This window comes from Rhyacophila brunnea, unplaced genomic scaffold, assembly GCF_057557595.1.
Source record: "Rhyacophila brunnea isolate RB1 unplaced genomic scaffold, BYU_Rbru_1.0 scaffold_2, whole genome shotgun sequence".
In the NCBI taxonomy this organism is placed as follows: domain Eukaryota; kingdom Metazoa; phylum Arthropoda; class Insecta; order Trichoptera; family Rhyacophilidae; genus Rhyacophila; species Rhyacophila brunnea.
Window position 1 is genome coordinate 14,384,679 of NW_028232859.1, and position 72,089 is coordinate 14,456,767.

General features: G+C 32.9%; 1 protein-coding gene and 1 long non-coding RNA gene across 2 annotated transcripts; both read right to left on the minus strand.

The window, feature by feature from the left end:
- Positions 1–16,998: 16,998 nt before the first annotated feature.
- Positions 16,999–20,074, minus strand: LOC147071899 (uncharacterized). Its single transcript, XR_015070584.1, has 2 exons — positions 19,250–20,074; positions 16,999–17,604 (listed from the first exon to the last, which is right to left on the minus strand). It is a non-coding gene; the product is annotated as an uncharacterized LOC147071899 (long non-coding RNA).
- A 16,981-nt stretch (positions 20,075–37,055) lies between these two features.
- Positions 37,056–48,487, minus strand: LOC147071900 (estradiol 17-beta-dehydrogenase 8). The gene is made up of 7 exons (XM_085947186.1): positions 48,230–48,487; positions 46,570–46,707; positions 45,318–45,502; positions 39,392–39,500; positions 38,695–38,779; positions 38,470–38,585; positions 37,056–37,326 (listed from the first exon to the last, which is right to left on the minus strand). Exons 1-7 carry the CDS (start codon positions 48,276–48,278, stop codon positions 37,241–37,243), a joined length of 768 nt encoding a protein of 255 aa, XP_085803312.1. The 5' UTR covers positions 48,279–48,487; the 3' UTR covers positions 37,056–37,240.
- Positions 48,488–72,089: the final 23,602 nt, after the last annotated feature.

Here is a 72,089-nt window from a genome sequence, read left to right on the forward strand (position 1 = left end):
TCTTCATTGACAAATACTGTCTTGCATGCTTATCACTCATATATTAGTATGACTGCAATACCAATTGATTATGATTGACAGAAAAGGCAATCCCAAAAGTTTCGGGATTATATTTACTAATCCTGGGATTCATATGTATGGAAAATTGTCCGGGATCCCTAGTAGTGATTTCGAGAAAAAAAGTCGACATATTGATGACATGTCAATACATAACGCGTTCCAGTTTAAGATATAGCTATTTGATAACAGCTTTTAATCGAAGTATTATTTTCTAAAGCGAATTTTGTCTGCGGATATTCGAATGTCAAACTTTCTTAACCACTCTCTCTGTTTGACGCTCGGTAAAGATTCATTTTCAACATGTGGTGCGCGATAAACCTACAAACCGCCAATAATATAAATTGTCTTTCAAAACATAAAATTGTCAAAATAGAGAATTCGTTTACGAAAATAATGAAGAATTCCAGTATACAATGACAATTTTTTTGCTGAGAAGGTTTTTGAAATTGGAAGAATATTTCTCTGCCGTATAAAACAATATCACATTTTTTATTATATTAAATTATTTAGTCTTCCAATTCGACAGCGGCAATTTAAAAACTTTTCAATATAATATCAACTTAATTTCAAATCAAATCAAATTTATTTATTTTACATATAATGAACATAACACATTATAAATTCAAAGCGTTCACGACATGACATAAAATAAGTGTTAATAATTGTAAAAAATAAAAATACAGAGAAGTGTGAGTTAATAATACAATACGTAATAAAATAAGAAATAAGAAAAGAAATAAAACAAAATAACAAAAATAACAAAATAATAAAATAAAAATAGATGGAAGCACACAGAGTGAGTTTTGATAGACCCTATCTTAAAAACTTATAAAACAACGTCCACCTAAATTCACCCTCACGTAAGTGGAATATATCAATATCCGAAGCGATTTCATTGAATATGGTTATTGCCCTCCCAATTGGCATTACTAATGGCAGGTTAGTTCTGCACCGTGGGAGAACAAACAATGGATGCCCTCGATTCCTAAGGTAATTATCAGAGACACACAAGCCAACACCACCAAGAATGGCAGAGTTCACATTTACGCCGCGTATAAGTCTGAAAAAATATGTAGCTAAATAAAGATCCCATCTAAATTTTAAGCCACAGTATGTAAGCATCCCTAAGAGAAAATCAATCGGATAGAGCCACGGATAATATCCATATAGCCGAAAGTAAAGGAGTCTCAAAAATTTCTTTTAGACTCTCTCCACCATAAGGCTATACTTCAACTAATGCGGGGCCCAAACGATAGACCCATTCTCAAGTCTGCTTCTAACTAAGGAGTTATAGAGAATTTTTAGTACCGTAACATCCGAAAAGACCCGGGAAGTACGCAAGACAAAGTCCAACATCTTTAGCGGCGTTTTACAAATGGTATCTATATGACCACTAAACGTCAGTTTACTGTCAAACGTAATTCCAAGATCTCTTACAGATGATATTCGCGAAAGAACTCTACCATGCATCGAATACTGGAAAAAAAATACTCGTGAGGCTTTAGTAAACGATAAAACATTGCATTTATCAATATTGAAGTCCAGTTTGTTACGCCTGCCCCAATCTAATATATTATCTATATCAAGTTGGAGTTGACGACAATCGTCCAAGGTGACAAATTCCATGGAGAGTTTCAAGTCATCAGCAAACAACAAAAGCATAGCATTTTTAATTACCAATGCTATGTCAATTTGTAACATTTTGAATGCCCCCTCAATTGTTAAAGAACAAATTGGTTGAATATAATCGATTTCAGTTTAATGTTTTCAATGGCCGAATTCCGGAAATATTAATAGTAGTATTAAGTCCCTATATCAAAATACATTATATTAAATTCTATTATTAGTGAAATGTTTTAAAAACTTAATATTATGCCTAACCAAAAAGCGCAAAATACCCATTACTATTATTCCTATTTAGTAGAATAGAATCCCTAACGTAATAGATCGAATCAAATAGGTATTCAAAGTTTGTGCAAATATTTTATTCATTCAAGGAAACGGACCAACGATTTTTTATAGTAAAAAAATCGCCTGATACTTGCTGTTACGTGCCTGGCTAATTTCATCAACTGCGCCCCCCCCCCCCCCGCCATTGACTCAGAATGATAGTTTTTAATAATATAACATTCTGAACTATAACTTTGTATTTAAGTATTTATATAAAAAAATATATAATATGAGGTAATTGTGTACGTGTCCGGAAACTTGTACGTATGCAGTTTGCCGTATTACACTTCACCGTGAAATGTTGTATCGAAAATATTAGTATATGGCCGTATATTAAAGACAGCCCAACCTCTTTGGGTCGTATAGTATTGACATAAGCTCCATGTCTAAATAAAACATGGTTCTTGTCAGTTTACACTTTACAGGAAACAAGCAGCAAACCAACTTTTAAAATAGCCGGTATATTAGAATATTTGTTAGGTTAGGTTTTCATTCTTGAATTCATGTATTTTGCCAAAATCAATGAAATTGATTGCCATTGATGCCATTGATGCCAAAAAGAATGAAAATTGAATTAACGTTCATATTGAATTTAATAAAATAGAATAAAAGACTGAATGGTATACGGTCATCTCTTTCCAAATGAAAGCTCAAGGCAAACTGGGCCACGGTGAAATGTTTTACTTACATGCAACAAATTTTGTAAACGTTTCTGAGTCAATTTACAATGATTTCAGCCTCACATAGCTTTTAAACTTTTACCGCTATAAATACATATTATTGGTGAATTTACAAAAAGGTCACATTAATTAAAAAACCAATGAAATGATATACCTATCCAACTTGATCGTGCGTAATCCAATATTAATGTGCGTCCACTGGTATACGAATACGTCCGTTTTGACGAAAGTAAAAGTGATGTCCACGCCTTTGCCGGTCAAACACACACGGGAAGCGGTCATTAGCAGATAATGCATAACAGTGTAACACTCAATAACTCGAATTATCGCTTTTGCCCATAACCATAATAATATTATGTACACTGTACCTACACTCTTTACATTATACGACGATTCATACGTATAAATAGGGGGACATAATAACATCTTAAATAATTACAAGACAAAAAGAACTTTTTATATATCACGTTTTTTAAATTCTGTTGAATCATATAAACTTGACAATTCTATGTGTTACTAATTTAGGACAAATAAGGCAATTGTCAACAAATCATTTTTTTGCTATTTTGCAACAAACAAACAAAATATAGAATACTGAAATTTCATTTTGATTTCCATAATAACGCACGTATATATTAATAATTTAGTTGCTAGGACCACCCCCTTAGCAACCAATAATATTGGATTGGATTACGGATTTCTTCCAAAATAACTTTTCATACAAAACAGAATTAACTGAAAATGAATTCAATTCTACTTAAAGATGGCTAAAACTATTAAAAAAATGCATTGGCATCGTGTTCTGTCTGATATGTTTAAAATGTCTAGCTAGTCGGGAAGTTAATTAAAAATCGATTACAAAATCTGTACCAGACAAACAAGAATACGAGCTAATAAAAACGTTATAAAATATCAACTCGGGTAAGTATACGTTTTATAACGTTACACTTGTTTGCACTCTTTACTACACTGATACGCCTCTTTGCCTGGTTACCTTGCATAAAACTGGATCAAATGATAGATAAATAAATAGTCAGATAATATAATATGTAAAAAAATATTTTTAGAATATGTTATATATCATTTTCATCCTAGAGCCGGAATGCAAAGTTATGAATCTCTATGTACCTATCGTATAATTATTGTTGACATTGCCCGGTCTACGTGCCCATATGGTGTGAGATGCCCAGATGATGCAATCGATTTTACGAGAATATTTAAAAGGGGGCCTCGAACCAGTAATATTATAAGTATTAAATTAGGTATACTAAAACCTTTAAAATATCCGTATTTCTCACAAATTAAATAATATACCTATATGTAGGTACTATTATACAAATCGAAATTCCTGCAACTATCATTAAAGGGGAAACATTGTCCACAAAAAAATAACCACAAACATTATTATATATCAATAATAACTATTTTTGTTACAATATGTGATTCTAGGAAAGAGATACACTTTATTTTTATAGATACCTACGTTGGTAATTGGAATCTGTAGTTTTTATTTTATTTTTATGGTGTTCAAAACCAGTCAATGCCTCAGACATCTACGTATCTAAGGGTCGTATGCATGAGATTCCCAAAAACCTTATAGGCTATAAATACTGCACGTTTGTATGCATGATTACAAACGTAATTAGCTGTTATGTGACGTCACGAACGTGACATCTCATGTGTCATGGTGTTGGTATTATAAAATTTCATTCCCCGATAAATAATTCAAAATTTTGAAATTGTAAATGTGTCTGAAAGTGTTCGAACGGTACCATATAAATTTAATAATTATACATGAATAATTATTATGAACTTTAAATAATTTATCAGCTATTTTATCACATTTGTTTTATAATTATTCTACCGTACGAAAGGATAAAGAATTGCCAGTAAACTTTTCCATTTGGTGGCAATACTGAATATTATTATGACTAACTTTACTTCAATAATTATGAGATGTCAAAACAGAATAAATGACAGAAAATGCAAATGATTGAGATGTGTCTCTGTATAATATTATCATTTATACCAATCACAGTATGACATTATTGATGTTTCCAGTGTATTTGAGAGTTGTGCCTTGTTTATTACAGTTATCTTACAATAATTAACTAGGTAGGTGGGTACCATAATATTTTGAAGAATGCTTCCAATTGCATATTTTAATGCCAGATACAGCAGTAGGTACATATTTTTGCGGTCGTTTAGCGGATATATTTTATCGTAATCTTACGTAAGTCCATCTTATCTCTCCATGAGAAATATTGCAAGCGAAATAGGTACGAGGCATTTTATCAGTTACCTACCTACTATCTAGATTATAGACAAGGGATCAAAATTATACGTATTTTGTAAACAGCACGACTAGGAACTGTTTTTAAAGTTCGCAAATGTTTTACAGAGTCTACAAAATGAACAAGGGCCTCAAGCAAACGTCTGTTGCAATGAATGCAAAATTAAAATGACATTTGAAAGTGACAGCTGAGGCAGCCATTTTGAATGTCGCGTGACGTCAGTTTGCTTACGTCACAAACAGTGTTATACGTTATTCGCTTATATAGCTTATAAAGAATTGGGGAATCTCATACATACGGCCCTAACCCCACAACTGTGCAAGGGATATCCTATTAAAATGTTCTAAAATGGGTACGGAATGGGAAGAGTTGCACAAGTTACCCCAACCAGTCGTTTTTGTCAGCTAGCTTTGTATTATAATTTATTATTTTATTGTCTGTTTCTCCATGTTCCTCTTTTTCCTCGCACTCTTAGCTTAGCAAAATAATGCATGGCAAACATTTTTCTACTTCGTTACTAAACTGGGCCCGTGCGTGAGCGTCTCTTTCTCACGTAACCACCATGCACAATCTACACATCGCCACAATGCATTTGGACCTTCAAGTTACATAAACCATAACTAAAAGACATATTATACTAATATATAATAATATATTATCTACTATATGGAAAAGAATGCGAAAATACAATTATATTTAAATTATCTGGATCCGAAAATCTTTTCGTTTAAAATTGTTTATAGTATAGAACAGGGGGGGGGGCAAACTGTGGCCCGCTATCATTAATAATTGTACTTCTGGTTACGAATAACTATTTTATAATTTTTTAAAAATATTGACAATAGATTAAAATTTGAAGAATTTGTTGTTTCGTGAATGTATTATCTCAGTACGTCTTTCTTGCGTCTCGTCTCATACTATGTAACCACTATTTTCTACGTTGAACATCGATTTTAATAGATATTGATAGTGTACCGACAGAGACTGATTTAAGAGAATTGCATCGTCGTGAAGAAATCTCCAAATTTTACAATGCCCTTAATTCAGACAAATTCGATCAACTTAAAGATTATGCAAGAAAAACGTTATTGTTGGATCAACCTATATAATATGTGAACAAACATTTTCGACCATGACCTCAAACACAAGCACAAACACAACCTACAAAATTAACACCTGAATTTAAAAAAATGTTCAAAAATGTACAACAGTTTCATTCTTCTCATTATTTTTTTGTAATGTTTATTTTTAATAATTAATGTATATCTAAAAATGGTATTTTACTTGCGGCCCGCCGCTCATTTTGAATTCTTGAATTTGGCCCTCCAGCGCTCGAAATGGAAAAATTTACGAACCGGAGCGCTCGACAGTTTTCTGAAGATTTTTACATAGTAAAGTTATCAAAGTTTATGTGTTTTTTTTCCATAAAAATAAGTGTGTTAGATTTTCTATTATATGGTTTATCCAGATCAGATGGTCAAATTATTTATTCCACGAGACGGTGCGATAATTTTACCGATTTCATGAACAGGAACGGCGCTCCGGTGCGTTCCGATCCATTTCGAGCCCTGTCAGGCCCTCCATCCAAAAAGTTTGCCTCCTCCCCTGGTATATAAGTTGAAGGGAGATACTTGAATATAATAATATGTACTTGACTTTCGGCTAAATTAAATTTAAGGTCTGTAATGAACGATTGTCAACGATTTTCATATTTAATCAAATAATTATCGACTGCCCAAGGTTTAATAGAAAGAGTCAACGAACTTTTTAGAACGGTGAAAGAATATTTGAACGGTTACATTCTTAAGCGATTCATTTTTATGAGTCGCTTTGCCAAGCGAATAAATTTATAAATTGTAGGTACACACACTCCACAAACACGTTACCTGACGTGCATACAAATTAACTAACTTAATACACTGATCATGGGTTGGAAACCTTTCCCTACCAAACACACTGATTGTATCGTTGTACAATACAAACATTGCCATTCGCGAAAAATAGTACGGGCATTTCAAAGATTTTATCAAAAACAATCCACTGAAAAGGGTTGAATTATAATAAACATTTTTCCTATTAACCTTCGACGTTTCTTTTCAAGGTTTTTTCGTTTGACCCGCACAGTCAAACGAATTCAGTAATAAAGAGATTTAAAATACGCGATACAGATTTTTTTTCGTCAAACGCGGTGCTTTGAGATTATTCACATAAAACTTATTAAAATTACAGTTTTAGCGATGTTGCCAGAAACCATCCTCGCTGATAGGGCGAAAGAACTTTTCCACAATTGCAGTTTATATCGATGTCTCAGAGTCGCAACATTATAATATTGGTCTCATCCTTGTCTCAACAAAGTTGTAATTTTTTTCTATCTCGGCGCTCATGGGTCTAGGACGATTTGGCGCCGGGACAACTGGACGCCACGCAGTTCGAAGTTTAATAGACGTCAGGTACTTATATGTACTTTTAAAACATATATTTAATAATATTATTTATATTTAAATTATTATATTATGATTTAATAGTTGGTGAGAATTTAAATATGCACACGTAAATAATGATTTAATCGTGCATATGTGTAAGTTCCAACGAAAAAAGAGTTTTTATTTTATATAAAGCCTTAGGCATGGTAATTCTCAATCCGCAATAAAAAAAACCATTATGTTGACAGTAAAATGAATTAAAACTACTAAGTAGTAGATAGAAACTGATTAAAATTCCTCGTCTACGTTCTGTATACGTGTCTACGAGAGTGCGGCGTCCAATAATTGTCCTGGCGTCCAGTTGTTCCATTCCCTCGCTCATATATTACTGTCTTGTTGCGTATGGTGTGTATTATTTAAAACGTATGGTCTGCCTTCTTTAAAAATTAAAAAAATAAGACGTTAATAATATGATATTACATAAAAAGTAACAGTATTTACAATATGATAAATTTTAAAAATAAAAATTCTAAGAACTAATAAATCAATTAAATTTGCCAAGATTTTAGTATGTACTCAAAATCCAACCAATCATCACGAATTAGAATATTATTAGTTATTAACAACACAAAAAAAACAGGAATTAGGTGTAGGTATTTTCTTGTATTTTTTTTGTTTACTCCTTTAATTACGTAATTTGACAAGAATTAGGCATTTTATTATTAAAAAAATCGGCAAGATTAACACATTTGAAGATGATTCTAAAGATACTTATTATAAGTTATGTCTTTGACCATTCAAGTGTGATAAACATCTTATGAATAATGATTGCTTTATAATGATTATTGACCTAAGAATAAGATAGTGTTTTTTTGAAATACGCCATTTTTTTTTGTCATTCCCCAGTGGTTAAGCTACAACATACGGCCGTAGCCATAAATTGACAAACTATAATTGAAGTAGGGAGTAAAATGATATTGACGCGCGCCCGAAATCCAGAAAATAGCCAATGGAACATCGGCAAAGTTCAGTTTTAGCGTCCCGTCGTTTCTCAATTCAACCAATTTCTCTCGAATTTATAGGGAAAGCGCTTCTATCGAATTTTCGGCATTGTTTGCAAAAGGGTTTTTAGTAATGTAATAAGTACCAGCCATGTACGCACATTTTGGCTATTAAGTAGGTAAGTATTGCATAATATACTATAATGCACCGCGGCACACCTAGCATCGTCTCACGGCATACCAGTGTGCCGCGGCACACCGGTTGCGGAGCACTGATCTAAACAAACTGTTATTATTTTCAAAATCGACGTTATTAACGGGTAAATAATTTTCTACTGCATTTCCTTCTTATCAAATATTATTGTTAATCTCGTACGATAAAAATAATTATTGAAGGTGGCATCACCGGAAGAGACGGTTTTTTTTAAGATCATAAAGGTAATGTTAAAAACTATTTAAATGATACTGATATTAAATCAATTAGAATTTTGATATTTGCAATCATGTAAGTATCATAAATAAATACAAGAAGATTATAAAAAGGTGGTTTTAATTTAAATCGTGTATAATAAATAATATAAAAGAAAATTATTTTTCAAATTCGTTAGTTTTTTATTATTTTAAGCCGAATAGCGTCGGTATACTTTATATTAAACTTAATAGAAATATACTATGAAAAATTATCCATACAAACAGTTATTTTAATAAGTATTATTTCAAATGGTTATCATTTAGCCTTTTGTTTGTGATCGCTGATGCTAACCGTTTACCATACCAAATAGAGATACATGTTCACAGAAACTCAAAACAAATATCCACTTACTTCTACAATATAATCGTCTAAATTATAATTACTACTGAATTAACAGCGACCGGCAAAATAATATTATTTGTAGTAGGTTCGCCAGGTAAACCTATTAATAGTAATTAGTTGACTAGATGAGAGAAAATGTGGTATTATTTTATTCCACATCATCATCATCACCCGGCAGGACCCACACACAAGAAGAGGACTGTTTGGGTCCGAATTTGATTTAAATGACAAGGATTTCAAGTTATACACATATATATTTTTTTTAAATGAATATTAAAAAAAACACCTCAAAAATACACCTACGAAAAAAATGATCAAATTGTAAAGCGCTTCAGTATGACTATTAGTAGTTAATTTCTTCGTAATTAGATAGGATATAGGTAGCCCAATTCTTCTTCTTATTTCACCCTGTCACGCCGGCATTGAAACATAGGGTAAGCACAAGTTCGTGCCACTTCCCTCGGTCCATCGCCAACTCTCGCGCCTCCCGCCATGCCTGACCTACAGCGCGTAGATCACTTTTGTAGCACCGCTGCAGGGTGAGGGAGGGTCGGTCACGCCGACTGAACCCTTGAGGCTGTGCCAAAAGGGTACGTAGTGGCACATTCTCTGGCGGCATCCGGAACACGTCATGTCCCAGCCACGTACAGCGTCAGTTCGTGATTACCTCAATCACCGAAGGCTGCTGTATCCGCTCACGAGGTCGAGTGTTTGTAACGCGGTCCAATTCGTAATGCATAATATTATCCTGAATGCAATTAATTGATTATTTTACCTATTTTTTCTAGATTCTCTTTAGTATGTGTGTTGCTGAGGTTTTTTTTTTAATTACGTATATGTAGTTACATATCAGTATACTCACCTCATACCACGCACAGGGCCTGGATTTATTTTGGGAAATCCTGAAATTTGTGGCATGCTATATAATTCAATAGTCTCGATAATTGATTCGACCTTTGGTACGAGAGCAGCTTAAAATACCCAACCGCTTGATATCTAAACTTGGAGACGGGAAAATCAATATTATATTAATTATATGTATTTCTATAGAGAACGATGTACATTATATAATTTGTTTCTTTGTAGTATCGTTTTACTTTCGGTAATTAATGTCTTCTGTACTGTATAAATGTATAGCTGCAGAATAATAAGCGATCGAATATCTATTGTTTATAAAAATATCAAATTACTTTGCAGTAATATATTCCCAGCGAATCCATTTCCAGTAAATAATTCAGCTAGACCAGCAAGTCGATTGGCGAAATTAGAGTCGGCGTATTATTACATCATATCACAGCACATTATACCATTACGGTGTATTAGCTGAATAATCATTTTTCATAGTAGTTTCTTACAACTGTAATAACAAATAATATTTCATTTCGCCATTAAATTTAAAACGCTGACTCTATATTTAGTTTAATATGATTATGTAACAGAATTTAATGTTAATGTACTACCTTTTATTGTATAAATAACGAAGAACAATTTATCTCAATGTCACTCAAATCTGAGTACTTAGCTAGTAACTATCATGTATAATATACTATTGTACCGATACGCTGCTAATAAATCTCACCCTGCTACATCGTAGACTTCGTCGTTATCATCATCCTCTACCTACACATCGAGCACCATAGCAGTGACCCCAACAAATGTAATATCCTTATGTCGCTTTTTCGTCAAAATATATTGCTGGGAAGCTGTTAAAATGTAGGGATTGCAATACCGAATGAAAATATCAATACCGGTATTTCAGCATTTGAATATCGGTATTTTTTAAAACATAGATGAAATAGAACTATCTATCAAAAATACAGCTATAAAAACGTCTTTAAAACATTAATATTAGATATACAGGAAAATTATCTAAGTACCTTAATAATATTCTATAAACGTTTGCAAATATGTACAGAAGATAAATTATAGAACTGTTGATTTTTACAAATGCATTGTCCAACATTTTTCAAAAATTAAATGTGTCTGTATTCTTAATAACTAATATACCGGATTTTTTTTATATTTAAAACCGGTATTTCGGTATTGCGATCCTAAAATATAAGGCACGTCTTTTCCACGAGTTTTTTTTAACATTATTTGTGTTGTTACTTTGTCCTTCTAAACCAGTGTCTCCAAACTTTTTGATCCTGGGGACACATTGACAATTTTGAGCGGGCCATGACTAGACTTTCAGTGTGTGTAAAAAAAATCACTATAGGGCTTTTATAGAAATCTTCTGAGTGACGGAGTTTGATCACTTTAATTAATTTATTTATTTTAACACCATAAAAATAACAAACATTTATAACAGACAAAATATTTTCAAAAATTAAATAGGTATGGTAAATCTGTCGATAGATCTAATTTGACTCGATATCGAAAAGTTGAACCACAACTGCAAACTATTGTCATTGGAAAGGAACCGTCTCACAAATCCTCATTATTAGTAAACCCGATTTTTTTGAATAGGAACAAATATATTTGCTTTCAATTAATTTATATCTTATACTGTCTGAATTTCACTATATTATAACGATTTTCTTAGGTCGTATTCTTATTTGTCCGGTGCAAATCTTTTAAAGGATTTTTAACTAACTTCCCGACTAACTAGACATTTGAAACTTTTTGAATATATCAGAACACGATGCCAATGCATTCTTTTAATACTTTTAGCCATCTTTAAGTAGAACTGAATTCATTTTCAGTTACTTCTGTTTTGTATGAAAAGTTATTTCGATACCATTATTGGTTGCTAGGGGGTCCTAGCAACTAAATTATTAAATAATATATACGTGCGTTACTATGGAAATCAATATGAAATGACATTTCATTATTCAGTATTTCTATCAGTACAATTTTTTTTGATAAGTCAAGTTTATATGATTCATCAGAAAATTTAAAAACGTATATAAAAAGTTCTTTTATCTTGTAATTATTTAAATAATATATTCCGACACATGAAAATAATATGTTCATGAAAACTAAATAATTTATTGAAATTCTAGATTAAATATTAGAAATATTTTTCCAATATGTATGGTGAAAAGGGGGAAGGTGTTCCATGTCAGCTATTTTATGGTATTTTCGGAGGTTAAGCCTGAATCTTACGAAAGATTTATAGAAAAACTATTTATATAATTATGAAGCTTATTCATCGGCAAATATTTATGTTAAACATTTGATAACTGCATAAAGTATTTTTATGACGTAAAATAATATTCTTTGGAACCTTGAAATGTAATAATGGAGAACGAAGCCATATTTTTGTGACATTAATGGACTGTGTTGATAACCGTTTTTTCCACTAAATATTATGTCAAACCATGTATTATAGATAGTTTTAATGTTATCAAACATAATGCAGTAAAATATATTCAGTGTAATTATAATATTTGCAGTTTCTGTTGGCTCTAAATCTAACGGAATCGACTGGATATTTTGTTATTAAAATATGCGATAATTATATACATTCCAAATAATCTAAAGCTACGTATCAGAAGGGTTATCATTAATCATTGAAGAAATGATGAAATATCTTGTAAATTATAAATTTATAATACTAAATAAATACCTTTTAAAAACAACCATTTCACGAAATATTTGACCAACTTGAAGGTATGTTAGATCCGCCAGCAATTTGGCGAAAGATGTATGGAATTTGTAGCTGGTATTATTTTCAGTTTATATGACCAAAAAAATACGCCAACCTACGAGTATTGTACAAAAATATGTTTATAAAAGTGAATGCTACAAATTGAGCACAAAAATAGGTAAAACAAACATAAATTCGAACAAATTAATCAAAAGGAAAACATATTTTGACATTTGAGGACAAAACAAAAAAACATCTGAAGAAATTTGTACTTTCGTAAATTCTACGTAATGTCATACTAAATCATACATCGTAATTTTTAACACTGTTGCAACCATTTGTGCCTAATATTGCAACATAGCAATTAGTTTTCTGTCCCTTTCTATAACTATCTCCCTCTATATTCAAAATAATTATTATGATGAAGTATGTATTTTTTAAAATGTGATAGATTTTATTTCAGTGAAATATAGCGGATCGTCCAGTATTGCCATATCTACTAAAATATTATTGGATTGATATTTTAGTAAATAAGAGAATGAAGTTTTTCACCAGTACTATTAGTTTTACTATTTTTTATTTAATAAATAATACACATGAGGTTTTACGAATTTCACATTTGTTATTAAACATACTTACATAATTTAGAACACCCCAAACACATCGCGAAGTAAAAATATCTATATTTTTTACTTAGCCAAAATTATGAATCAACCTGGGTTAGGTACCTACTGATATTTATATTACAGAAAATTTAACTTTTACTAAATTATGAATTTGCGAGATTATAATAATACAAATGATTTTAAAGAATACTTTCATCAAATAACATAATAATGGATGCCTGTACTTACATAATATTTTCCAATGTAATTTTTTTTTTTAAAAATAACTTTAATTTCGAAACTTTAGCCTGGCAATACTATGAACGTCATTTATTTCAGCGGGAATGCGAAATTTTCATCCTCGGTTTTTGACATAGGTACCTAACAGTATTATCACAATTATTTATATCGATTGTACTTACAAAAAATGCCACGAACTCACTATCCGATGGCTGGAAGTTCCAAAAAAAGACGTAGGAGAAAAGATGGAAATACTAATACATTAAAAACACAAAGGTTTGAAATTATTATTTTATAATTTGACATAATCATACATAGTTGAAAAAACCACATTTCACAGAAAATTTTGGTTCACAATATTTTTTTATCTTGCAAAAGGAAGTTTTGCGTATTACTTATTAATACACACAATTAAGTAAAATGATCATTTGTACTTATATTTTTTTTATATTATGTTTGTGCCATGTCTTATTCGACATTAGTGTCTGTGACAAAAATTATAATCTGGTACAATAATTAATACCAGCTATACATTTTGTTTTCTGTTAACTATCTAACTATCTACTAAACTAATATTTTTGAATGTATTATAGTATTGATATATTGCCGAAGACTATGCCTGAGCATGGAAATCCTCAAAGCATACCACCTGAACCAGAATTTCATCCCACATTTGAACACGAACACGAAGAATTTATTATAGAAAATAAAATTGAAGATTCAAGCCCTAAATTCCGTGTAGAAGGCCGTAGAATTATAGACTTTTCATATTTTTTCCAACAACTTCAATTAATTAGCCACCATGATTCTCCATTTAATTGTAATTTATCACATTTAGAAATTTTTGGGGAAAATCGGGAAAACTTTAGTAGTACATTTTTTATCCAATGTAAACTTTGTGGTAAAAAATTAAAATTATATACCACTGAAATGAACGAAAACAAAATGAATCTCTGTGACGCATTTGTATCCAGTATAATCAGTATCGGCAGTGGATTTTCAAATCTGGAAGAAATGTGTTCTGCAATTGATGTACCATCGATTACAGCAAGAACATACAGAAAGAGTCAACAGAAGGTGTACGAGTGGTTTGAAGAAACCAAAAATAAGAGTATGGAAAACGCTGCGAAAGAAGAGCGACAACTTGCAATCGAAAATGGTGACGTCGATTCTTCGGGTATTCCCATGATATCAGTTGTTGCAGACGGCTGTTGGTCAAAACGTTCATACAGATGCAATTATTCCGCAGCATCTGGTGCTGCCACGATCATTGGTCAAAGAACCGGGAAGATTTTGTACATGTCAGTGAAAAATAAATATTGCGATTTGTGCGCTAAAGCTAAAAATATCCCTGCTCAACAACATAAATGCTTCTTAAATTACACCGGTCCGTCAGCTGGAATGGAATCTACAGCAATATTAGAAGGCTTTAAAGAATCTATTAATACACATGGATTGATTTATTCAAAATTGATTGCTGATGGAGATTCCAGCACATACAAAAAAATTCTTGATTGTCATCCTTATCCGAATGTAACTGTCGAGAAAGTTGAATGTAAAAACCATTTAATTAGAAATTATTGTGGCAAAATAGATTTTGGATTGAAAAAAAGATATATCACTTTTATATGAATTGTCTACTGCCAGAAATAGTAGATCCCAGAACCAGTAGATCTATGAATATTAGAGAACCAGAAAGGCTAAATTTCTAAATTTTATTATACTTAATATATTTTCAACAAGTCTTTATTACATCACTATTTTATAGTTCATCAAGATATATCTAATTTACTAATATAGTTTACTGTTGCGAGACACCCAGAACAAGTGTAATTTTATGAAATTCAAAATAATATGTATACTTACATCTAAATAATGATACCTACAGATCTTGCTGGCGATTCCACTGTGCCATATTTTGTATAAGCATTCGTCTCTGCAGCCGTGGAGTTTGGTCCCGTGTAAAAAGTACATTTTGTTCTCAAGGTCAAAAACCAAATTGGTTGTGCCAATGGCTTATAACCATTCCTCATAAATGATTATAACTGATATCACCTCATAACTGATCAGTGCCACGCACGAGTTAACTCGCGGGATCTTTTAAACGTCATAACTTCTGAATGAACTGTTTGTGTATATTTTCTTAACAATATTTATCATTTTAGTGTGAAAATATTCACGTTAAACATGTTGATTTGGTAAATTTTCACAAATATATATCATTCTATTCTTATTTCATGTTTTTTAAGGGATTCATTTTATTCCAAAAATAGCTGACCTACAAGTACCCACCTAGTAAAAATTGGATTTGGATTGGATAGAATTTCCTAGTAGAAATTCCAACTGAACAACATGACGCTTTCTATATTATTTACTGTTAGTTTTTAAATTGTATTGTATTGTATTTGAAATAAATAATGTATCAATTATACACATAGAAATCAATAGATATATAAAATAGATATCACAGTTTAAAAATCAGAAAGATCAATGCATATTACCATTGTTTATGTTACAATATAAAACAACATTTATCATTGAACGTAGGTACCAAGAAAAATAGACTTCATTAAAATGTGTCAATATAGTATATACCCGATATAATTATATAAATTATTATATTGTTAATTACTCTGTGGGGTCCATATATACTTCTTCAATTGTAATTTAATTTTACAGTATAATTATTTATGTTAAGTACTTGATTTACTTATTATATGTACAAATGTAATATACTTACCTACTTATTAGGATATATCTTGGTGAATTTTAAAATAAGAGGAAATTAAATGGAGCTTATCGTGTCTAAGTAGATGTCAGCCGTTGTTAAGTCTTATATAAATATTTATACATTATTAAATTGTTTTTCTGTTTTTTATTGATGTAAAGACATGGCATGTATTCAAAGTAATAACAAATTAGCTGTGTACTATTTATTTAAGGCCATGCATTAGTTGAGGCACGGTCTAAAAAGATCGTCGCTAGGCGATGCGCGGATTGCGGGTGGCGGGTGAAAATGACGCCTGTCAAACGAAATATTAATTGTCATATAAATCCAACATACGTCCATTTTATGTTCTGTTTATTGTTCTATTAGTAACAATAATAATATATTCATTGACATGTTTTCTTTTTAAAGTAAATGTGTAACGTTTTTAGTCATCTTTACACGATTTTAGAATTAATTGACCCGTCGCCATCACGCAGCAAAGTGACGTGTTCCTGGATCAATATTCTCTCAGTGAATGGCAGCGAGTCCAAAATTTCGTCGCCCGTACAGTTGAAAATTATTTGGCGTTTCACTGATGCGTCACCTTAACTTATATTAAAACCCCAAGATTGATTTCGTCTTGCGACATATTTTATTCTTCTAAGTTTTACTATGACATTGTAATATGAACCATGGATATAGTATAGTACTTAAAAAAATCAAAACTGGTAATATATTATTTCAATATTTAATTGTCAATTTTCATTTGAAGTCAGCATTTAATTACTGGTATAACACATAATTATTAACTGTTATCTACAACTTCAGATGGACAAATTAATTGATATATCATATTATCAGTTTTCATTTCCTTTCAACAATGTATTCATTCTAGCAGTTATTTTGAATATCTTACTAGTTTTTATGTCATGGCACCTTACAAAGGCTCCGAGCAACCGTATACTGAGCTTCGAGAACAGATGTTTACGACGGATACTGGGTGTGCGGTAATTTTAGAAGTAACGGGAGATAAAAGAACGCACCAAATAGCCTCCCATCACGCTGAGAGTGAATACGCAACTTTGTACCTGGCCCGGCCACGTGCTGCGGGTGCCTGAAGAGAATCCCAATCTGGTTTGCCTGTTCTTCAAGCCAACCGGATTCCGGCGTTCTGGATGGCCGCTAAACACTATCTATATAGCATATCTGGCAGAGTTACGGGCTGCTAGTATGACCTGGAACGATGCAAAAAAACTAAAGTGACAGAGATTCTTGGAGGCGCCGCATTGTATCCATATGCTGCAACTAAGATGCGGATATAGCCGAAGAGAAGAAGTAATATACAGCATCTAGAAAACTTAAAGCCTTTGAAATGTGTGTGTATAGATACATGCACCTTTCATTGGTGTTGGAAAGACAATTTTTCTAATATCAAAGTGATATTGAGGCTGAAAAAGACAAGACTTGGAGAGTAAGCTCTACCAAATGACATACCTAATATGATACAAGTAACTGATATGCATAATTGAGGCGCCGAGTGCCAAAGGAGCTTAAGCGCCAACTTTACGATTTTTGACATTTGAATGTAGGTTTTTTCTATAAATCGATATGTATCATGCCACAAAGTCTTATCGCTCAAATAATTATAGATATTTTACAATAGAGATTTATTTTATGTGGCATAATTGTTTTGGTCGTTATGTCGACACGCCACAGAAGCTTATCCGCCAATATTCTATGGAGAGCGCGAGACCAAAACAGCTGTCAGATTTGTTTTATTGAATATAGTTCTCAACAGTGAAAAAAACTAAAAATGAGCTCAAGAAGGATTAGAAAAATAGTTTCGATGTGTGTTAAACCTGTAAACGAGGAAAATCATGGTAAGTTTAACATGTTTTATCTGTTTTTCTTTCACATACGCTGTTGTTTAAAATATTTTAGATTACTTTTGAAATATGGTTATTAACTTCATTTTAGTAATTATGTCCACTAAACCTTAACTTCCATAAAGGAAAATAACTCTTATTTCTAATTTCTTCTTATTTTATATGTAATTACGAAAGATATACACTAAAAAAAGTATTTAAAAAATCACCCGAATCCTCGAGAAAAAATGATGGTGTTAAATTTGAATAATGATTTTGTTATTTTGGCCAGTTTGGAGTAACGATTTGATTTAGTATTATTAATAATATTGGGTATATAGACGGTTATTACAAAAAAACCATCCAAAAGCTTTGAAATCATTGCTGTAATGGCAAAAATGTATTTAATATTATAAGGCAAATTTTATGCCAAACAAACTCATGTAACAATCATAACAAATTTGACCATTTTTTCAGTGTTTATTTGGCATAATAAAATTTGTTTATATCAAAATGTTTCTTTATTGCTATTCAAACCCTTACATTAAAACATTTTTTTTAAATGATTTATTTTTTTAAATTAATGCCATTATTTGAGTTTGAAAATGTTAATGCCACAGAAGCTTATGCAACAAAAAAAAGTATCAAGTGCCACCTTTTTTCATTTTTCTATATGCCAAAGGGGCTCAAACACCATTTTTTTTGGAATCCAATAGATATTTTTCATTAAATGTTATTGCAAATAATACTTTGATTTTTTTAAATTTGCTTTGCTTAGAAAATAATTGTCCATTTCAACATTCGAGTTTAAAATTAAAAAAATAAATTCACTGAAAACTTGTCGGCCATTTTGTAGCACTTTTGTTAAATGGCGCTTGAGCTCCTTTGGCGCTCGGCGCCTCAATTATATTATATTTTATATTACGAATCAAAATAGCAACTTTTATATCATTATCGATAATAAATTTAGTGCAAAAATGTTTTATTTTTTAAACATTAGTCACTTTATATTTACCTTGTGTAATTGTACTATTAAATCTATAAAATGGGTGTATATGCTTGATGGTCGACGTCATAAATCACGCCATGTTCGAATCGTACGCCGAAAGTTGGATTTATTTCATTATTAATTAAAAGATTTATTTCATTCCATCTTATTCATATGAAACCGTCGACAAGCAAAGATCACGGTAGACATTTTCTCCATCTGCAAAAAACATAACATAGGAACTGTTAATAGTGTGATTTTTAATCTTTTATAGTTGGCGACTGTTTGAAGAGTGGTAATTAAAACGGATTAGTGATAATACAAAGCATCAAAAAAGATTGATTAACTAAAATAAAGTAATCAGGTAGGTAACATGTTTAATAACAACTAGAACGCCTTAGATTATATCAAACAAATATATATGAAATCACAGGTTTTATATAATTCTGGAATGAATGTAACTAACCTCAAAAAAAGGATTGTATTACGTCGGAATTATGAAACATTGAAAGTATGTATAGACTAAGAAAACAATAAATAAACACTTGAATAATATATGCAAAACACACAGAATACTACGATAGTAATAAATAACATAATATTGTACTTACAGATAGTGTTTCTTATTCCTGATATAAAACACAATTGTTTTAGGTACCTTGCAATTTGCAAACATAATATTTGACAGCAGAGATTTTTATATTAGTCTATGGCCAAAAATACGGATTTATTTGGCCGGCTAAAAAAAAGATTTTAATATAGCAAGAACATTTTAAATATGCGACAAATAAATAAAAGTATATATAATATAGTTGTTAAAAAAATCTGTGTACATTATAAAATATATTTAATATTATAAATACATATATTTTTTAAATTTATATTATAATTTGTAAACGACGAAGCACGTCAGCTAATACGCATAGTAAATGTTTAAACTTCGGTAATCAAATTCGAATGTGACAGAAAGAGAAAGAATAACTTTTTAATCATATTAGCATGCGTAAAAGAGATGTAACATAATATCACTTTCACTTTAAAAATCATACCTAGTATTCAATGTCATAGTTCAACTTTAAATGAAAAAACAGAAACTCTAGGTAAGCATGTGTGCCCTTATGCAACTGCTCCTGAGCATTATTGAATTATGTAAATTAAATATTGCATACCTACTGTTTTATTTTTATTAATACAAGATTATTCCAATGATCAATCAAAGAAAATGGTATCATTACCATTTCAATCTAAATTTAATTTGACTGCCTAATTAAAACAAAACTAAACAATCAGTTTTATCAACTAACACTAAGTAGTTTTGTTTGTATTTTATTTAGTATCTGTATTAAATTTAATAAAATATTTTTACAAACACAATATCTGATCGTATAAATACATACTTTTATGACATATCTTTTGAATAAAATATTTAACAAAGTACCTAGGTAACTCTTTCTTGAAAACATAAAATTGCTACCATACATTTTGAAAAAAACATTATTCTATCAAATAGAAACTAAATTATGAAAATGATCATGAAAAATGACCAGTTAGTATAATAATCAAATTAAGTGTAAGTTATTTTGCATTGCAGATTCATTCATTACAAAATTAACGCATTCCTTCACTGATTTGTAAATGTTTCATTTATTGCTAAGCTGAGATTAACACGTGTAAACGTAACAAATAAAAAAGTAGTTTTATCATATTTATAGGTATATTATATAAATCACTATAACAATCATATATAACAATCACAAAAATATCAAATGAAAATACATTTACGAAATGTAAAAAACATGTTTTATTGTTTATTTACCATAACCAACGAAAATTTTTCAATTACTTAGTAGCGTAATCTCTTACTGTACTGATTGGTAAAATATTAAATCAAATTAGCTAAAATCGTATTATTAATACTATGATTTGATGATAATATGACAACATTATATTTCTAAGTACCTATCACCGATACAGTCGAACGTTAATTGGTCGGGTATCGAAATACGTCACAGGAAGTTGTTGACGTCGCAGGGCTACGGTTTCCGGCGGAAGTGCGGCGGGTTCGAGGCTTTCACGGCGAGGGTCGTGACCCAGATACTTCCACTCTTCCGTCCCATTTGACGTGTCGTGGGAACAAGGAGATATCGGCAAACACCCGTCCGAGGAAATAAATAATAATAATGTCTTCCCAGAAGATAGCGAAGACTGCGACATTGCGCGCATTGGGAAGAGAACAAATCCTAACAGATAGGCACTTTATTGAGGCGACTTTTCTTATAGGATCCTTTTTTTGTATATTGAGTTATTTTCACGAAGGTTACCATCGTTCAACGACGATTTTAAATAACCCTATTTAGTAGGGTACAATCTCGGGATCCCGCTTAATTTCTTAACCCCTAAACTCCAGGATTTCAAATATTACAATACCGAAATTCCGGCATTAGGTTTTATGTGATTTTTGCATAAATAAATATTTTAATCTAAGTTTTTTACTATTTCATTTAAATCATTATTAGCATCGATATAATTATATAAGGTATATCAATGATTATTAGCGATTTATCTTCTCTTCGTGGTCGTACACTCATGGCTGAGGATCGTGACCGCATTTGAATTTCGCCATCCTTTGAGCGACCAAGACTTTCCATCCATCTCGATCTTCAACTTCTCTCAGGGCAGAATGGATGGTGCCCCCCAGTCAGCTATTTAACTTGGTCGCTCCAGCGCGCAGACGCTCTTCCTCTGCTTCGCCTTCCCTGGAGGCCACCCAAAACTACCAGTCTCTTCAGGTTGTTCGGTCCGCCCCTGACAATATGTCCAAAAAACTGCAGAATTCTTCTCAGACATATCATCGAGAGCCATTTTTTTTATCTTCAGTCTCTGGATGATTGACTGGTTCATCCTATGCTCTGTCCAAGAAATACGAAGCATTCTTATGAAGCGACTTATATTAGACATACTATATATATATTATTTTTACCACTACAACAGGTCATGAGGCCGAATGACGAATGACAGTAGTCTAATTAATAATAGAAATTAAAAAAAACTAACCCAGACTTTCAGAAAATCACATAAATATAAAGTAACCTCATCGGGATCGAACCCGGAGCCCCCGGATGAAATACCAGAGCATTACGCACTGGACTACGAGGGCCGCCTAAGCAGCACTATGCAGTAAGACATTCAAGACGCCAAAAACTATTAAAATTGAAGTAGTAGAAAACTAAGATTTTTTACAATTTAAATTTAAACCACTATCGAAAAAATACGAAGCTTTCAGTGTGAGATTTTTTTGAATATATACGTTTTAAAATTATTTAATTAATAAATCATTATCTATCACTATCAAAAAAACATTAAAACTAAAAATATTTTTATTTAATAAAGAACGTTACAAAAATGTGAATTCAGTAAAGGATCCCATTTTATTATTACATAATAATATTTTGTGGTGATGTTTAAATATTATTAAAATTTAGTTAATTAAGATTTACCTAACGCACACAAAATATTTTTATTAAATTCATAGTTAGAAGGTTCTTATATTTATTTTAAAAAAACATCGATTTTTACTCAAAATTAAAATGTCTGTAAATTGATATCCTTTTTATTTGAACACATTGGCCGAAATTCGATAGATACGAGTCTCGCTAGGCGCGTATAGTTTTTTTTCTTATTAGTAATGTTTTAATGTGTTTCAGAATTATTCATATTATGTTTTAAGTTTTAACCTATCAGAGTTTGGGGGAAAATTTACTTGTGTTAAGTCCGCGATTAGAATGTCTACTACTTGTCCACTCAATATGTCGAAAAATAATGTTTCTAGTTATCATAATAATTTATTTTTGTAATTATTATGTCACTATTGCAAATTTAAATTTATTCCATTGCTAGATTATGACCTGTAAAATCTGATTCCACTCCTCTCGACCACGTTTGTAGTGATGTCACATACAACCGCAGAACTTTGCTGTTTCATCAAGCCAGCTGCCTCTAAGTTTACCTTTCGGACGTTTCACTAACTACTAATAACTAACACTTCAATCTATCAATGCACTGTCTCTCCTTCAATCTATGTAACCAACCCATTTCCGTTTAATTGTTAAGTACCAAAGTAACAAAATAGTGTGTGCTAACTTTTAAAACTGTTTACGGATAACTCAACAAACACAATGGTAAGCAATGAAATTGTCTATACTCAAAAATGTAATATTACCTACACACATTGTTGTGCCAATAGGTAATTATCACGTTGCTATATTAAAAAAACTCGACATTTAGCGAGCAACTCGCATTCACTTTCGTGCCAACATCTTGTAAAACAAACACTTTTAACATTTGCACGTGAACGCGTAAAAAAGAAAATACAATAAATTACATCTGGGTCGTTGAGTTTGAAAACTACTTTACGACTACAGTCATTTCTCTATAAAAAGAGAAAATAAATATTACAAGATAAAAAGAACTTTTTATATATCTACCACGTTTTTAAATTTTCTGTTGAATCATATAAACTTGACAATTATATTATGTATTAATAAAAACTTTTTATTGCACTTTATAGAAATACTGAATAAATATTATAAAATACAGAAATGTCATTTTGACATTTCATATTGATTTCCATATTAACGCACGTATATATTAATAATTAATTGCATGGACCCACTTAGCAACCAATAATAGTGAGTAGTAAATATTACTTTTAACGAACGAAAATGAATTCAATTATGCTTAAAGATGGCCAAAAGTATTAAAAGAATGCATTGTCGTCGTGTTCTGATATATTCTAAAAGCTTCAAATGTCTAGCTAGTCGGGAAGTTAGTTAAACATCTTGGACAAACAAGAAAAAATCTGTACCAGACAAACATGAATACGAGCTAATAAAAACGTGGTAAAATAACGTCGTCTTTTGGGATGGGAGATTTTTTTGACAATATTATTATATACGATATTATTATATTTCAAACAGATCCATAGGTACCTAATAAGCTATTTCTTTTTTTATTATTCAACGAATAATTCACAAGATTTCAGAATGTAACATTCTACATATTGAACATACATAATTTGAAAACATCTCATTTGATAATCATTTGGGGAGTCTCGTTGTTGACGGACGAGACCGCCGTGATTGGGGATGACCAGTAAGTGTAGATGGAGAGTCGTCAGGAGGAGAGATGAGAAGTCGAGATTTGGTGGTGATTGCTCCGATGGATGCAGGAGCGAGTTGTATTTGCAGCGTAAACAGTCGGTACCTACAAGAGTATGTTACAAGTGAGCGTTATGTTACAATACTTATGTTATGATATTGTCCCGAGGTCCGAACTCGTGGGACAGAAGCAACTTACACGAAGTTTACTTATCAGACGGAGATTATGATTGATACTTATAGGTATTTTGACAAAGCCACTCATCAACTATGACCCGCTAAGTGTATACATAAATATTCGGTAAATTGCAAATCATTGTTGATGAAGTTTGCTATTGAGAAATTTGATGGCCTCTGAATTATTGCACACGCGTGTAGAATATGCTGACTGTACATGCGACGATTGTGCGATAGTTTAAATGACTTGCTACTTATTACAATGTTGAAATATTGATGACGAGGCCCGAGGTCATTGACCACTATAAGCATTTTAAGTAAGAACTACTAGTTAAAACGGTCGTAATTAATTAGGATGCCCGTAGTTTAACTGTAAAAGCGTTAAAAATCTAGCGGTTACACCAGTCGGGTGTCGTATTTTTTTCTAAAAAAGATTTTTTCTTGTGGATATGCATAAGACGTTGACTGGCTTCTTCTCAGTTTTTTTTATTATCGTCCCTGATTGATACATACAAAAATAGGGGCGGCAGGTTATTTATGAAAGTATGGTGAAGCAGGCTAGTATGGTGAAAAAGTATGATGAGGCGGGCTGGTAATCAAGTTGCGGCAAAATTTCTACGTGAACATTATATTAAATGTTTAGTTATAATGACCAAAGTAAATCCTCCGTGATGCCCTGAATTTTTTTTTATCGCATCGCTATTTCTCGTAAGTTGTCGGCTATTGTTGGCCTGCTTCACTCAGTTGTATGAGAAAGCCGAGTCCTTGCCCCTATTTTTATTTAATACCTATATGATATAAACGGTAGAGAATAATATTATAGTCTGTCACTTTTCAGTGCCATTTATTTTTTTCAGTTTTACTAAATTAACACAGTTATCGTAATGAACTTCAGTAAACAATTTTCCAACTGAATGCCCCACCCCGTCTTAACGTATTGTTATGGCTGTGTTTATTAGCGTGAAAGACATTGCACTTTCTTGAAGAAAAAAACATATTACGAAACAACAATTTGTCGAAGTTTCATTAGAAATTGATGCGACAGTTGTGCCAAGCGACGCGTTATCTTGATAATCATTTGTCTAGCAATAATAGCGCGTGAAATGAAAACAATACGTCGTTTACGAATTTATAATTAACTTCCACATTTCGCCTATTAAAACAACGTTTTCAATTTCGTATTATTTAGATATGTACGTATCATGCCCATAGATGATTATAAAATAAACACATACAATGCCCACATTGTTTTCAAAAATCTCACAATATGCATAATATACTATTGTACGAAGTAATACATAACTTCGTAATAACACAGGTGCTATTTTAGTCTCCAAATGCTTCTAAAGCAGTACTTCTCAAACTGGGAGGCGCGGCCTCCCAGGGGGCCGTAGAGCTCCTGCTAGGGAGCCGTGAAATATTTCAGCATTTAAAAAGAAAATCATATAAACGTGATCATTGGACGATAATATTTCCCAAACTTAAATGAAAACCAAAGTAGAATTGGATACGAACACTATTTGCTAAATCCTTAAAATGTGATTACATAACGTGGGCAGCTCAAGAAGAATTGATTGATATTAGATCAGATAATTCCCTTGAAGTCGAATTTAATGAAAGAATTTTGGATAGGGCAACAGCAAAAATATCCATCAATCGCAAAAGCAGCATTGTTAATCATAATTCCTTTTGCGACAACATGCCTATGCAAAACAGCATTTTCATTATAACTAGTAATAAAAAATAAGCATAGATCATGTCTTGCAACAGAGACTTTGGAGCAAACCCTGCATTTCAAACATTGTACCGGATATCCCTCTCATTAAATTGTTTTTTCAAGTTTATTTTTGTTCAATTATTTTTTTTATTATTAATTTTTACCTTACAAGCAAGTATTATTTTTAATAAAAATGTACCCATAATAATAACGAATGGTAAATATAGTACTGTTAGTCACTAAAGACTAAAATTTTTGAGGAGGGGAGCCTTGGGTTTTTTAATCTGATTTTAGGGGCCGTGGTATGAAAATGTTTGAGAAGCACTCTTCTAAAGGACAAGGCACAATCAAGGAAAACCAAAAAAACATTATATAAAACTCTCTTGCGTTCAGTATTAACATATGGATCAAAATGCTAGGCACTCAGTTAACAGGATGAGAGAGCTATATATCTTTGAGAGGAGAGTTTTGAGAAGAATCTTTGAGGCTATTCAAGAAAGTGGCATTTGGAGGTCAAGGTATATTGAAAGGCTGTGCACACTTTATAGGGGCGAAAAGATCACTTGGCATATGAAAATGCAGAGACTGGTCACGTGCATAGAATGCGGGAGGATACACCAGCAAGGCGGGCTATGTACACAACCCCCCGAAGGCAAGAGAAGAAAGATCTGGACAGCCGAAATAGAGATGGCTGGACTGCGCAACGGGAAATTTAAGAATGCTCTGTCAAAGCAACTGGAGAGCACTGGATCGTTCAGGATGGAGGAAATTTTTGAAGGAGGCCAAGACCCGCCAAGGGTTGTAGTGCCAGAAAATGAATGATGATGATGATGCAGTAACAGTATGTAAGTGTAAAGTAAATTTAGTGTAAAAAAATATTGAAATTCAAGTTATTATTGTTAAAAACATGCATTAGGTACCCACTCGAAAATGAAATTATCTCATAACGGAAATCAAAAAATGTTTGACATTTCTAAACATTAGAAAATTTCTTTCACTTTTAATAAATTCTATTTCCTATATTATTTTTAATCTACCTTTTTATAGATAGTGACTCCAGATTGTTTCATTCGATAAACATATAAATAATATTATCGTCATCCAACATTCTAACATACGGCAAGAAAAATGCTTACGACTCTCGTGAGTTGCCAATAATACTGATTGCTATCATTCTTTTTAAATGCCATCTCTCGTACATAATATTCTAAATTGCGCATAATTTAAAAAATAAATACCTACAAAATTTTGTTTTTTGCCGTAAAAACATAATAGCGTATTTTTTTTAATAAAAAGAGAAAACATTTTGTAGTACCATCCGCAGGTGATATAAATACCTACTCTCACATACATTGGCGGGTTTTTTCTAAAATGCATTTACCGCGGAATGAGACTCGTTTGTTTTTCTTTTCAAAATACTTGGATACTTATTTTCTTCGATGATGATTTTCCTCGTTTCTATTATTAAGGGCCCACATGCTCAGCGTAGGTCAAAATGGAGCTTTTATGGTATTTTCAAAGCATAACCCTGGACATTCCTTAAACGTTGTAGATAATCTATTTATATAATTTTGAAGCCTTATTATCCTTTATATTTATTTTAAACATTTGATGACTGCACACTGCTTTTAAAAAAATATTTTTTTCAGTTAGGTACATGTTCAAACTCGCGCGTTAACATTATCTTACTCCCTACTTCATTTATCGTTTGTTAATTTATGGCTACAGCCGTATGTTGTAGCTTAGCCACTGGGAAATGCCAATAGAAATGGCGTATTTCAAAAAAGTACGTCAATAATTATTATAAAGCAAAATTTGTAATATGTTTATCACCTTTGAATGGTCAAAGACATAGCTTATAATCAGTATCTTTAGAATAATAAAATGCATAATTCTTGTCAAATTTGGGATCACAAAGATTATAAAATATATTTTTTTATCGTAAATATGTCACTATATAATATTAACATTAATTTTACTAATGGTTTTTTAAATGCGTTTAAAAATTAATAAATCTAAAGCGCATGGATGTGCTGAAATATAACTATATTCTAAAACATTAGAGCGAGAGGTTTAAAAGGATACTATTTTATGTAATAAAAATACTTTATGCAGTCATTAAATGTTTAAAATAAATATAAAGGATAATAAGGCTTCAAAATTATATAAATAGATTATCTACAACGTTTAAGGAATGTCCAGGGTTATGCTCTGAAAATACCATAAAAGCTCCATTTTGACCTACGCTGAGCATGTGGGCCGTTAAGTCGCAAATAAAACACTTCCATTTTAGCCTGACAATCGCTATCGATTCGGTCCAGGATTCAGCTCTATATTGAGACTACTCCATGGATGATCGTTTTTTGCAACATTTTCTTAAGTTTTGTTCACAATGGATTCAGAGTTCAGACTCAAGGGCCCAATCTTCAGCTAACTTTAAGTAAACAGAGAAAGATAGTCTGATCGAACTGTCTTGCGATAAAACGTACTTTTTAAAGATGAAATTTTGATGATGTCGGTCAAGGATCATTATCCTTTCCTCAGTGATTAAATTCCTGGTTACATTATTTGCAACAATTTACCTCAACAATATTGGGTTTGTGTGAGTCAGGGTATGGACCTAATAGGTTGAGCAAGTGGCTGACATCCATTTCTCGTAATAAACAAAATCTGTTAATACAAACCTCTACCCTGTGGAGGCCCATATGATCCTATTAGGATCGGACATGGTCGAAAATAAAAATATTGGGTTTTCGGCCGTAATAACGAACAAAATGATATCGGTCAAAACTCAACATTTAAAGGGAAATGAGGTCTAATTTGATTCCACATTTAAAAAACTGAAGAACAGTGAACTGATACATCACACTATTCACAAAAATATTGGTATTAATTATTTTAGGACGCCTTTAAAAAGTCTTTACGCCTATGAGCCTAAATACGTCCACTGTATAATAGTCGCGAAGATATTTCAACCAGTGATGTCCCTAAGCAAAGTGCCGTCCCTTTGCATTTTTAATTTTAAATTGCGTGCAGTTTTTTTAGGTACCTACCTACTTAACTATTTTCTTTATTTTCAGCTATTTTTAAACGGACAAATAAACCAAAAATCTTTAAATTGACATACCTACACCTACCGACATACACCAGCTAGTGAGATTTAGAGCATTTCCACGGAACCTCCTTTCAAAAGTGGTGATGTTAGATACGTGGATGTCTGTGGCGCTGACAGGTTTGGAGGAACACCAATTTTTCAATTAACCGGTATTACAATACTGTGCGTAACAATACAATAATAGCTATGTTGTTAGGAAGCGTTATGCTTTAATTATTTAAAAACTAAGATGCCGACACTCTCTAATGAATCGACCGCATGGTCTGCCTCATCGAAAACTACCACTGCTCTCAAAAGTTGTAATATTTGTATTAGTTCTTTCATTCGCCGCCCTTTATAATGTGCTGCCCCTATGCAGCGCATGGCCTGCCTTCCCCCACGGGACGTCACTGGCATTATTCAATGGAATATTTCTGGTAAGCGAGACGCTGCTGCAAGAATAACATCTTAGATGATGATTCCGAGAGATTATTCGGACCAGAGGGTTGGAGCGGACCCTTTTTTGAGTTGCTCTGCTGCGGGACCTAATACTTGCTCCAGCTCCGCTCTGGGTAAAAATATTTATATTGGTAATATGTATACAAACGTTACAAAAATAAGTAGTTTTGAAATAAGGTATATTACTCGTCCTTTTCATTATTAATTATTATATTAAACAATACCGACAGCAAATCGTCGTTATTATCTGCCTCTTCTGTCAAAAAAGTGAGGTTATTTATCACTCGGCAGTGTTGCAGTATTTCAAATAATTCTAGTGTTGCAAAGTGTCAAATATAATATCTTCATTGGATTTTAGGACGACAATTTAATAATAATAAAAAAACATCCGGAGTAGTGGAGCACTACACATTGTTGATGCTCCGGTTCCGCTTCTGCTCCGGGTAAAACCTTATTGCTCCATTGCTCCGTGCTCCTGCTCCGAACTCCGCTCCAACGCTCCAACAAATTACTGCCGACGTCTGATAACGAATACGACAGAAAGAAGGTATTCCCTCGACACTTACTCTTGCTACTTGTGTGTGGGTACTAAAAAAATATTTAAAAATCCGTGAATGTAGACATTGCATTATGAATGACTTTCGCGATTCCCCGATGTCATTAGAGTAATGAGTCCAATTATAATTTCGTTCCAGACAGCTGGCCCCACACAACGAACTTTTAATAATAATCGAGGAAAAACGAAAGTTTCAAGTCTACCTATGGAGTAAATATATTTTTTTATTATTACAATGATAAACATTGTAGGTGCAGGAAGATTATGAAAATTCTGAAACTGTAGAAATGTTTAACATTCTGACAAGTAGAGATTCCGATTTCAAAGAACACGGGAAGTATGATTTTATAACTAAGATAAGTAAATGTTAATTAATATACGCGGAGGCGGATTTTCCGGTACTCTTGAGTCCGCGCAAGAAGAATAGTTCCAAAACTGAAAATGGCTCCCAAATTTAAAAAATATCGTAAAATATTAATCAGAAATAGTTATTCCGTAAATATTTAATATGCTCTAAATCATTTGAAACTAGTCAAAGCTTACTAAAAGCTTTTGTAATTCGACGAAGACTTTTAATTTTTTTAATTCAAGATCAATGAATATAATGTACCTACTTAAAAATACGAGCCTACCTAAGAATACAGAAAAGTCAAAGATGTCGAAGAAACCCTTCTTCTTACGCAACATATTTGAGGTAATAAAAAAAACTACTTAGGCACTTACAATATTGTCTTCATTATAAATACATAACTCAGAGAAGACATTCAATTACCTTGCATTATTTTGTATTTTAGTATTACAAATCTAAAATAAGATTTTACAGGTCCACTCAGAGACGTGCCAACGAGGCTGTTGGCGGTGCGAAACAGCGGACGGTAGGATTCAGTGGGCGGAAAATGTTCGAAAAAAACACTTTTTTGAATGATTTTATTAAAACTTTTCTATTTTTAATCAATTACATAAACCAAATCTTATGATGAAATATATAAAGTAGATACCTACATTTCCTACTGCCGAAGTGAGGCAGTTACTACAGGGTGGCAAATCGTAAAGTTAGAGCAAAATATTCAAATATTATCTATACAATTAACAAACAAGTCTTTTATCTGTTATTATAAATTTTTAATATTTTTTTCATTGAATAAAAAAATAAATATTTAAAAGAATCCCAGGGGGCGCAGGTTCGAATCCCGCTGGGTGTTTTTGCAAAAAGATTATTTCTTGTGGTTATATATTTTTTTATATAACAGGGCGCCAGAAAATTAACTGATTCATAAGTCATTCAAAGAAAAGGCAATTTATCTCATAAGTTTAAAAAAATGGACAGTAAAAAAACTGAAGTGCAGTTATTTTTCACCTCTTTAACATTTTTTTATAAATTGTGCGCCATTCGGTAATTTCCAAACGCTATCTTTTGTACTATGATTATTGCTTTTTCTTTTTCTTTCAGATATCCACTAAGAATAACCTTTTTTATTTGGCAGGAGGTACAATACCATTATTAATCAGTATATAGCCAAAGCTTCAATATAAACATAAGATTGCCATTTTCATTTCATTCACAAGCAAAGCATCTGATGCTGCCATGGCAGAGATCTATTCTATATACTAAAAAAATTCGGGAATCGCTAGCAAGATGCAAGTGTTGTAACACATACAAAGAGCTCTGTATTCTCCTGTCTAATCCAGGGGCGAGGAACATTTCCACATTGAGATTTGTTGGATTAAGTTGAATGTAATCTAATAAGGCCGTATAACTTCAATTAAATGCACTTCAAAACGTACATTATTTTGTAAACAATGTACTGTGTACTGCAGTGGCGAAGGGTGGAGGTAGGCTGTTAAGATCCGCCATAAGAAGTGCACATTAAACTTTGTTAGTCATATGTTTTTGTTTTCATTGAAATAAAACTACAATTTACAGATGGTGTGGTGAGTTTTTAACATTCAATTAAATCTTGCGAAAACAAAGTCATAATAGATAATAGTCAAAAAATACTTGTCTATTTATAAAACATCTAAAATTATGCAATTAAAACATACATAACTTTGAATATTTTATAGATCGAATAATATATTTTTTTCTATTATAGTTTGGTATAGGCAGGGCTTAAATAATTTAAAAAAATGAACCAACAATATGTGTAATATGTATTCTTAATCCAATGAAAACAAATAAAAAAGTGTGCACAATTTTGTCGCATTGCACAAAATATACCAAAACTAGTATGGTTTGGTTAGGCAGGGTTTAATTGATTTTTAAAAACTCACCAATACCATTTGTCAAATGTAGTCTTAGTTCAATAAAAACAAATACGTATGACTATCAAAGTTTAATGTGCACTTTTTATGGCGGATCTTAACAGCCTACCACCACCCTTCGCCACTGGTGTACTGACTTCCAAAAATTCAAAATTTATATTTATTCGAAAGGGTGCTACTTCCCCACCCTTAGGTCTAATCTCTTTTGGGAAAGATTTTGCTCCATAACTTTGCACTCTGGCTCTAGGATGTAATATATTCAAAAAATATTTTTTTTACGTTTTATTGTCTATTTATTTTATTATTACTACCAGGGGCGGCTCTACCTTACGGGGACTATGGGGATGATGCCCCCCATCATTGTATAATCAATATTCAATTAAATATTCATGTTACACGTGCCTGCCACAATACATTGATTTTGTTAAGTATAAATTAATTATATATTTTATTTGTACCGTTTGCCCATCCTTGATTCTTGTTTCTTGGCGCAACCCTGTAAATGCTACTACACTACAGTCTACCTACATAGCGATAACAACGATACTGGCGGAGCACAGAACTTCTGAGAACAGATTTCTGAGTACATAGTTCCCTGTGGCGGGGACTTGGGAGATGGACCCTTTCAAATCAAATGTTTATATTATGAGATGCTATATGCGATTGTCAGTTATGATTCTCAAAATTCTCTATTGCGTAACTGTGTAGAACATTAAGCACGTTATATGCACGTTTAGCCCTACATGTATTGGTGCTGGTTCGGGGATGCGATTCAAAATACTCAGTCTTGCATAAATGTGAGTACCTATGTACGAGTTGACGTAGGTACATATTATTATTATATTACCTTGTCGGTCGGGGCATGTCCTGTCACACACCGCTTTAGTTTGCCAGTCAGACAACAGTGATCAACGGTCTTCTATCTATTAAATAAGTTTTAAATTATATTATTTGTTAATACCATTGATCAATGGTTAATACTCTTTATTAGTATTGTAAAGTATAATACGTAGATAGTTTTCATCTCACGTTTGTAAAATAAATTTGATACTAGGTATGATGAATGAGGTGGATTATTTATTGAAATATAGGTTTAGTACATTGACATAGAATCTAAAGCAACAGCCACTATACAAAATAAATGACTTACATACAAGTAATGTTATAATTCAAATTAATAATAAAAATGTATTATACGTTTTGATTGATATTAATTAGGTATATATGTATTAGATATTTCACCTCATCTGACCCCACTTACTAAAATATGCTAGAGCCGCCACTGATTAATACATATTATATAAATACAAGTGAATATAATTTGATGTAATTCTATGCAATGTAATCAGGGAAAGAGGCGTATCAGTGTAGTCATAAGTGCAAAGTTATAAAACATACCTATACTCTATCTTATACAGTGATGGATTATTTCTACTCACAGCACCACTTGAAGTCTTCCATATTTTAAACAAAACTAACAGAGGCGTGCAGTCCATATGCTGTGGATGCTGCACATACCTTAATTATTATTGAAAAATATGTAAGTTTTATGATAGTTAAAATATCGAGAAAATAAAAATTCAATGAAATACTAGCCGTCTGATACTTCTCCCAATGAGAGCAAATGTGCTGTGGTTTGGGAGTTGCTATTTGATAGCATCGTTTTCATGCTTTGCAAATTGTTTCCCATTATTCTATAATGTCGTTGTCAACTATGAATTTCATTAGCAACTGATGGCAGCACCATTACATTAATTTGTTTTAATAGTTTGTCATTGAGTATTCAGTAAAAATAATGTATTTCAAAATTGTGGTATAGCCATATTATGGTTTTGAAGAATATACCTGATCTCAAAAGACACCAAACAGCATTGAAAACTAAGTACATCTGAATGGTTTATCAATTGCAAATGCAATGAAAATCCGCATTAGGTACTCAATTGAATTAATAGCTAAATTTGTTTGAAGGACCCACCCGCCAAATGAAAGACATATGTTCGAATCACACTTGATACAAGATTTTTTCTAGAACTTCTCTGATTGGCATAATAAAATAATTAATTTTAAATAAAGAAATATTCAGATTCATGCGATATAAAAACAAAACCAAATGAAAATCTATTATCTAGTAAATACAAATACATTTTATGCATCACTCTGTCTTCTAAAAAGATTTTTGTGGATGTTTTGAAAAGAAAGGGTACCCTTTCTAACTCATGACATAAAATGCCTGTTCGGTAATGAATGTGCTTCCAAATTTTCCAATCCAGATACAGATTTGCAACATGCAATTTGCAAATGATTTTATGTTACATGGTAGGTTAGTATGATTAAACATTTATGGGTCACGAGCTGGTGGTTGTTGAAACCCTAGTGCATAACAATACCAAAAAGAATGACTAGGATAAATAAAACAAAACTTTTTGTTTATAAAAATATTTTAATAATCCATAAATTAATAAAAAAAAATGTTCAAAAAATTATTGTCATAATTATTATAAAAATAAAGTGATGTATAATTAAATTATATTTCATTAGTATTTATATTTAAAAAAGAAATCGTTGCACATAATTTCCTTATTATAACATTTTGTGACAAAATATTGTGACATAAGTAGGTGGATTTTTAAAAAAAAGCTAGAAGCTACAACTTCTGTCATCTCTTTTGCATATTTTGGTTTTAAAAAAATTAATGAATTTTTAAAATCCTAATTTATGATAGACATTCATTTATATAATATTTAAAATAATTTATAATATTATTTTGGACAGTAGGTATTATTGTAGACATTGAGTAGATACATTGGACTATCTATCAGGAGACATTAAAAGCTTCAAGAAAAATTTCAAGACAAAATACAAAGATGGCAGTGTCAAAAAATTACATAAATTATTCTGGTAAAAAAAAATTGTCTTGTTCATCCAACACAAAAATGCGCGAGAATCAAAATTAAAACTACAAACCGTATGCTTAATTATTGTTAAATAAGACACCAAGCATCTACTTTTTAGATAAATATAAATAATATAAAGCATAACAATGGAAAAAGATTATTAGAAAGCTGCCTATGATAGAGTATATTAATATGACCATTGTTTATACACGTGTTTCTCAACTCCGTGAATTTTTAGTGTCCAAATGCATATGCTAAAAATTCCAATAAAATCTTCAAAACCAGTGCACCTGCAAATTGTAAGCTGAATGCAGAACTATTCTAACTCGCATTTGAAATATTTTACAGAAGTCTTCTTTGAAACAGCCTACTTAAATTATTTATTACTTATAAACAAATGTATACATCTTTTTGAAGTTATATATACTTCTTTTGGGGCGTTTGGGAAATCAGAAACGTTACACGCCCTTAAGTAATCAAGCCCCATAGCCCACGCCAATTTAATGTGTTTTAGCACCAATCATGTGCTCTATAATAACTACAATTTACCGTAGTCATGCTGAATCTGTGTTTATCCCTATGTGTTCAATGAATAAACCTATCCGCGTGGACCACTATATTTATTAAATAACTGTGTTCATATTATATCTTCTGCTTAATATAATGTGATTGATCCTCGATGCCTTTCTCTAATCCCCAAGGTACCAGGACTTCGCTCATCACACCACCTGAGTTCGTCGTCCTCCAGGTATTAATATATATATTTATTTATAGGTTGTTTCAAAGAACTCCCTTTCAAAAAAATTCAAATGGTGGTGAGCAAAACATTTCTCCTATTTTCAGTGATCCGCAGGTGTAAAAAGGTTGAGAAACACTAGTAGTACTACATCCATGATAATAAATACTTGTTGAAAAATTGTCACATATGAAACAAAATAGGATACACTTCATACATTTTGGATTCTAGTGAATATTGAATAGTGATCAGCATCGCCAACTTTTGTTGACATAACCATGGCAGAATAAGCTAAATGGCTGAAAAAAATGCTAGATTTTCTTAAAATTAAAATATAACCTAGAAACAGGCATTTTAAAATTGTAAGTCATTATTAATTACAAACAGTTTTCATGAAAACAAGGATTAACAAAGAATTTATTGTTTCGCAACTAATATTGGTTGCGGCTGCAAAGTTTTTTGAGACAATTCCGGAACAGGTATAAAATAAATTTGGTAAGTATCAAAATATCGCGAAAGCTTTTTTTTGCCTTAGATTTTCTCGTCAAAAAAATTCAGTATGGTTTCAAAATCAAGACTTCAGTCAGGTGACTACCTACATTGTGGGTACGAAAGTTAGTAATCGCATATATATTAAATTTTACATTTATTTTACGAAAATATAGAAAAGGGTTAGCATATTGAATTTCAAACAAATCTAGTGTAATAATTCCAGCTTTTTTATGAAAAATTTTAGCTGTTGTGATTTGTTGAATTTATTATTTTATTTTTATTCTTATTTTCGCAAGTCATTACATGCTCAACCCATTGGGTCCATGCATGGTACAAACAACACATTGAAGAACAACATGTATTTTTGACAGGTACACTATAAATAAAGTATCATGCAGTGAAGAACGCGCACTTAGTTAAATGGTTATAATATGCATGAGATTTGGAAAATGAATTATCTTGGGTATTTTTCAAATTAGAAGCCTCCAGTCACTTCAATAGCTGCTCCGGTGACGAAAGAACTCTTATCAGATGACAAGAAAGCAATGACTTCGGCAATTTCTGAAAATAAGTAAAATAACTGTTACGTATACTTTTTTTTCTTGTTTATCCAGTCCCGCGTTTACATCCGTGGAGCATACAGACACCTACAAGAATCTATGTTGCTTGCCAATCTTTTAATGTCTTCCCGGGTCATATCAGCATGCCGTAGCACCGCCTAATACACCGTGTAAACTTGATTTAGCGGACTTACTCCTAGGACAATGGAATACATTTGGTGTAAAGAAAATGCAGGCTAGGGTCCAGATTCTCTTCGAGACATCCTACATATAGTTGAGCCAAATTCAGTCATATTTTAACCTTAATTATATATATAGAGACCATTCTCTTAATCTCCTCATTTCTGAAAATTTCTTCTCGAGGACATGCATTACCAGATCTTGTATTTGAAATTTATTACAGGCAGCCCTCCACTTTCGAACATTCTACTTTCGCACAATTCACTATTTCGTATATTTATTAAAATTTAGATTTTTGTTGATAATGCAAAAATTGTGCGCTTCCATGCAGTCGCTCCTCTATCCTCCGCTCCCTGTCACCTTCTCAAATACGTAAAAGGGTGGTATTCAACTATCTCTTGACAAGTTTAGTATAAAGAAAACACCCAATTGCTAATACGCCTCGTTAACTTTATTATACCCATTGATAAATAAATATTTTAAAGTACACTTTTCGATGTTTCTTTTTACATCCCTCTACTTTCGAACACATTTTCTCACGTGCGAAAGTCGAGGGCCCCCTGTATTCAGCAGTCTTGATTCGATCTGTCACATTTACACATACCTACATTGTAAAAAACCACCCTCTGATTGAATACAAGTTGAGCAGGGGGAAATGTGGAAGAAAAGAGGTGGAATGTTTTTATGGAAAGGGGGAGAAGGGTTTGTGTCAGGATGAACACTGATTTATCATGACACAGTAGAAATCACACATTGCGTGTGCACAACAGAATATTAGGTATAAGAATGAGTCTTATTACTTCGACAGGAAGGTCGATATTGAATATAAAAATGCTTTGCACAGTATCACAATGAGTTGCAGTTAGTGAGTATTCAATTTTTCAAATGTATCTTCCTTCTCCGTTCGCACATAGAAATAATACTATCAACCAATAAGAGAAGAGAGAGAGTGTTATAAACGAACCTTGCGGGTGACCCAATCTTTTAAGAGGTGTACTGTTTGCAATCATCTTTTTAACGTTTTCAGGTACTTGATGGGCCATGGGTGTGTCAATCATTCCAGGTAGAACACTGTTTACCCTTGAATAGATAAGTTTTATTGAATGACTTCTGCATAGTCAAGATGCAAATAGAAAGTTATTAATATTTGTAAATTGTAAAGTCAAATGAATCATGCTATGTTGTGTACCTTATGTTGAACTTCCCCAATTCTTTAGCTGCTGTTTTAGACATTCCTATAACTCCCGCCTTACTTGCTGAATAGTTTGTTTGGCCTAAAAAATAAAAATAAATAGATAATCATTGCTCTTTATAAAATACAATACATGCAAAGTTTTTTTTTCTTAATTTTGAGAGAGTTGAGTGAGATTTTGGAGTGCTATAGTAGTGAAACAATCACATAAGCACTAAGGCTTTAATGAAACTACATGAATTTATTCTAACCTCACCGGGATCGAACCCTGAGTCCCTGGATGAGAAGCCAGTGCCTCTAGATGAGAAGACATTGGACTACGAGGACCGCCAAGTTACAAGTTGAAGCATTAAACGCAAATTTTGTAACTGAAAGATGTGTATTTGAATTCAAGTCGTGGGTTCAATCGAACCTGCGCTGGCTTTCCTACACCAATCCCTGGCGTCTGAGACCATTAACAGGCACATTTTACGCTTTGATATATTTAATTTTATATATTACTATTTATTACATTAGCTTTTCATTTCTCTGTACTTAATTTTAACCACCTTCGACTATTTTCTAAATACATAAACTAATAATATGATTTCTTTACGGAGGTTGCAGGACAATGTAAACTATATACTTAATAATTTTATGAGACTAGCACAAATAGTTCATTGACCGAGTCAAATCAATTGAATCTTTTCCATACCTATATTTCCATATTTCCCAACGATACTTGCTATGTTGACAATCGATCCTCCGGACACATTGGCATCAGTCATCGCTCTGGCGAATGTTTGCATCACAAGATAAGTTCCCTGGGAAACAATTAGCAAAGGTTATAACAAATATCATGAATTAGCATGCAACATTCCATTTTAGTAGAGATGAACAGTTTCAGTGCATTTTACTCCACATATTCATTTTTGAATCAATATATATCATTAATTTTACATGATTTTTTTGTCTAAGTCGTTCCAATATAGCACTTACAAGACCAATAATTGTCATGTGGGAACCAGGTGCATGACCAATAATATTGAAAGAGTGTTAAGCTCATTTGAGTGGAGCATGCTGTAGGAAATCTTCGGACTCATCAATGACACACAGTCAGTGTGGAGACGCTTTGTACACGACCCTACACATTATACACTCCATCAAATAGGGCCATCTTAAAAGGTTATGTACACAGAGTGGACAAGTCTGGAAGCTGGAAAGCAAACAAAGACTTGGTCAACCCCGTATAAGATGGAGTGTCAAGTAGGATTTAAAAATGTAGGGTGTCCTATACTGAAGGAAAGCGGCTTTGGACGGGCCTGGATGAAGGCAGCTGCTAGAGGAGGCCAAGACCCATATAGTGGTACAGGACCAGGGGACTATAATAATTGTCATAGTTTCAGTAATTATCATACAAAAAAAATAAAATCTTTTGTGTTATGACAGGAATATTATTATAATTTATTAATGGATCTACATCCAATTAATGGAACTCCAACACAGTTCTCCACCTTTGTCAGTTGGATCAAAAGTTACAACACGCCGAGAATCTGAAGGTCCTTTTCCGTTCCATACCGGAGTCATGATTCAGCGCGCTTCGTCTCCTCTACGATGTATCATTAATTTATTATTTCTATGTTTCCCCCAGTAGAGTCTTTGGAAACATCACAATATCCAACTCATCACAACATTAAACCAACACCACCATTTAAACAGATAGTGTCAAGAATCTTTCTGAATACAGTTAGTTTCTGACTGCAGTCGGGTACAGGGTCAATGCTTCAGCCCAGTATGACAGCATCGGTCTTGGTAAAATGGTATATCTTCCAAACATGATAAAAGCAAACTGATACATAATAGCCACACTTTTCTTTTAAATATATTATGATTGATACTATCCTACGATTATTCTTATTACATTTTTAAGTCATATAAATTATTGAAAGTTTCGTCACAATATCTCCACTTTTCCAAAGAGATCTTAAAATTACAAATAGAAAAATTAAATGTAAAATAGTTTCATCTATAAAGCGTCAATTACATTGAGCTACTTTACGAGCTGTTTGTTGGGGAATTTAAAAGCGGGCGGCTACTGCGATTGTGATGATGACACACAAAACTTTCCATTCGCTGAGAAGCCAACAAGCTAGCGACTATTTTGACAGAACGTAGTTTGTTTTTTACCGGGAGGTCACTACGCTCTACTGCGCAGACGCAGATCATAGGCAATAGCATAGACTAATATACTTTAGATACGTAGACAATAGATACGTAAAAAAGCATAGATAATAATATACCTACACAAGCTAGCGAGTTGAAATCGTAATATGTCAATATTATTGTGTTGTTGTTTAATTTTCTCGGACTCTAGCGCTAAAAAATGAAGTGGAACGTAAATAATATTGTGGAATTTCTTGATATCTACCAGCAGTACCCTGTGCTATGGAATATAAAAGACAAAAACTATTGCAACACAAAATTGAAAGATGAAATGAAAAGCAGTTAATTGGGGGAATGGATGCGAAACAATTGAAGGCGAAAATTAAATCTATTAAAGATGTATATAGACATGAATTAATCAAAATTGAAAAAAGTAAAAAAAGTGGCTGTGGCAACGAGGAAATTTATTCGCCAAAGCTGGCATGGTTTAACGACGGAAATTATTTGAATGAGATTTTGGCCACAAGAAGGAGCAAATCAAATTTGGTGAGTAAAATATTATTTATTTTAATGTCTATTTATTTACATATCATTATATGATCAGAGTCCAACTTTCTCCCATTGCCAAGGCAGGGGATGGTCTTCTGCGAAGTATGTAGCATATGTTCGTCTGGCTTCCTCAGCAGCATGTCTGTAATTATTGGCTGCAGAATGTTGGCACTTTCCCTCCAGAGCCCAGGTGTTATATTCCCAGTGTTTAAATCCTCTCTATCTACTGCTTGTTGTGGAAAGTAGTTGCCTGGAGAAATCTTTCGTAGCCAGTTATGAAGACTGCAAGCAGCCCAAATGACTTTATCGATAGTTTCGGGTTTCAACTCAATTGGTCTTAAAAATACTCTAAATCGCCATGCAAGTATGCCAAAGGCATTCTCTACGACTCGTCTGGCACGGGAAAGACGATAATTAAATATTTTTTCCACATCACTGAGACCAGTTTTACTGTAAGGTTTCAGAAGATTTGTTCTTAAAAGGAAAGCATCATCTCCAATAATGACGCCGTATTCAGGCATCCCAAGAGTATCGCTTTCCATTGCAATGTTCAGAGTGCTCTCTCTGAATATTACACTGTCACTTGCTCGGCCATTTCTACCTACGTCGATGTAAGTAAAGCAGTAATCGGCATCAACCATAGCAAATAATATTATAATACTATAGGTTTTTTTGTAATTGAAGTAGGCTGAACCGGAACATGGAGGTCTTTTAATGGTGACGTGTTTCCCGTCGATGGCTCCAAAACATCTAGAAAAATTCCAACGCTGGAAGAATTTCTTTTCGATTTCTTTCCATTCATCAACTGTTTTAGGTACCTGCAAACAATAAAAGTAATAAATTAAATTAAATTAAAGTAATATTTTAAATAAATTCAAATCAGTAACAGATTTGTATTACTTCTAGGATCTGTCACAAAACAGCCAAAAAACAGTGCCAGATGAGGGCAGTGAAAGCTGTAGGGAATCTATTGAGTCCGACAACGACAACAACTGCCCAGAAAAACGCTGCAAGTCGCCTGCAAAAATGAGACCACCAGCGACGCCAATGGAAACGGTTAAAAAACGACCAGCATCCAAAAAAATATCCTTCTGAAATATCAGAAGTGATTCACCAATTGGACCAAATTGCACAGAATGCATCTGAGGAGAAACCGTTTGACCTTTTCGGAAAGTTTGTTGCATCTGAGCTTTGTCAGCTACCACAGTGACAAGCCATCTTACTACAGCAGGAACTTCAAAACTCTATCATTCGTTCTAAGCTATCCTCTATGGAGCATGTGGTTTATTTAAGCCCACAACAAGTTGTCGATAGTGCATTTTCACCATCTTCTAACCATTCACTTGCTTCGCATTCTGTCTCTTCAAACGAGGATAATGACGTTTTATGACAGGCTATGTTTAATACATTTGGGGCAAGTATGCAGTAATACTCTATATATTGTGAGTATACTTTCATCAAATATATTCTTACAAAAAAAAAAACTGTTGTCAATAATTATTCGTAGTAAATTAATTTTCACTCACCTCAATAAATGGTTGAAGGGCGCGAGAAATCGCCGTAAGCACTTCGGGCAAAAACTACGATATTGTTGGTTCCGGAATTCGAAACAGGTATTCCAGAGACTTGAAAGAATCACCAGTTGCTAAATAACATAGTGTAACTTCCAGTTTTGTGACTACTGGGATTGCCATTCTCATTTTCGTATCTTGTTTTTTGAGCATTCCATCTAAAATCTGCAGTAAATCATCAAAATGGGTACAGTTTAATCTCAAAATATTTCGATAAGCCACATGATCTTCATCTTTCAACTCTTTCAGTAAACTGCTCGATGCACCATATTTCTCACGTCTTTCTATCCATGATTTTACCCACAATCTTCTGTGCCTCAATTTCTACTTTTCTTTCCTTTCTAATTCCTTTTTGATAGCATGAGCTAAAATAACGACTCCCGCGCGAATTACTTCCGTCGACATTTTGTATAGGTACTACTGATTGTATATAATAATTATATTATACTGTATGTAATGTATTGTATTCAACTGCTTGTAATTATTTAAAACTTGTTTAGCAAAAATGTTTCCATTAACATCAAAATGGTAAATTTCAAAATGAGTAGATCGTTTTTCCCGCCACCATCGCTCTACTGCGCAGACGCAGTAGGCCCACATGCCGGCGTGTAGCGTGTAAAGTTGACCAGCTTTCAACTTTTCTCGGTAGAGTGGTTACAATCTGCTTGTTAGCTTGTTCGAAGATGACACTGGGCGACTTTACAGGCAGATTGTAAATTCGCCAACAAGCAGCTCGTAAAGTAGCTCAATGTAATTGACACATAAGACATTTAAAAAATGAGGTGTTTGTTTTAAACAAACTTGGAAGACACGTTGTTTTATATAAGACTGAACGACCTTAAATAATCAAAACAATGTTGAAGATTTTGATACGAGGGTGGGTCAATAATTCCTTAGAAAAAAGCATTAAAACAGTTTTTATTTTTGTATTTTTTTTTTGTTTCTCAACATAATATCCTTGGAGCTCAATACACTTGGTTAGACGTTTCTCAATTTTTTTTAAACCGTCAGAAAAATAAGTTTTCGGAAGGTCCTCAAAATAAGCATTTGTCCGATCGATGACTTCTTCATTTGAAAAAAAACGTCGTCCACTTAGCCATTTTTTTAAGTTTGGGAAAAGGAAAAAGTCACTGGGGGCTAAATCTGGCGAATACGGTGGGTGGTCGACCAATTCGAACTTCAATTCTTCAATTTTAGCCATTGATCGTAAACATGTGTGAACACGGGCATTGTCCTGATGAAAGAGGATTTTTTTCCTGTTTAAATGAGGCCGTTTTTCTTCAATTTTGTTTTTTAGCTGGTCCAATAAAGATGCATAATAATCCTCTGTTATTGTTTTTCCTTTTTCCAAATAGTCAACGAAAATAATTCCACGTGCATCCCAAAATACAGTAGCCATAACCTTACCAGCTGATTTTACGGTTTTCGCCTTCTTTGGACATGGTTCGCCTTTCGCAATCCACTGCTTTGACTGTTCTTTCGTCTCGGGAGTATAGTGGTGTATCCATGTTTCATCTACAGTCACAAAGCGACGAAAAAATTCATCCGGATTGCGTTGCATGAGCGACAACAGGGCTTTAGAGGCCACCACCCTATTGCGTTTATTGTCGACTGTGAGCAAACGCGGCACCCATCTTGCAGAAATTTTTTTCATGCCCAATTTGTCATGTAAAATAGAAATGACGCTACCTTTTGAGATCCCTGTAACCTCAATTATCTCACTCAACTTTAATCTTCGGTCACTTAACACCATATCGTGGATTTTATTGATCATTTCTGGTGTAGTCACCTCTACAGGACGTCCTGAGCGTGGTTCATCATTTGTTGATGTACGACCACGTTTAAATTCATTTAACCAGTTATAAATAGTTGCAAGTGAAGGAGCAGATGTGCCGTGAACTAAATCCAACTCATTTTTTATTTCCTTTGCTGTTAACCTTTTATATTAAAATGTTTAATAACAGCTCTAAACTCAATTTTCTCCATTTTTGTAAACAAGCAAATTTTTTTTTTAAATGTACGAGAAACACACAACAACCCGACCAATCTGATTGAAACTTCGCAGCATACTGAATCGGTAGTGCCGCTGCATGAAAACAAACCGCTTACAGTACTAGTCGCGCCACCTGTCGGCTTTTCTAAGGACTTATTGACCCACCCTCGTATTATTTCCATAATATTATACACAGTATAATCAAATGCTTTAGAAAAACAATTCATGATAAGAAATATCAATATTATAAATGATGTTTTATCTCAATTTTATATTACACAGTTTGTAAAACCTATTATTTTAATATTAATAACTATAAATTACAACAGTTTGAAGTATTCACTAGTTGTATTGTTACTACGCACCTTCAAATTAACATTGATAACTGTATCAAAATCCATTTCGGACATCTTAAGAAGCCAGTTGTCTCTGATGATGCCAGCGGAGTTAATAACAATGGTCGGTGGTTTTTTGTACTGACGCAGCGCTGTCTCCAATGCGGCATTCACAGAATGAGACATGTCAACATCGCAGCTTATGAAAATGTGATCTGGAAATTAAGAAAGTATTTCTGCAAAATTGAAAATAATATTTTAGATATAGGGGCACATGCATAGTAGTACTTATTTAAATAGATTTTAGGATAAAAAACAACAAACTGGCATCAAACAAAATAGTAAATATAGTTTCAGGCAAAGCAATATTGCATTGATTACCAATAATTATTTACACAAAAACTTGTATGTCAGCACCCTTATTTATAGCTGGAGGGCAGCTGTCCCTCGCTAGACTGAAATTGCAGAATATCTGGGTATGGAGAATGTTCCCGGAAAAGTGTAGGTCCACGGTCGAAGCGAAGAGAAACTATACGTAGAAGGTGGGGTAAGTGCGGAGGTTAGTGCCACCTACTAGGTTTTGCTAAGTCCACCCCCTCCTGGCCCCTTATAAAACTAATAATAAATTATTATAATAGTTTTTATAAGATTTAAGATTTATAATTAGTTCATTTTTAGTCCAGTTTTTACACTTTTTCAATTGTATATTGGTTTAAAAATATTTCAATAATTTACAGAAAATCATAATTTAAAAAATTACCTAAACGCAGAATACAATGTTGCCGATAAACACTGTTTTGCTTATCTGACATTACACTTTTATCTATATACACCGTTCACAACTACAGTAGAATCTCACAAATCTGGCACTTCAGTAGTCCGGCACCATCTGAACACATTTTGGATATGCGTAAATTACGTGAGATTTTAAACGAGGTTTGAGAGTGAAAATACAATGGTTGACAAAAGATTTTGGTAAATAATAGAAAAACATTATAATTTGCTACCACCCATAAAACTTATTTGTTAAATTCATAATAAATATGAATTCCTAGATATTTTGTAAGAAAGAGGTTTTATACAGTACCAAGTTAGTGAGATTCTACTGTAGTATATTCTATTCATCAGGCCATATAAAAACAATAAACCTGATTAACGTTTGGCAAAAAGACAACATTGATGAGTATTCATGGCATGCATGGATATATTATGGCATTGTCAAACTGACTTCCATGTAATTAATTACAATACAAATTGTTACCATCATTATACTAAAGATTACCTTGTTCTCCAGCAGATGGAGCAGTGAATGATTTGATGGTTTCTTCAGCGGAGGCAACATTTCTGTCCGCTGCAATCACGGTGGCACCTTCTCTTGACAATATTTGGCACGTAGCACGCCCAATACCAGATCCCGCCCCTAAAATGATCCATTCATTTTAAATAAAAAAATTACCTAATTGAAACTGTTGTGATTTTTTAATTTTTGTCTTTTGTACTCACGCACATATCATCGGTCCTATTAAAAAAGTCGGATCTGAAATTTTGTCATTTTCGGATTATTACGTAAAAGTTATTTAAACACTTTAAACATTTATACCACAATCACAGATTTTTTTGTTTGTTTGAAAAATTTCGAGATATTCAAGTTAAAAATGACGGATCTACCGAGAGTGTCCGAATAACAATGTCGGTTCTTACCAACCGACATTGTTGGCTGGGCGTGGGTGAGCAAGATGCGTCGGATCTGACAGTTGCTGCTATGTTCACCGGACAGACGGGTGTTTTTATACACGTTTAGAAAAGTTTCTATAACCCGTATTTTTATTCATTATGGCAAGTAGGTCACAAAGGATATTTGATGAAACATCTTTGATTGCTCGTACTGAAAAATAGCATTTTGCAGATCCGACTTTTAGGGACCGACGATATTATTAAGGAAGATCAGCAGTATTATCCTCAGATTTACCAAAATCCAACATCCGACCACGTAATACATATTAACAATGATGAACTGGCACTGACAAACCGCCTCACGATTAATGGTGCAGAAGGAAAACGGAATGCTGGAAGATCACGACTTTGGTGGGTTGATGGCCGACAAATAGTCTTGCCAAAATATATTATATGCTCTGTAGCTTTGGAGGAGAAATGGTAATACATCATTAAATGACTTATGAGTTGGTGACAGGTTTGGAGGGCTCTTTCCTATGCAATTAATCGCCATTGAGTATTAAAGTAGATTAATATTCAAGTCTTCTTTTACATTTAGATTTAATACACACAGCTGTAGAAAATAAGTGGATATCTATTTTAGATTTTGGTACTTTATCATAAAGCTACTGCCACAGCTGCTTCATGGAAAACCATCATTTTATTTTTCATAATGCCAAGTTTAGCAATTGTAATAATTTGTACAAATATGCAGACAAGCGCCTCAATGAAGATGTTGTGAGTATCTTCTGCACACCTATTATCACACATTCTTGCTTCACTTACACGACAGCATTAAACCTATTGATATTTGACAAATTGCTACATCCTCTGGAATGGAAATGTTTTGGAAACCTTGAATACAATGGACATTAATAAAATTGATTATGCATCACAAAACGCATTGTATGCAAATGTTATTGGTAAAATATTAAACTATGTACAGACACAATATAGGCACCATCTTGTATAGGTAGCTGACAATATAAGTAATATTTAAAAAAAAAAATAATCGTAATCAAAAGGGATAATTTTATTTTGCGATTTTCCTTGGAAAACAACTGTTTTCATACTAAAAAACATTTTATTGATCGCAAGTATTGCAAGGCCAAGAATGACAGGGTTTTAAAAGATGTCAACAGTTTAGTCACTGTCGAGATCATCCACACTACAAATAAGTTATTTAATAACAGTACATAACACAAGAATAATTTTATTGTATACAATACCTGTCACAAAAGCCAATTTGCCGGCAACTATTCCGCTTGGTCTGAGCATTTTGAATTAGAAATATGACGGTCGCAGTGACAGATAAATCAATAATGGACAAGCTACTGCTTATCAGTTCACGATCAGATTAATCAGATTTATTCAAGCCACACCGGTAAACGAAAACAAAATAGGTAGGTATAATAATACTCTTATCTTTCAAATTAATAAACTTTGACACTTTGACAACTTGTTGCCGAGTTGCCGACGACAGGGATGCCAGAGTAAAATATAATAAAATATCCCCAAAACAACTTATTGATTTTCAAATATGGTCACTAATAAAATTATTTAGGTAACGATAAATAAAAATGATAGGTAGGTAGGTACTTAAAAATCGTAAATTTAATTATTATGCCACACATTAAACCAGAATTTAAAGTCTTAAATAGCGATATCCTTTATAAATGAATGCTTTATTTATTACAAATAATATGAAGATGTCCTAGCTTAGGTAGATAGCTACCTACTTACTGTAATATTATATTATAATAACAAAATGAAAATGTCAGCTGTAAATCCTATTTGACATTGGCGATTATAAAAAAACACTTTCACGTTGTATTGATTTTATGTCGTAAAAAATATTTCCCTAACAAAATAAATGCAATTAATTTATTGTTTATGCCATCTATGGACGATTTCTAAAAGTATTATTAAAAAGTGGTCGATTTCTTCGCTTAATCAATCCAATCCTAATAATATAAGCCTACTATAATATACTAATTATACTTTGATTCAATGTAAGTATTTTGATAGTTCTTCGATGTAAAATACGAAGTATGTAAGACGTAGTAATAAATAATTTGAATCAGCCAATTAACAGCTGATACTGAACATCATGAGAAAATAAAATTGATTCAAGCAGTGACGTCCCTAGATTAGTGCACGCAAGAGTAGAACCGAGCTGAAATATTGTAACCATGGAACACCAGTGCTCGAAATGGAAAATTTCACGAACAGGAACGCTGTATAATTTTCCGAAACTAAGTACTTATGCTAATCCTTTCTTTACGTACTGACACGAACAAAAACGCCGACCTTCAGTTAGTGTTTATGGCAGAGTATGGTTTAACGACATAACTATACAAATCTAGCCTTGTAGTCAATTCTACTTCTCAATAGCCGTGCGACAACCTCACGACAAGGTACAAACAGAATATATAAGTCCCATGGTTCTAAACTATGGAAGAATCAAGAAAGAAATGGTCGAAAGAGACCTTGAACAGGTAACCAGTAACGTAATCGTTTAGTAATAGGAAGTAAAATGTATGTTGTTAACCTTTTCTTTGTAAATGTAATAAAATTTTACGTAAAAAATTTCGCCTCCAAGAATCGAGACTGCTCAAGTGTAATTGGAACGCTGTGACCACAGGCCTCGAGATGACACGTCGCGTAGATTTGGGCGCGATCTAATTTGGAAATAATTTCCGGGAAATCTCCATTAAACTTAGAAAATAAGTTATGGGAGAGATTGTTTACGTAAAATTTAGCAAGTACATGCTTCAATAACTTTTATAGCAATAATGGAAGTGTATGAAAATTGAAAAAGAAAATTGAATATTTATAAATTTATATACTGTATAATTGTGAATAAAGAATTTTAATACTAATTTTATCAATACAAAATAGAAGCTAACTACCGTTATAAAAATACTGTAAACGCGTACCTATATTTATAGACGCGTAATTATAATTATAGATTTTATTAATGCTATAACTTACTGACTATAACGAATATTGTAAAAGTAACAATTGGAAAATTCAGTCATGTCAGTACGTACGTACTTTTGATATAAAAATGCAACAATAAACTTTAAACTTCTTACGTGGGTCTATATTGGGCAGGTTGGTAAGGATTTTCAGCGCCGTAGGCGAAATAATCTTGTTTTAACAAAGTATACCGTCAAAAATTGTATTATTCTTTATTCTTACTTTATCTACCACTATAACCAGTGCATGATACCTCTACCACCACTCGTCACTGATTATAACTTATATTACTGTCTCATTTGAGATAGATAAGTTTGTAATTAATTAGTCATAACAAACAACATATCCACATAAGTACCTTATAGATTCAAATTAAAAAATTATTTACGTACTTATAGAAAATTTTACAAATTCCATTTAAATACGAGCACAGAATATCAAACATCAAGAAATAGTATTAAAATAGTGTTTAAAAAATAAAGAAATAGTATTAGAAAAAACAGTAAGTGCCTACCTATACCAAGAATTTATAAAATAACGTTCACATAAACTCGTTCTCACGCAGGTGGAATATACGATTATCCGAAGCGATTTGGTTGAACATAGTTATTTCCTGCCCAATTATCATTAGCAATTATTGCACCTTGGCAGAACAAACAACTTAGATTATCAAGAAAGTTATAAAATAATATATAATAAAATCAATACTAAGTACCAATAATGGCAGAGTTCTCATTTGTACTGGGTAGATATAAGTTGGAAAAAGTACTTAGCCTAAATACCTAGTTCTCTTTTTAACTTTCAGAATACAGTATGTAAGCATACGTCTTAAGAAATCAATCGGATAAAACCATGGATAGTATCCACTATCCACACAGCTTTAAAGGATTCTCAAAGATTTATTTTGAACCTTCTCCACTATAAGGGGCATAAGGCCGTACCTACATCTAATAAAAGTTTCAAGTCATCCAAACAACGTAAACATAGCATTATTTGTAATAAATTTACCAATGGTGTGTCATTTTCATTTATATAAGATAAAACATGTCGGAAGGTGAAACTCAGGTTGCTAAGCGCGATTCTTATAGAATAATATAAAATTGTCATTAGTTAGTACCTACTATATTCAACATTATAAGGACTAATATTGTATTGTATGCATGTTATGTTACAATGGTGATGCTTTGGTTACGATTATTGTAATATACATCTACCACCGTATTTATTTAATAATCTATGACTAACACCATCTAAGATAATTAGATGTCCGCACTGGACACACAGGTACCTAATTTGTTAGTACCTACTTATTCTAAACGATTCAATCTATGTTGTTTGTCCTTCCCTACTCACATTATTATTGCCATGGAAATGATAATAGGTACCTACATACAATACAGATATTATGATAGTCGTACATTTTTATTGAAGGATATTCCTATATTTTTTTTAAACAAATTTACAAACAAAAATTAAGTAAAAGTTCTCTCCACACTACCTATGTATTATTTCTATTATGTATTTTTAAAGTCACAAGCTACAATGCATTTAATAATAATTGTAATACAATAGGAACGTCCCAAATAAATAAACTCTGCAGAAGGCTATTCAATATTTTCTGCCCAAACCATCAATGGCCCAAAAACACATTTTTGTAGAAAAAATCATTCATTATTAATTGTAAAAATTGGGGTTTACGACTTCTCATAAATATTTTTTTAACACGAGTCAAGTTGTTGAGATGATAATACCTAATTATTGAATCACAGAACAGATGTTGCCACTGTATTGTCCACCGGAAAGAATTCCTAATGTTTTAGCAGATTTACATGAAGTACTTACTACGTAATTAAGCCTTCATTATTTTTATAAATATCCACAAAATTATTCAATTCATTTATTCAATTCATTTATTTTTTTAACATATTGTGGACATTACAAATTATAAGTTTAAGACGTTCACAACATGACACTTAGAAACAAAGATATATAAATATAACAGTATTACATAAAAAAAGAGATATATCAGTAGATGAATTAGATAGGTACAAGGAAGTACACCGGATGAGTTAAGCAGACCAAATCGTGCGTCAAATTGTGCATGTGGCCAGAATTATCTTCAATCAGTTTGGATACCAGCGACAATAGTATATAGGTATATATGTAATAATATAATTATGTAAAAATGGCGAATTTGTATCCCACAGGAAAGTACTTATTAAAAACGATAATTGTAAGGGTGATTATCCACTTAGTGTTACAAATAAAAAGCGAATTTAACATAATAGACTTTTTAAAATATTATATTATAAAGCCTATTATAAGGACAGTATTCATCCACAGGTAATTAATAAATAAATGTCAAAGGTTAAAAATTCACCTCCTGTAAAATAGTATTTTGGTTAATTCGCCCTTTTTACAATACACCGATGATATAAAGGTATTCGTATCGCCTTCAAATTGTTATTAAAAAATATGTTCAACACAAAGTTAAAATTAAAACACAAAACTTACCAGAAGCAACAAAATTCACTTACAAAAAAGTATACCTACTCATCATGACCTATGGCAAATAAATGAATGAATGTAGTAGTTATATCACAAGATTTATTGTACTATAGTCGCAATTCAACAATAATGTAAATTACAAATCAAATGTAAACATCGTAAAAATAGGGGTTTACGACACGTCATAAGCTTTTTTTAACAAAAGTCAATTGTTGAGATGAATACCATCTCGTCGCTATAGGATTTGTTTCCCGAATATCCATTTTTGTCGAAATCGACATTTTAATGCAGTTCAATTTCTTTTATCGAACTCTACCGAAATCGTTTATAAAAACAATATATTTTTATCTAGGAACAGAGATATTTTTTTGAAAAACCCGAATACGCCATGTTAAGTTACAATTACTCCGTGTTGTTCTCCCGAATGTCCAACTATTCGTACCTGAATATCCAAGTTAATTTCGGTCGAAATAAATCTCTGGCTGAGTTTTTATTTCCCGAATATGACTTTTAGCCAATCAAACCGCGCTGACGCCGTGCATCTCGCTCCCACATTCACGCTGTCCAGCTCTAAAACAATCACGCCTACTTTCATATTTTTTGGCCGTCCGGAATGCTCTTTCAAATTTCGTCTTATTGATATTGTTTTTAAAGTTACTATTGTTTTAATAGTGAATTCATCAAATTTGAAGAGATCATTTATAGCTGATACATCACCCGTTCGCCCTGAACTTATAGTAAAGTTATGGAAGTGAGTATTTTAACCTAAATAACTGCATTTTGTTTTGATAAATGACACAAAATCCCAACGGTTATATGAATTCTACAGTGTGACCCGGCAGCTACTATGACGTAAAAAATAATTATTATTTCAAATTATTATTAATTAAACATTGTTTGTCTTTATTTTACTTTTAATCTAGGTATTTCTATGAAAATAAAGGCGATGCTATTATTTATTTTTGAATGCGCTGATAGTTAATTTAATTTAATATGTATGTTAGTAACTATTTATTTGGTAAATATTATATACTTGGATATTGGTACCTACCTAATATTAGCAGCCAATGGTAATTAATTTATTGATGCTAATATTTTGTATTGTCATTCCAATAGTTAATATATAATATTTATTTGGTGGTTTGTAATAAGTTTAATTGTTAATTATAGAAATATATAGATATAATAATATACAGATATATATACATAGATTTTTTTTTTTTTTTGGAAAAAGTATTAATATAAAATTGTTAGCAAGTACGAGTAAGTACCATCATAAAATATTGGAGAAATCCGTGACGTCGGTTAGTAATTGAAGTAGTAGATACCTACTTTTATTTAATAAACCAAAACCGATCGCCGATAGTCGCTTGATTTTGAAGAATACTGATGAGCAGGTATTAAAAGGCCAATAGTTAAAGTTTGTCGTCATAAGTATGTCACCTCGTAGCATAGTGGATAATTTGTGGACTGAGTCGTAAGCCCAGGAGATGCAGGGACGATTCCTGCCGGGTGTCTTACTTTTTTCAAAAAGATTTTTTCTATTGGTTATAATATATTTTCTCAGAAGTGATTTTAAAAATTATGTATGTTCAATAATTAGAATGGTACATTCTTAAATCTTGTGAATTATTCGTTGAATAAAAAAAGATTAATAAAAACTATTTTATTACTTATTACGAAAAAAACCGAAAAAAGCGAATGCCGCATGTTATTATTACCTACACACTTGGGTTATTACGATCATTAGGTATTTAAATAGTAAAAGTAATCATTAACAATTATCGTGTAAATAAATATAACATTTGAGGTGCGTACTTTTTGACCACTCAGTAATCCGTGGGCCGTGCAGCAATACGCTACGGTCTTAAGTCCCGAATGTCCTTGTTTTGTCCCGAATATCCATTATTCTGAGAGAGCGCTAAAAATTTCCCGAATATCCACAACGAGTACTTGTAAATAAAACGCATTTTCTGTGCATTTACTGATTTATACCAGTATATTATTCTTGGAATTTATTCTTAGATAATGTTGCAATCATACAGTGTAGAAAAAATGATTGATACATCTACTGATATTTCATAATACGACAATGAAATTTGTTTTTCGTCTCCTGAAAAATTTACATTTGGTCTATTCGGGAAACAAATCCTATAGCGACGATCTGTTGCCACTTAAATGGTTATTGGAGTGAATTCCTAATGTAATGTAATGTGGTTTTAGCAGATTTACATGAATTACCTACTACTTTATTATACTTTCATTATTTTTATAAATAACCACTCAATATCATTTTTTAAATGATCAAATTGTGTAGGTATGTGGCCAGCGTTACGTTACCTGCGACAAAATATTTTTCAATAGTTTCGGTTAACACGTTTCGCCTGATGACATTTTTGACCAACTTTTAGGACAGGGGAGGGCAAACTGCGGCCCGCCGGGTATTTTTTTGCGGCCCGCCATCATTAATTGTACTTCTGATTACGAATAACTTTTTTTATATTTTTTTAAAAAATATTGACAATAGATGAAAAATTTGTTATTTCGTAAATGTATTATCTCAGTACGTCTTCCTTGCGTCTCGTCTCACATTATGTAACCACTATTTTCTACGTTGAACATCGATTTCAATAGATATTGATAGTGTACCGACAAAGCTATAACTTGAGATTATTGATCTGCAGTGTGACACTGATTTAAGAGAATTGCATCGTCGTGAAGAAATCTCCAAATTTTACAATGCCCTTAATTCAGACAAATTCGACCAACTTAAAGATTATGCAAGAAAAATGTTCGTTATTTTTGGATCAATTTATATATGTGAACAAATATTTTCGATCATGAACCTCAATAAAAATTCTATACGATCAAATATCGCCGATGCCCATTTAAAAGCAGTTTTAAGAATATCAACTACAAAATTAACACCTTAATTTAAAAAAATAAACAACAGTCTCATTCTTCTCATTATTTTTTTTTTGAAATGTTTAGTTTTCGTGATAATAAATAGTGTATATCTAAAAATGGTATTTTACTTGCGGCCCGCCGGTCATTTTGAATTCTTGAATTTGGCCCTCCATGCAAAAAGTTTGCCCTCCCCTGTTTTAGGAGAACAATTTTTTATTAAAAAATCAAGTTAAACACACAGTTAAAATTAAAACACAAAACTTACTAGAATGTAGCAAAAAAAACACCAAACTAATAATATAAACAATTTTGTTTAGAAACGTATTTATATCTTAAATAATACAAAATATTTTAAAAGGCAACTAATAGGAATATTATAGCGGATTGCACGAGTCAAATTATCAAACTTTTTTGTATTAATTTAACCATCGAAAACACAATTCATTCACCCGAATATAAATGGCGAAGTAATAATTTTTGTCACTCCGAATAAAATAATATAATAAATTAGTAGGTAAGTAAATTAACAATGCGTAAGTCAAAGGCAAGATTGTATTGAGATTTGAAATGTTTCATCCTTTAGAAATTATTAAACAATGTATACTTTATTTTTTAAGAGTTTTCAAATAGTGTCAGCAAGGCACATTTTTTTGGGTAATAAAGTAATTTACGCTTGCAGCTGGTTGTTTCTTGTTATTTAGACAATGCATTTAGGCATGGTATCGACACAAAATAAGAAGGTTGAAAGAAATTTAGGGATGTCATAATTTTTATTTTTAACCCTTGCACGCCCGGCATAACATAACTTCGTTAATTTTTAATTTTGAGAAAAACTTTAAAAGATACATTCATATATAATTATCTCAATCTAACGAACCGCAACGCAATTTTAAATGAATTCACGAGCCGGAACGGTATATTTTGGAATTCCACGAACCACAACGGCGCTCCGGTGCGTTCCTGTCCATTCCGAGCGCTCAGGAACACAAAGATAAGGGAAGTGGATTACCTTCTGTAAGAATGTGTAATTCTCGAATGAAATATGGGATAAACTTAAGAATTAAAAGAATGTGTCATTTTCAATACTACATAATATTACGTCTGGATCATATTAATACCATTGGGTCTATTCTATAGCACCTATCTTGCTACTGTTAAAATATCGCACTTATTGCAACAATAAAAACCAACTTCGTGTAATTGTTACAATAAGTGCTAATATTTTAATACAAACCTACCCTAAGTTTGATACTATTTATCAATTTAGTGTTCGATAAGTATAGAATAGACCCACATGCATTAAATTTTGCCACGTAAATGAAAGGCGCATTCAATCTTGGTAGCATTCGTGTGGCTTGTATTTCTTGCATTGTATGGTCTGCCCGTCTTTAAGTCATAAACCAAGTCTTGGTCTATGGCAGTGATGCACAAACCGCGGCCCGAAATGGCATTTGCTGCGGCCCAAAATAATAACTACTTCATCACCAATTATACCGAACTATTAAATTTAAAATAATAAAATGTATGTCGTATAATAAATATAATAGGTTGTGCACCTCTGGTTTATGGCGACTGGCTTTCTCATGATCTGTTCTGTGATTGTGACCATACAGAAATGATATTCGATACGAATTTAATCATTTCTATACCTACACATTTTTATCTTTTGTAGAAATTGATGGTTTTTAAAATTAATATGACATACCTACCTACTTTAAACCCATGAATATAAAAATTATTCAAAAATCTTTTTTATATCCACATGAGTAAGTAAAAACTTAATAAACTAAATTTTAATAATAAACATAATCATATAATAATATGTACGTAATAACAATTATAAGGTGGGATAGGCGAATTCACATTATGTAGCTATTTGATAATAATTTTGAATAAGTTTTAATATAGCTACCAATTTTTTTTCAAATAAAAGCAACGATTTTTGTTTGAAATTAAAAGTTGTGTTACGACCACATCTATGTTGTATGTCTCCTCAGATCAACAATTAATTATTAATAAACATATTAAATTCAGTATCATTCTTATTGCATGTGTTTATTGGGACCAGTGTCAGCTAGATTCCATTTTTTTAATTACGGTTCCGGGTTCGAAAATCGAATGACTCAATGATAAATTGGCACCCTGGTTTCAGGGTTCGCTTGCGGTTCTTTAAAAAATCTATATACACCCGATCCTCTTTTTGCACGGGGTATACGTTCCAAAGACTACCGTGCAAAAAAAAACCGTGTTAAAAAAGATATGGTGCCCATACAAAAATGGTAGATAGGTTCCATTACTTAAAATCAACTCAAAACACGAAATTCTTGAACTCAAAAATAAATCGAATTTATTTAGAGTCGTATAGTATCAAAAGTAGAACTGTCGCAAATATATCGAAATTTAACTAAGTATGCCAAATTATTCTTCTGACCATACATAATGTATGACTAGCAATATAATATTCGAATCAAAATCATATCTGTGTGGTATAAAATTGTGATGGAAAATAGGGCTTGGTATCAGAATTAGAACTCTTCAGTTCTTTGGAAACAAAAGTAGAACTGTTGAATTTGAATTGAATTTCTAATTTCTAAATGTAGAAACTTATTTCATGCTATTATAACACTAAAAAACCAAACAAAACGTTTTCGTAATTTTCTCGAAATGATGAATAGCGCACAGATCTACTTATGATACTACACGACTCATTTATTATTTGTAACATAAAATATTTAAGTAAGTATACATTAAAATACATAATTTTCGATTTAAATTAAATTTAAATAAGTATATTCATTCAGTGTCGCTACTTGACAATAAACGTGCCCGTTTACTGATGTTTTTCGCTTGCGAGAAATCACTCTCATCGTTGGAAATATTTAATGACGTTGACGCCGCAGCACGCGGCGCATCTCTCGTATCGAACCCGACGTGACTGACTAGTGGCACCATATATGTATGTATGTCTGGGCAGCATCCAGTAACAACATACGTATGCACCATTGGCATGCGGTCCATCGCAACGCAATTTTTTGATAAATATGTACATACATACGTATTTTTATTCTTTTTAGTTTTTTTAAGCCGTGTTAAGGCAAAAAAAATCAGCGTAAATAAAAAATAATCGGTAAGTACTTTTTTAAACCGTGTTATTTCGAAACCGTGCAAAAAGAGGAACGGGTGTACTTACTTACATATTATAGTTTATACTTTTCTACCTAAATATATGTTTATTATGAATAATTTAAATCAGCAGCAAAAACCAGATGTTTATGATAATTTTTAATAATATCTCTATCAGGTGTAGGTACCTACTCATAACTGTAGAATAAAAGTCAAATAAACTTTTGTACCTAATAGATTATGTCAAAATGTTTAATAGCATTTATTGTGAATTACTATTTTTTGGGATAACTGTCCGTCATGAGTGAATGTTGACTAAAAATAAAATAACGATGGAACCTATGAGCACCCGTCATTTTTAAGATGTTCATTCATGATTTGGGATCAAGCTTCGGTTCAGGTTCCGGTTTCAAAATAATGAAGGTTTTAAGGGTTTAGTTCCGGTTCTATTTCCAGCCCTTGTGTCAAGCAAGTACCTACAAATTTTAAATCAATATTTTTTTTTGGAAATTCAATGTGTATTGTTATTTTACTTGAATCTGAAACAATTATATTATACCTACATAGCCCATCTACCAATCAAATTAAATCGAGATGGCCCTTATTAAAAAAAAGTTTTCCTATCGCTGTTCCAAATATTCTGCTGTAACAAGCAATTTCGCGTTTAACGAGGAGATAAACCGCGCTGCGGATTATCAAAGGCAATTTTTTGGTGGCCATGTTCTGTCGTTTATAACAGGCTACTTCATCTCACGAAATTTACGAGCGTAAACAACAAAATACCTACCTACCTACAATACCTAATAATATAAATGGTCCAACTTTGAAATGGACTATTCTATTTGCACTTGCTGCTTATTTCGGGTCGCTTGCCGGCTAATTAGAATGGACATGACAGGGGAAGTTTTTGAATTTATATAGGTAGGTAAGTAGATATAATACATATATTTTTAAATATATTCCAACACATCTCAGATTCAGTGTAAGATGGCAACATCGATATAATAATATATGGGCATGTCTGTCATCTATAGATAGCATATTATTACAATGTGTGAATTAATTACAAAATATACCTATTTATGATTAATATTAATATTCACGAATAAAATCTACTTACTTCGGTAAACTACCACATAATCATAGAATAATGCATTTTTTTTACAACTTACACACCAATAATTTATAGAAGTGAAACTAGTTCACACACAGAAAAGCAAAATCACTGCAATCTGTCTGATGCGTAACGAAAAAGCGTCACTGCCAACTCAAAAGGCGAAAAGCGCCCCGAGTGGGCTCGAACCACTAAGCATACGATCTGCAGTCGAACGCTGTACCACTGTCCTCAGGCGCTCACGGGGGTTGGGTCCGGACAGGTTTGAGGCAAACCATTGCGCACGTAACGCATGGCCTGCGATGCATTCCTCTAGGTCTAGGCCTAAAGACCCTTATACGACAAGAATTCCCAACCTTATTTTCACCAAGAGCACGTCATTTACAGGCACAAATGGAATGGCAGGCACATACATACATAAAATAATGACAATAATTTAAATTAGTGGAATCTTCGTTATTGGATTTATTCAATCAATTGTTCATAGTTTGGAATGTATGTGTATTTTATTTTTAAACAGTGATTTAAATTTGTATGAATGAGCCACAATCTGTATTTCGATGTTATTTATGTTCATTCTTAAAATAATAATACGCATAAATAAGTTGAACCAAAGCATGATTTTATCTTATATGTATGACCCACATTTTGCTTGTTCAACCATACATCGACGATAACCAATACATACATCCAATTGTAATATTTTTAATTACGTAAAATAATAAAACAAGTCTAGCGAACGAAAAAATGCACGAATAGAGAAATCGCTAGAGGTGGTTTATCGCACATCCATAATAATCTCGACGGAACCTCTTAACAATATGTGCCATGGCTTTCCACGTATCTGAAACCAACACTTTAAAAACGAAACAATGATGCGGTTCGTCGATTATATGTACGTATACTTTTAATTACGGAAATTTATTGCGACTCCCCATACGCACGCACACTATCGACCAACCGCATTATTGTTTCGTTTTTACTGTCGTATTATATGTCGGTTCCTCGTACCTGCTTACCCCAGTCTGAGTCTGAGGATATAGTTCACAGATAGAGCGATAGATACTTGAGAAGTTTCACTACTGACGGAAGTCGCGCACACTCTTTTTTATTATATACATTGAATGTAGGCACAAGTAGTGATTTTCACAACTGCGGTATCATGGAAAATCCATGAACTAAAAGAGAAAACATTATTTCTTATTTTATTTTTCCTCTTTTGTCAAGTTTCGCAGCGTGCTGACTTGATATAGAGCTGATTATTACTATTGTTGTTTATAAAGAAAAACAAATGTAGCTAGGTTTGAAAAAGTTTTGAGCGCCTATTTTCCATTACCTACCTTTTCTGTAGTACCTAGGTAGGTATATTATAGGTACTCTAGCTACATTAGGCATACAGTAGAATCTCGATTATCCGGAATAAATTTATAGCAATATTGTTAACGGCTTTTTTTTTTTTTAATTTAAATTTTTTTCAATCGTGTCATTCAACAGAATTCTATATCTATTTTCTGAAATACCATATGGGAACAGTCCTTTATATCACAATTCTTGTGGAAACTGATAACCGGTTCTTCATTATTTTTATCTGCTTACAAAAGTCATCGAATGATCTGTTTTCGATATGAGCACATGAATGTTTCTGTCCGGCGTCCTTATCCGTTGTCCAGTAGTCCTGGGCGATCAATTAGGTTATATATTTAGTTTAGTTTTTAGCTTTCTTGTCTGCTTGTGTTCGTGTTTTTTAATCATACCTTTTATTTATTTTGTCCACATATCTTTATCGGTGGCCAATTATACCCTCACTTAAGTTAATGCTGGCCAACAGGATACAAAGTTGTCAACACATTGTTCAAAGAGCAAAGTTTTATGCGCAGATCAAAGAGGAAGTGGCCGTTAAAACCATTTTAAAACATTTAACGTCCTTTGACAAAGGTAAAATTATTTACGAGCCCGCTTAACTTGCAACTCTTCAGTGAAGTGCAGAGCACTGTGGTCTAGCGGGCAGAGTCCAGTGTCTGCCAAACTTTTTTACTCCACGGCACACTGCAGAGTAATAGTTTGTTTCGTGGCATATTAAATAAAAGTCAAATTATTAAATTAAACTTAATTATTAAGGCCTTATTACCTCAGTTGAGGCATGGTCTAAAAAAATCGTAGATAGGCGATGCGCGGTCGCGGGTGCAAGTGACGCATGCCGACCGAAATATAATTTGTCATATAAATCCAACATGCGTCCATTTAATGTTCAGTTTATTGTTCTATTAGTAACAATAATAATATATTCATTGACATGTTTTCTTTTTCAAGTAAATGGGTAACGTTTTTAGCCATCTTTACACGATTTAAGAATTAATACCCCCGTCGCCATCACGAAACAAATTGACGTATTCACACCTCGACGTTCATTCTCCGAATGCCAGCGAGTCCAAAATTTCATCGCGCCCATAGTTGAAAATTATTTGCCGTTTCACTGATGTATCGTCTTAATATGAATAAAAACAAAATCGTAGAATCGGTAACAATAAAATAATATTGTTTTATCAATGTATAGCTACTTATTTAGATCATCATCACGTCGGGGAAGCAATTATTAAGCTTTGAGTTTTAGACAATTCGGACAGATGCACAGACTTCTTTCGCGGCATCTGGAACCTCACGCGGCACACAGTTTGGTAGACACTGGTTTAGACTCTAATCAACTTATAGGATGAAAATAATTTTATTATGAAATACCTAGGTACTTAGCTACTTATTCATAATAGCTGTTATAACACTTATTGGTTAACATTATGTAGATGCATTTAAAAAGCATTATGTCATGGCTGCGGCCGTCTTAACAGAGATCTGCGGAATTACAAATGTCCCCGACCTCCGCTTTCGACCATTGCACTAACTACTGACTACATAATATAGCGCTATGAAATCGCAGATATTATATTGGTTGTAAAATATGTACGTAAATTATCATTTCGCTGATGGCTCGAAATGGACCGGAGCGCCGTTACGGTTCACACGATGCCCAAAAGTATCGCTCCGACTCGTGGAAAAAATATTTGACCGTCTGAGTTAGATAAATAAAAAATCTAACACACTTATTTTCATAAAACACACATAAAATTGGATAATTATTATGTTAATATTTTCGCTCCGGCTCCTAAAATTTTCCATTTCGAACGCTGATTTCACTTCTAATCAGAGCATATGAGCTTCCACAAATTATAGGTTATAAATATTAATAGATTTTTTACGATTAGCCATTCGCCCAACCTATTGAGTCAAATACATATTGAAACCCAACATGCATTTTTTTGAATTCGCGACCACGGCTTCGTTTTTATACAGGAACGGCAACTCTACCAACCAGATCAACGTGGATGAATAATTTATTACAGTTATGTATACCTATCATGGCAATGTTTATTCCTTAGAGGACCAAATCACGAGAAAATGTTGTTAGTCATACGAACAATCCACCGTGATCTCTATATACATTGAAAAACAACATGCATTGTGGTTAGCTGCCGGGTCGAACCAGTGACACATTACTGCAGAGACTGTCTACTAGGCAACCGTGGGTGCAAACAGATAGGAATAGGGGGAGTGACAAAAATAATCATTTTATTTAAAACATAGGTACCTACCTGCCTATCTGTTGCTGTTGACTAATTGAGCTTATTGAATGTAATGTACCCTACTATTATACCTACCTGCGCAGTGTGCCATGGAAAGGTGCGTATCGGGCATAACGGGAAAAACCATAAAATAAACCAATGGGAGAGCAGACTGACATAAGTACGCGATGTGAAGATGTGATAGAGGTAGCTAAGTAGAAGAAATGGCAATGGTATGAACATACCGTTCGGCGAGTGGACAACCACTGGACAAATGTTGTCATTCCATGGTAACTAAGGGACACCCTAAGCCCGCTGGATAAACTAACTCTTAAAGTGATATAAAAGTATGTGACAACGAAAAACTAGGGACTGAGAAGAGTGGTAAGAGCTACGGGAAACCTTCATCAAGCAGTGGATCGACCCGGACTGATGATAATGATACATACCAACCTAAAACAAAGACGTCCCAATTTTTCCAACGAACCTACCAATTTACTGTTATAATGATATAATTTATTACGACCATGTACCTAAGTTCATTAAAAAACTAGTTTCAGTATAGTTTATATTGTGCTTCTGTTGTTTTCCCCCATTTCCTCCTCCTATCTACTCTCTGAGCAAATGACCCGTACCCAATCCTCGTAAAAAATCTTTTTAGAGATCCATCACGGACCCATAATAGTATGGTTCGTCGTATAGGTACTATGTGTAATAAAAAACTAAAATCGAGTATTTTTGTGTATAGCTTGTACAGAGACCTATATAGGTATTAGGTAGATGTTTAGTTATTTATCATGAATTACGTCAAATTGTTAAAGAACGAGCCCCAAATGAAAATGTAGGGGTGCGGACTTGACGTTTGCAATTTTATTCTTAGTTAAAGAAGTCTGAAAGGGGATATTCAACCTGTAGGTACAAAATTAAATATAATTCAAATAATTTTCAGTTTATTATATTTCATAATTTAAATTTAATATTATTCTTCTTCGTCAGGACCTGTTGACTGAGGATAGTAACCCGGGGTAATTGTGTAGCACTTTACTACATATTACTACGTTACTACGTTATTTAGTGAGTTTAATAGTGTTTTGATAATTCTACGAAATTTGAGTTGTTTTGGGCTACAGTTTAGTAAGTCACGGGAAATGAGTCAGTTAAATTTGAACATCAGTCTTCGCGTCAATTAACTACATGCCATGTATCGTTCTTACGGATTAGGTCATTCGAGTCACAAATAACAAATATTCTCATCGAAAGAAATTGCAAAGAATGTACGGATTTGCTTCTTCTTTCACATCGTTCACAAAATACCATCCGACTTTTTCATGCCTTCAGCGTTCGAGAAGTAACCAAAGACTGGCTCCTGTATTCATAGCGTTCACGAAAGACTTTTTAATAAATTTTGTTCAGGATTTCAATAAATTGTATAAACATCTAACACCATATTTTATTAATTAACTATTTCTTTTATCCAACGAATAATTCACAAGATTTAAGAATGTACCATTATAATTATTGAACAATCCGTGACGACGGTGAGTAATTGAAGTAGTAGGTACCTACTTTGATTTAATAAACAAAAACCGATCGCCAATTGTAGCTTAATTTAGAAGAGCGCTGATGAGCAGGTATTAAAAGGCTAACAGTTAAAATGTGTCGTAATTAGTATGTCACCTCGTAGCATATTGGATAATGCGCGGACTGGGGTGTAAACCCAAGAGATGCAGGTTCGATTCCTGCCGGGTGTCTTTCTTTTTTCAAAAAGATTTTTTCTCTTGGTTATAATATATTTTCTCAGAAGTGTTTTTCAAAATTATGTATGTAGGTACCATATTTTATTATCTAAATTCAACGTTGGCATTGGTGTGTTCATAATATACTCCATCATCAGTGATAATATAATATTATTAGTATAACCTTCTGAAGTCCCATGAGTATGACAACGCTGGTAGGTGCCTATTCACCAGACAAAAAATGAGAAAAATGTCACTTGATTTTGTCTAATCTCGGGACTGCAATAATAATAATCTATAAAATTTTGACCTGTGTTACAAACCGTTGGATAAATCGGTGTGATGAATTTCTGACCTCCGTTTGAGGAAGAGTGATAACTGATATATTGGCGCAATGACTATAACGGTATTAAGATTATATTTAAAATATATATATATATACCTACTTATACTATTTTTAGTGATAGTAACATATATGAGACCGTGCATTTTTGACCCCTGCCAATCTTCTCTTCCCGCCTCAGTGGCGTATAAAATACCAACCTCCAAAAATATAACGATAATAAACACATTTATATCAGTGGAGTACTTATCAGCATGCCTTATATGGTACGAATTATAATTTAAAATCAAATCTAGAAATTTGATTAAGCAATTATTATTAGTTGTCACCGGTAATATAAAATATTAGGTAATGTTTTGAAAAAATATACAAAAAATATATTGACAATATTATTATCGTGAGCCCATTATTTATATGAGGACTAATGGATTTTAAATTTTCATTTTAAACTAAAACCAGCACAAATAAAGTATGTAAATAATTTCGTATTCATTATTTTATATGTAGGTATTCCACTAACATGAGAGCGAGTTTAACCTGAACGATGTTATACAGATTCTTAAAGCAAGGTTTGTTTCAGAATCTCGGTACACTTTATTATTATATGTATATTACATATACGCTGCGCGCATTTCATATGTTTCATGCCATGGTGTCATTTATATCTGCAGTGGCACTACAAGAGTGATCTACGCTCTGCAATAGGCGCAAGGCACGATTCGGAATCGACGAAAATGAAACGACTTTGGGTAGGCTCTTTACTTCGGACTGGAGCGTGGTAGTGTTGAAAAGTATGGTAAATACTTATGTTAAATCATTTGACTGTAAATGTAAAGACCTACCTAATTAATACGTACTATTCTTGGCTCATTTCAAAGTAAATTAAATGCATCGGTATTTATATTATTATTATTTCCATATATATTATTACATCAAAGCAGTTTTATGCTGTAATTATGGGTCCCTTATGGCACTGTCAACCAGGTTGACAGCAACCACGAAGCATAAGAAAAGAAATCAGCATTTATGCACGTGGTTGCGGCAACGAGCCATAGTTTTCAGTTGCTGGCAACGATGGTAACAGGAGACCAGTCGACAGTGCGTAAGCAGTGCGTAAGGCCTATAAGGTTTTTTCATGGCTCGAAATGGACCGGAGCGCACCGGAGCGCCGTTCCTGTTTATGAAATCCCCAAAATTATCGTTCCATCACGTAGAAAAAAAAATATTTGACCATCTGAGCTATATATGTCATAATATTATTATAACAAAAAATCTAACAGATATTTTTGTAAAATATACATAAAATTGGATAACTACCTATGTTAATATTTTCGGAAAATTATTGAGCACTCCGGTTCGTGAAATTTTCCACTTCGAGGGTTGATGTTGTAATGATCGAACAAAAATGTTATACATCTAACACAACACAATAGAAGTACAGATATTCACAACATATAACTATTGTAGGTACTTATGCAAAAGCAAGGCAAACACATTGCAATATAATCGACATTACGTTAAATTAAAAGCAGGTAATCATCATTATTACGTCTTCCACCATCGGTAGTCAGTAACATAGACTGATGTACTTTTGTCAGTAACATCTAAATTTTAAAACAATTAACCGAAAAAAGCAGAGGTGCGTACCAATGTTCATTCGTACCCCAATACCAAGACTCCACTGTTCGAACGTCTTTTGTGCAAGCAAAATGACTACGGCACGGCTGTGGTCTGGAACGCCATACAACATTTACCTACCCATTCTAATTTTCGCGTGGTCCTTCCCATTTTTTTCATTTATTTCGCGCGCTCCTTTGAGCGGAATTCGGATCTCGAATTTCGAATGTAGAATTTCGCATAACGGCGGGAAAACAATAACGTCTTTGTTTGCTTTCAAACGCTTGTAGTCACATTTCTATTGCTCCCCAAAGATTCGCAATATAATTTTTTTACAATCCGCACATTTTTCTACCGCGAATAATAATATAGTTACATGCACAAACAGACAGTACTTATATGTAATTGCATTTTTCATATTCAAGAACTCATTATCAAATAACATTTTTAAAGGTCTCCTCAGAAAAGATGTTCAATGGGAAATTCACCAGGTATCTATTTTTAATTCTAAAACATCCGTAGATCCATCGAAACTTTATATATATTTTTTTTATTAATAGAGTAAGCATATTTTTATCCTAGCTTATTATATTATAATGTAGCAGTTGAATGAACATTAAAAAGGATATTTTAATATCTTATAGGTAAATAACTGATGTTTGTGTTTTCACATTGAATTTGATTGTTAGAATGTAGGTAAGTAAGGCCACGATGGCCGAGCCGCTCATGGGTCGACTCATAATGTCGTGAGTCTCGGTATTTGGATGGAGTAAGAGTATGGACTCAATGGGTTTAGCAAGTGGTCAACATCCATTTTTCGTAAAAACAATATTCTGTTGAAAAAAATCTCCACTCTGTGGATGTCCATAATATGATCTTATTAGAATCTATCTGATCTCATGGATGTAAGTAAAAGCACATTTTCCAAGATACTTATAAAGTCTGTGCTCACACACGCCTCGGAAATCTGGACATTAACACTCCGAAATGAACTGGTCTTAAATATTTTTGAAAAAAAATCTCCGTCGTATGTATAGGCTCAATTAAGAATTGTGACGAAGAAGATCTAATGGTGAGCTCTATGGTGCTGTTAGAAGATTGCACGGCAGTTAAAAATATTAAGAGATTAGTGCAGAAAAAGCCAGGTGAAAATTATTTGACAGTCAAAGTGTAAATCGTGCCCGATAAATATTATGACAGGTACAGGGAGGGCTGACAGGGTTCTAGCCTGGGGGCCCGGGCTTTGGTGGGGCCTGCGTGGTGCGTCTACCTTATAAATGAGATAAACACACATCACAAATTTTCTCTAATCTTAAAAAGTCACCTGCGGCGCTATTTCAATTTAAGACTCTTTTAAATTATTTGGTTGTGTGATACAATTTTACTTATTGTGTGTCGATATTCGGCAACTCCATCATTTAAATGGGTGTATTGAAGAATACAAAAAATCGCTAAAAATACAGTGAATACCCTTACTTTTACCTGGCGCACCATTTAGAAAACGCTTCTGAAGAGCATCACACTACATACCTTTAATCTCAATCCGCTTCAGGATGTGGGCGCCATGGGCACAGCATTTAAACTTAACTCATTTTCGGCAAAATTGGATTTAATACAGTCTGGGTCTGGGGAATGATCCATTTAAATGTGCAAAATAGAATTGTAATTGAGTCGGTACATATCTACCTACCATTTTTTTTAAATGTGAAAGTAGTTAGTTAGAATATAATATGTAGGTATACGAGAAATAAACTAAGGTGAGTTCAAATTTAGTGAAAATTAGTTAGGTATTACCATGTTTTAATTTCAGTATTGTCTTCTATAACATGATAAATAGTAGTAACTTATAATGTCTTTAATAGTAATTAAAAAATTAAATGTCTTCAGAGGTAAACTTAAAAAACCTCTTTTTTAGATTAAACAAAACTAAAAAAATATTTTATAACTAGAAAGAACACAAAACAATATATTAGAGAAAAGTGTGGATAGCTACATTTAATCATATCATTAAAAGTATTAGATGTATACGCGAAAAAATACTAATATTATCTCTCCTGTTGTAAAGTTGTCAATTTAAGGAGTGCCGTAGTTTACCTCTCGCTTACAGAGATATGCACGCAAATAATATAACACTTTGAAAACCACTGACACTCAAAGATATCGTGTTTCGTCTGACTTTTGAGGCAAGAGCCCTTTGCAAAAATCAACCCTTGACTCCTTTATTCAAAAGATTCAGTATCACTAACCAAGCATTGTGCAGAAATCTCTGTACAAAGAGAATTATTATTTCACAAAGCTAAGCCAACTAACCGACTTGAAATTTTTCAATTGCTGAAACATAATTAACATTAAATAGAGTTTCTTGAATCTCATTAGATTATAATGAATAGGCCAATAGTTTGCTATACATGTTAATTAGTAGGTAACCCAAAATGTTTTCATTCATAAGTAATTTAATAATTTTATATGTAGCCTGTCTCAATAGTAGAATCTATGATAAGAATACAATTTTAATATCTGCTACGTTTTAAAAATATTTGGCTAAAGTTCAATTTACATTAGCAGATTCTCACGCCGATCGTCGGCTCTGACCGTCTGCAGCGATCGCCACCGATCGTGAAATGTCACTTTAGTTTAGATCGTTCCCTAGAGTTGTAGGTAAAATAGAATAATAACTCATGTTTTAGTACCCGACTCACTTGCCGATCTTTCGGTTGGGTCGAAAATTATCGAGAACATACGAAAACGACCGAATTAACCGTGAGCTTCCGAGTATGGCCACATGTGATGTGTCCTATCATGATTTTGACATAACTCAAATTTCACGTTTACATTATTAGCACACAATAATAGTATTTCATAGTATAGTAGTAAATACAATCAGCAACTCTTCTAAATGTAAACTCCTGTAGTTTCCATTGGCATTTAAAGTAACAACATATGAGGGAAGACTAATAATTAGTGTTGCCACCAAGCTGACAAATAGATATATTTTTGGTTTACTTATAATGGCTGTTGAACAAACAAACAGCAAACTTTGTTCAACGCGTGCGTGCTACCGGTGACGTGGAATCTTACAAAGCTTCAAAGGTCTAGGCTTTTGAGCTTTGAGAATCGATGTCTCCGCCGAATATTAGGGGTACACTGGTACGACCGCGTTACAAATACTCGAGTTCGTGAGTGGGCACGGCAGCCCTCGGTGATTGAGGTAATCACGAAAAGACACTTCACGTGGCTGGGACATGTGTTCCGGATGCCGCCAGAGAATGCAACACTTCGTACCCTTGTGGCACAGCCTCAACGGTTCCATCACCGTGGCCGGCCCTCCCTCACCATGCAGCGGTGCTACAAAACCGACCTACGCGCTGCAGGTCTAACATAGCGGGAGACGCGTTAGTTGGCATTGGACCGAGGGAAGTGGCGCGAACTTGTGCTCTAGCCTAGGGCCCGGGCAGAGGGGGGCCCGGCGTGGCGGACGACCAGATAAATGGAATAAACACACATCTTAAATGTGCACTAATAAGTAGTAAAAAAGCCTATTTAATAAAGCGCTATTTTACTCCAGGTTGATTCGCATTTTAAAATATATATTTGTGCGATGCAACTTTTGGTTGTTGTGTGTTAAAATAATCTGCTTTGAATTTTATTTGACCTTGAAAACCCTTTGGAAAACGCCACTGTAGAGCATCAGACTGCATTTAACTTTAGCGATAGGTAGGGGGGCCCGCTTCAGGATGTGGGAGCCATGCCCAACCCTGTGGCGTGACCGGGTGAAGTACTAGAAATACAAATAAAGCGTCAACACGACCGAGGTGGTAGCTCAATAAAATTGTACCGTGTACCTACTTGCTAATTAAAGTTGATGATTTCTCACGACGATCGGCGTGGATCGTTGAATCTGGTGGGTCTCCAAGTCTGCTTGTGAAATTAGGCCTATGATCATAGTTTTGACTATTTCCATGATACCGAAATACAAATAGATTTATCTGAACATTACATAAAATTGTCATTCATAAAAGTAAATAGTTTATGTCAGTTTATGGGCGAGCGATTTCACAACATAACGTGAATAAAAATATACTAACTGTAATGATACTTACTTCCATACATTTTTACCACCGAAAATTTTAACACGACTCAACAGTTGCTCGTCAAAATGAATGTCAGCGTGAACGTGAATCGTGACATGACCCCAGATTTGGAGGACGTACCGCGTGACATTTGCGACGGGAGTGATCCCCGGGGGCGTTAATAATCCCGGAACGAGTCCCGGGAGACTTGCCGGGATGTTACCGTCCCGAATTATTTTGTCAATCGTTTTTTAGTATCGGTTTGTGGGGTCGCGACTTTTTTAAGCTGCGGTGTTGCGATGGATATGCAACTGGTTGAATTCAAGATATAGGGCTGCCATTTGTAAGCTTCATTCTATTAAAATTAACACCAAGTAATATTGTTTCACAATACACTTATACAGTGTAAATTAGCTGGTATATCTATTGCTGTAGTGAGTTAACATTTTAAGTTATTAGTAGGGCCCGGATTTATATGCTAGTGCATGTTTTGTTAGGGTGTATGCACAGCTATGGCAGTTGCACAGAAATCCGTTTCGAAAGACGCAAAATCCAAAAATAAAATTGTATTGTGTATATAAATGCATATTTGAGACGTTAGAGCATATTTGTGACATAAAGTGCATATTTCATTAATAAATGCATATTTTAGGGCTTTTGCATTTATAATTTTATCGAAATATAACTAAATCAGGTAGATGCACTTGCATTTTTAATGGCATCCCCTAGCATTTCATTATTTTTCAGAAAAAGTGAAGTCAACCCGGGCACCTTTATTTAAATTTTGCGCTATCACCTCTGTGGACATTGAGAGATCATTTTCCGCATATAAACAAAATACTGACAGGTGTGCGGAAATTTTAATGCCAGAGAATATTGAAAAAAATATTGTAACTTATTTTTTCGGACAAAAAAACAGCAAATAGTATTTAGGAATAGTTAAGTGTGTCGTTTTTGTTTTTTTAAATTGTGTTTAGTTTCCATAGTTTACATAGTTTACATTTACATTTTGCATTTCTTGTTCAATTATTTGTAAGTACCTACTTGTAAACAAACTATTTTGAAAATTGTAATT

Excerpts from the sequence above, each read along its gene's own strand:
- LOC147071900 (XM_085947186.1), bottom strand. The coding sequence starts at position 48,278 with ATGCTCAGACCAAGCGGAATAGTTGCCGGCAAATTGGCTTTTGTGACA. Across the intron at positions 38,780-39,391 it reads TGGGAAATATGGAAATATAG|GCCAAACAAACTATTCAGCA; the intron begins GTATGGAAAAGA and ends TTTATTTTTTAG. Across the intron at positions 37,327-38,469 it reads AAGATTGGGTCACCCGCAAG|AAATTGCCGAAGTCATTGCT; the intron begins GTTCGTTTATAA and ends ACTTATTTTCAG.